The 72089-nt window shown below is 38.0% G+C and overlaps 4 protein-coding genes across 6 annotated transcripts; 2 read left to right on the top strand and 2 right to left on the bottom strand.

Moving 5' to 3' along the window:
- Positions 1 to 35136: 35136 nt before the first annotated feature.
- LOC107774058 (putative DEAD-box ATP-dependent RNA helicase 48) lies at positions 35137 to 41288 on the top strand. Its single transcript, XM_016593520.2, has 10 exons — positions 35137 to 36106; positions 36198 to 36304; positions 36621 to 36676; positions 36767 to 36991; positions 38736 to 38942; positions 39160 to 39243; positions 39410 to 39505; positions 39636 to 39851; positions 40345 to 40527; positions 40854 to 41288. Exons 1-10 carry the CDS (start codon positions 35205 to 35207, stop codon positions 41082 to 41084), a joined length of 2307 nt encoding a protein of 768 aa, XP_016449006.2. The 5' UTR covers positions 35137 to 35204; the 3' UTR covers positions 41085 to 41288.
- Positions 41289 to 47725: 6437 nt separating this feature from the next.
- On the bottom strand, positions 47726 to 52678 carry LOC107774056 (stress-response A/B barrel domain-containing protein UP3). Of its 3 annotated transcripts, none has more exons than XM_016593518.2 (10): positions 52432 to 52675; positions 52172 to 52280; positions 50999 to 51126; positions 50397 to 50536; positions 50203 to 50271; positions 49662 to 49800; positions 49309 to 49371; positions 49191 to 49234; positions 48589 to 48808; positions 47726 to 48102 (listed from the first exon to the last, which is right to left on the bottom strand). In XM_016593518.2, the coding sequence occupies exons 1-9, from the start codon at positions 52607 to 52609 to the stop codon at positions 48722 to 48724; spliced, it is 957 nt and encodes a 318-aa protein (XP_016449004.1). In that variant the 5' UTR covers positions 52610 to 52675; the 3' UTR covers positions 47726 to 48102; positions 48589 to 48721. The 3 variants fall into 3 exon arrangements, with proteins under 3 accessions (XP_016449004.1, XP_016449000.1, XP_075087221.1); XM_016593514.2 differs by having other exon boundaries at positions 47726 to 48088; XM_075231120.1 differs by lacking the exon at positions 47726 to 48102 and having other exon boundaries at positions 48791 to 48808; positions 49635 to 49800; positions 52432 to 52678.
- An 886-nt stretch (positions 52679 to 53564) lies between these two features.
- On the top strand, positions 53565 to 54608 carry LOC107774057 (thaumatin-like protein). The gene has a single exon (XM_016593519.2). The coding sequence runs from the start codon at positions 53696 to 53698 to the stop codon at positions 54365 to 54367; it is 672 nt and encodes a 223-aa protein (XP_016449005.1). The 5' UTR covers positions 53565 to 53695; the 3' UTR covers positions 54368 to 54608.
- A 469-nt stretch (positions 54609 to 55077) lies between these two features.
- Positions 55078 to 58022, bottom strand: LOC107774055 (uncharacterized). Its single transcript, XM_016593513.2, has 2 exons — positions 57888 to 58022; positions 55078 to 57730 (listed from the first exon to the last, which is right to left on the bottom strand). Exon 2 carries the CDS (start codon positions 57639 to 57641, stop codon positions 55446 to 55448), a length of 2196 nt encoding a protein of 731 aa, XP_016448999.1. The 5' UTR covers positions 57642 to 57730; positions 57888 to 58022; the 3' UTR covers positions 55078 to 55445.
- Between the last annotated feature and the right edge of the window lie 14067 nt (positions 58023 to 72089).

Below are 72089 nucleotides of genomic sequence, written 5' to 3'. Positions count from 1 at the left end.
AAAGTAGGAATTTCGGGTAGTGGCAGAGTGACTGTGAGGTTGGAGTGAATGGGAGGACTAAGTGACTGTTACTCTGAGAGGATGCATTGATTTCATTATTTTTTGCATTTCAGCTGTCATATATCACTGTTTTAAAAAATTTCTAAAAGACATTATCTTTTGTTTCAGTCGAAGTTAATATGAAATTACTATGTAATTTTAAATGTTGAACTTGAGAGTATGCCTACCATTTTATGTTGGAAATTACTGTATTTGGACTTAGCCGTGAAGCTCGTCACTACTTTCAGTTCTTTATTTATTATTGTTACTTACTGAGTTGGTTGTACTCATACTACACCCTGCACTTCGTGTGCAGATCCAGGTGTTCCCGGACATAATGGGTGTTGATTCTTTCGCACAGTTGATTTTTCGGAGATTCAGAGGTAGCTGCCGTGTTTCGCAGACTTTGTCTCTCCTTCTATATCTCTTTGTTTACTGTATTTGGTCTCAGACTATTATAGACCGTATTTTTCAGACTTGTATTCATATTAGATGCTCATGTACTCAGTGACACTGGGTTTTGGGAGTGTTTATATTTGTACTTGTGAGATTTCTTCCGCTGAATTTAATTATTGTGTTTTCAAATTTAAAAGATATGTGGTTTATTGAGATTGTCGGCTTGCCTAGTATTGAGATAGGCACCATCACGACGGGTGAGAATTTGGGTTGTGACAATAATCTCTCAAATAGGGTCTAGAGATGGAAGTTTGTACGCAGCCTTACCCTTATCTTGTGCAAGTAAAAAAATTGTTTCTGATAGACCTCCGGTGTCACGACCCAAAATACCAACCTGTCGTGATGGCACCTATATCAATACTAGGCAAGCCGATAATCTCAATAAACCACAATTTCACTTTAAGTTTGAAAATACAATAGTTAAATACAATACAAAATCTCACAAATACTGATACAAACACTCCCCAAAACCTGGTGTCATTGAGTACCTGAGCATCTAATTATGAATACAAGCCTAAGACCAAATACATTAAATAAGGAGATAGGGAAGGAGAGGCAAGGTCTGCAAAACACATCAACTACCTCAGGATCTCCGAAAAATCAGTTGTGCGGAAGAATCAACACTCGCTATGTCCAGGAACACCTGAGTCTGCACACGAAGTGCAGGGTATAGTATGAGCACAACTAACTCAGCAAATAACAATAATAAATAAGGAACTGAAGATAATGATGAGCTACACAGTTACAGTTCATTTCCAGTAATTCCAGCAAATAATAGACATGTTTTTAAATCCGGCAGTTTAAGCCAAATCAATTTTATACTGTTCAAGTTTATGTAATCTGGATATAAAATCATTCAGAGAATTTCACAACAATGGTAGATAGCAACTAAGTGCAACAACAAATGAAAAGCAAGTACTGCCTCTCAGGCCAACAATCACTCCACCCATCACAACAACTCATCCACTCGGCTCTCAGCCCTCAGCACTCACACTCAATGGGTACCCGCGCTCACTAGGGTGTACAGACTCCGAAGGGGCTCCTACAGCCCAAGCGCTATAATCTGCACGGCCAACTCACGTGCTGCACGGCCAACTCACGTGCTATAGTATAATATAAGGATCCGCACGGACAACTCACATGTTGCACGGCCAACTCACGTGATATAGTATAATATAAAGATCCGCACGGACAACTCACGTGCTGCACGACCAACTCACATGCTATGGTATAATATCTCACAATCAGGCCCTCGGCCTCACTCAGTCATAAAGCTCTCCAGTCTTCCGGGCTCTCCACAATCATAAAATCAGCCCAAACAACAATGATATGATACATCAATAATGAACAATAGAGACTGAGATAAAATAATCAAGTAGTTGTGACTGAGTACCAAATAATAATTTAAGCATATAATTCGCATGTACACGGCCTCTGTGGGTCCCAACAATACCAACATATAGCCTAAACATGGTTTCTAGCATGACTTATAGTCAAGTTTCCACAACACATAGAGAGCACACAACTATCAACAAGTTATTCAGCTTTACAGTTTCCACGGGATAAACCAAGTCACAATCCCCTTGGTGCACGCCCACACGTCCGTCACCTCCAAAATAATCACATGACACAAAATTCTGGGGTTTCATACCTCAGGATCAGATTTAAAACTGTTACTTACCTCAAAACGTAAAATTCTTTACTCTGCTATGCCTTTGCCTCGCAAATCGGCCTCTGAATGCCTCGATTTTAGGCACAATTAATTCGTTTCAGTCAATAAAATTTATTGGAATTAATTCCATAAGAAAATACTAATTTTCCAAAAAAATCTAAAATTTAGCTCAAAAATCGCCCGTGGGGCCCACGTCTCGGAACCTGACAAAAGTTAAAAAAATCTGAAAGCTCATTCAACCACGAGTCTACCCATACCAACTTTTCCAAAATCCCAACTCGACCCTCAAATCTACAAATCTTATTTCCAAATTTCTAATTTCAAATCTTCGATTTACACCTCAAAATCATGTAATCTAGTCGGATTATTCAATGATAATTCAATATTATGGAGTAGAAATGAACACAAGGGACTTAACTCAAGTTTTCCTTGAAAATATATCAAAAATCACCTCTCCTCAAGCTCCAATTTGTCAAAAATGGCGAATGGGACGAAGTCCCTACTTTATAATTCATCCCAGACAGCCCCCGATCCTGGGCCTTCGATCGTGTTCCTCAATCCTGGGCTTCGATTCTGACCCTCGATCCTGGCCCTCGGTCATGGCCCTCGACCCTGGCCTTCGATCTTGCCTTCAATCGTGGCTCCGATCCTGGGCCCTCGATCCTTACCCTCGATCATGGACCTCGACCCTGGCCTTCGATCTTGCCTTCGATCGTGGCTTCGATCCTGGGCTCGATCATGTCCCTATTCTAGGCACGACTCAGGGCTCGATACTAAGAGATTCTGGGCTCGATTCTGGGCGAAGGAATTTGCAGCACAAGGAAATTGCAGCAGCTAGTTTAGTCCACCTTTTGATCTGTTAACCATCCGAAACTCACCCGAGGCACTCGGGACCTCAACCAAATATACCAACAAGTCCTAAAATATCATACGAACTTAGTCGAACCCTCAAATCACCTCAAACAATGCTAGAACCATGAATTGCAGCCCAATTCAAGCCTAATGAACTTTGAAATTTCAAGTTTCTACAAACGACTCCGGAACCTATCAATTCACGTCCGATTGACCTCAAATTTTGCACACAAGTCATAAATGACATAACGGAGGTATTCCAATTTTCAGAATCGGATTCCGACCCCGATATTAAAAAGTCAACCCCCGGTCAAACTTTCCAAAAATTAAACTTTCGACATTTCAAGCCTAATTCCACCACGGACCTCCAAATAATATTCCGAACACGCTCCTAAGTCCAAAATCACCATACGGAGCTATTGGAATCATCAGAATTAAATGTCGAGGTCGTTTACACATAAGTCAATATCCGGTCAACTATTTCAACTTAAGCTTCCAACATGAAAATGCATTCTTCCAAGCTAACTCCGATATACCTTAAAATCTAAACCGACAATTCACACAAGTCATAATACCTCATAGGAAGTTATTCAAAACTTCAAATAGTTGAAAGGAGCGTAAATGCTCAAAACGACCGGTCTGGTCGTTACAATCTCCCCCACTCAAACATACGTTCGTCCTCGAACGTGCCAAGAGTTGTTCTTAACCTTCAAATCTTTATTCCTCCTTACCACGCACATACCCGGGGGTGATCTCACGTCACCCTATTTTATATAGGCCTGATCACACAACATAACTGAAAATCATTAATTTAACCTTAGCCCAAAAACCTTGGAGCCAAATTTCTAACATCCACAATTCTTTTTAAGACACGAATCTCACATCTACACACTGTATAAGCCTGAACAAGTTGTATCTAGCCATAACCATAATCCCAGATATAATCGCATAACATACTACACAACTCGCATACTCGTAACACCATTTCTTATCACCATAACTACTCAAAACCAACCAAGTACTAGTATAAAACCTCATATAAAGCCAAACCTCGTTCCAAAAACCTTCGTACACTGCTGATAATAAAAGAAACATGTAGAAATCTCATGACTCCTTATCAGAGCAACAAGTCATGGAGCTCTCTCTCGCCCCAACCAGAACTATATCACTTTATAAGTTGACTTTCAATATTATCCTCCCGAATATACCGTAATCAAACCTGATAACACCCATTCTAGGTACAATGATCTTATATTATTAAACACAACTATCCCACATACATGCCACATCAATATAACTCAAACCACAACTGCGCAATCCGTGTACCCAACTATGGGAGATGTCTCAAGGAAGAGATCCATATTGCAAGTTCAACAAGCACCACCACAACCACAATATTACAACCAACTCCTCAAATTTTGTGAAGAGGATAACTGTATGTGCATGTGCATATTTGTAGAAGAAGGAAATTAATAGATCAGATAAATCATTATAGAAATAGAATTCCCACACACAGCACGGACAACTCACGTGCCAATAATATGAATCGCTCGGCATGGTCATAGGCCTCCAGTCCCAGCATATCATACATGAGCAATTAAACAAGTACACATGTATAGGATAATGACTTAATATTCTCATGCTCCTGGACTGGTATATATAGCACGCCATAGTGTAAGAATGTGCAAAGTCTGTTATCACAAATAATTAACGCAACTAGTGCATCGGCCGAGTTTTAAATAAAATAGTCACCTCAAATAAGTCGCAACCCCGAAACAACATACTTCTGAGAACTCCCAGTCTCCAAATTCATCAAACACACGAATCACCGTAACTGATCCCAACTCCAACACTAAAATGACTAACACATCTTCCATTCAAGATAATACCATGAGGAATACTTTCATAATTCTTTCGTGTCACATAGCAATAATTTGAATATCAGCAGTCTATCAACCAGGTGAGTACTGCAATACCGATGAACATCCGTAAGTCAAAACACAATGCGCCTTCTGAAATGCGCACCCTTCTCATGAATTACCGAGAAGTTATAACATTCATCAAAATATCTAAAACTGACCATGCTATCCAACATTCGTTACCTTCTCTTCAAGACTGAACTGTCACCTTGTACATGTAAATTCTAATCCCGCACAACGCACCACATCTATTATGTGAAAGGCACAATAACCCCATTATAAACTCTGAGTCACCAGCAAATTACATACCTGGTTAGTTAGAAACCTCTCTCTTCCTTCTTTCTAGAAGAAAACTCACAATACACAACACATTCCATACACCGGTAGAAAATATCCGGTTCAAACCATGGTGGAAACTATCATGAACACTTTGAAATCCATTTACACATAACCAAGCTATCAGAACTGAATTCTTCTAATTCCATCAAGCCACACAGGTTGCCAAATCCGAGAGTATTGCCACAAAACACTCGTAAAGCCCCACCTCATCATAAGAACCAAAAGAACCGAGCATACCATTACCATTACCCTCAAGTTGACATTTCTCCTTGTCAGAACACTTTTATCCTTACCCAAAGCTCACTACAAGACATGCTAACATAAAACCACATCGCCCTAAGGCCCATAAGCCACTGTATTCTTCTTAAGCACCTCCATAAATACCCCAACTGTAACACTCACTCTGAAAATACTTTATGTTAATTTAAAATTGTTCCTCTTTCTTTTCTTATACTGAAATGTAGAATCCATAGTCAAACAGGATTACCGCACGTCCCGATACCAACCAATGTAAGTAACTGATTCTAGTGATATACAAATTCGAAAAAATTTCAATTCCCACATATATATTTTGAATCCATTAGAACCCTCTCGAGAGTTATCCACTCTGCCCAAATCTAATTTACTCCGCCCCAAACGGGTCGAAAGACATGTGGTCCTTTAGAACAATCAACACTCAAATAAGTAACACTGCCTTATCACGACCAATCAAATTCATACTTCGTGTGTACTACATCCTTCAAAATAACAACTTAATCATTCCATAATTTTCATAAAGTGCAATGTAACCCGTATCCAGGAATTTACTTACCCGAGTCACCCTTAATCTCCACCTATGTACGTCATAACTAAACCACAAGTATGCCTCAGACCAAAACTAAAATTTAACACATAACCATGAAATCAAATTGTCAATAGCATGCTCCCCCACTTAGCCTTAAAGTTGAAATTATATAAAATTAGAACCCGCAAGGATTTCCCTTTCTCAATTACCAAGATCTCACACCGTTAACCCGTCAGACTTTTTGAAGTCTTTTGTTAAGCTTTTCATGAATATTTTGAATCACCAGCCACAGTCACACACTCGACCTCTTACCGGGTAGCAAGTAATAGTCCTCGCAGAAGCTTTATCAACATCACGCTACCGCTAACTGCTCATAGGAGATAACCCAACTGTGGAATTCCTTACCGACATCTTCCAACGACGCTGCACTGGGTGCAACAACTATGTAATCAGTAAATTCTCCTGAGCTCATGCTCGCCCACCATTTGTATAAGTCTGTACTTTGCCTATTGACATCAACTAAAAGTTCAACAATACCTTCCGAACTCAAGTCACATTGCGCCTGAAACGATAACCAGATCTTCATATCCCTCTTTATTCAAACAAACTAATTCTGCCATATTCAATCTTTCTCCGTACAGTAACCATCACTCCAAATAATGTTTGTAGGATAAATCATATTCTATCACGATTCCAAACCGTTCTACACTTTCTCAAGGCACGTGACTACCCTACCATAAAATCCATATGCTAATCTGCCACTCTTACTTCGGTTAAATCATCTCCTCTAAGCAACTTCTCAACCTCTACTTCTCCTACTTGACCTGCTAGTACTTTAACCACCGCGAAACACTTACCGTCATGTCTTCCCTCGTACTTTGCTGCCCAACTGTTGCATCAAATCAAAATGCATCTATGTCGCACTTGAACCAATAAAATATTACCGACTCTAAGCCTCTTCGAAGATCATCTTTCTCGAACCATCAACATTAGAAATGCCCATTCGCAACCACAATTACTACACAATCACTTACTCTTCTTGAGTCAAATTCATTGACAAGACATGAGAATTTAATTTGTCCCACAATTTAACAACGTGAAAGATCCTTCAATACACTCCCTAGAGACTATACGTCAAATCAAGACAGAAATCAAGTACTCAATAGCAAACTCTTGAGTCATAAGCAAACTTTATTCGTCACATTCAACCCATCTGAACACATCCCACAGTCACATCATACTTACCATATAGCCATTTAATCGCTCATCGAGCCATAAATCCTACTCGTGGGGATATTACCGGATATAGGGGTCCATATGTACAAGTTCTCACAACCGAAACTATCGAGCCTAAGTTGCGGTCTAACCCCGGCCTCAAGTCCTCCAGACTGGCCCATCAACAAATCACAGACTCGAACCTCGTTCATAGAATCATAAGCCGGTGATGCACAACTGATACCGAGCGCTTATATGCGCATACGAAATGTGTGGAAGGAATTCAAAGAGTTATGTTTCAAGCTGAATCAATTCCACACGATAGAATACAAGAAAGTGAAATTTTCCTAAGGGTTTGGCAGCCTCTCGAAGATAAGTACAGACGTCTCTGTCCCGATCTGCAAGACTCTACTAAACCTGCTCATGACTCGTGAGACCTATGTTACCTAGAGCTCTGATACCAACTTGTCACGACCCAAAATCCCAACATGTCATGATGCCGCCTATCTCAATACTAGGCAAGTCGATAATCTCCATAAACCATAATTTCTCTTTAAGTTTGAAAATACAATAATTAAATACAATACAAAATCCCACAAATACCGATACGAACACTCCCCAAAAACTAGTGTCACTAAGTACATGAGCATCTAATTATGAATACAAGCCTAAGACCAAATACATTAAATAATGAGATAGGGAAGGAGAGGCAAGGTCTTCAAAACACATCAGCTACCTCAGGATCTCCGGAAAATTAGCTATGCGGAAGAATCAACACTCGCTATGTCCAGGAACACCTGGGTCTGCACACGAAGTACAGGGTATAGTATGAGTACAACTAACTCAGAAAGTAACAATAATAAATAAGGAACTGAAGATAATGACGAGCTACACAGCTACAGTTCATTTCCAGTAATTCCAGCAAATAATAGACATGTTTTCAAATCCGGCAGTTTAAGTCAAATCAATTTTATACTGTTCAAGTTCATGTAATCCGGATATAAAATCTTTCAGAGAATTTCACAACAATGACAGATAGCAACTAAGTGCAACAACAAATGAAAAGTAAGTACAGCCTCTCAAGCCAACAATCACTCCACTCGTCACAACAACTCATCCACTCGGCTCTCATCCCTCAGCACTCACACTCAATGGGTATCCGCGCTCACTGGGGGTGTACAGACTCCGGAGGGGCTCCTACAGCCCAAGCACTATAATCTGTACGGAAAACTCACGTACTGCACAGACAATTCACGTGCCATAATATAAATATCTGGATTCGTACGGCCAACTCACGTGTTGCATGGCCATCTCACGTGCTATAGTATAATATAAGGATCTGCACGGATAACTCAGTGCTGCACGGCCAACTCACATGCTATAGTATAATATAAAGATCCACACGGACAACTCACGTGATGCGCGACCAACTCACGTGCTATGATATAATATCTCACAATCAGGCCCTCAGCCTCACTCTGTCATAGAGCTCTCCAGTCTCCCGGGCTCTCCACAATCATAAAATCAGCCCAAAAATAATGATATGATACATCAATAATGAACAATAGAGACTGAAATAAAATAATCAAGTAGTTGAGACTGAGTACAAAACAACAATTTAAGCAGATAATTCACATGTACACGACCTTTGTGCGTTCCAACAATACCAACATATAGCCTAAGCATGGTTTCTAGCATGACTTATAGTCAAGTTTCGACAACACATAGAGAGCACATAACTATCAACAAGTTATTCAGCTTTACAGTTTCTCCGGGACGGACCAAGTTACAATCCCATCGGTGCACGCCCACACGCCCGTCACCTAGCATGTGCGTTACCTCCAAAATAATCACATGATATAAAATTCTGGGGTTTCATACCCTCAGGACTAGATTTAAAACTGTTACTTACCTCAAAACGTGAAATTATTTACTCTGCTATGCCTTTGCCTCGTAAATCAACCTCTGAATGCCTCGACTCTAGTCACAGTTAATTTGTTTAAGTCAATAAAATTTTTTGGAATTAATTCCATAAGGAAATACTAATTTTCCATAAAAATTCAAAGTTTAGCTTAAATATTGCCTGTGGGGCCCACGTCTCGGAACCTGAAAAAAATTACAAAATCCGAAAGCCCATTCAACCACGAGTCTACCCATACCAATTTTTCCAAAATCCGACCTCAACTCAACCCTCAAATCTACAAATCTTATTTCCAAATTTCTAAGTTCAAATCTTCGATTTACAGCTCAAAATCATGTACCCTAGTCGGATTATTCGACGATAATTCAATATTATGGAGTTGAAATGTTCACAAGGGACTTACCTCAAGTTTTACTTGAAAATCTATCAAAAATCACCTCTCCTCAAGCTCCAATTTGTTAAAAATGGCGAATGGGACGAAGTCCCTACTTTATAATTCTGCCAAGACAGCCCCCGATCCTGGGCCTTCAATTGTGTTCCGCGATCCTGGGCCTCGATTCTGACCCTCGATCCTGGCCCTTGACCCTGGCCTTCGATCTTGCCTTCAATCGTGGCTCTGATCCTGGGCCCTCAATCCTTGCCCTCGACCCTGGCCTTCGATCGTGGCTTCAATCCTGGGCTCAATCATGTCCCTATTCTGGGCACGATTCAAGGCTCGATTCTGAGAGATTCTGGGCTTGATTATGGGCTCGATTCTAGGCAAAGGAATTTGCAGCAGAAGGAAATTGCAGCAACTATTTTAGTCCACTTTTTTATTCGTTAACCATCCGAAATCACCCGAGGCCCTCGGGACCTCAACCAAATATACCAACAAGTCTTAAAACATCATACGAACTTAGTCGAACCCTCAAATCACCTCAAACAACCATAAAACCATGAATTACACCCTAATTCAAGCCTAATGAACTTTGAAATTTCAAGTTTCTACAAACGACTCAGGAACCTATCAATTCACGTCTGATTGACCTCAAATTTTGCACACAAGTCATAAATGACATAACGAAGGTATTTCAATTTTCAGAATCGGATTTCGACCCCGATATCAAAAAGTTAACCCCCGGTCAAACTTCCTGTCACGACCCAAAACTAACCCTCTATCGTGATGGCGCCTATCGTGGAACTAGGCAAGCTGACTCATTTCCAAAACAAAATGATATTTTCATTTCAAAGATAATTTCAAGGTTATTTAACATAAAACCTCCATTTAAAGAGTTCAAATCAAAGAAAAACAGAAGTGCGGAAAAGAAAAGCCCGACATCGGGGTGTCACTAGTCATGAGACTCTACTATAATCTGTCTAACAATATCAAGGCTAACTCAGCCTGAAAAAATAGATAAATACTACTAGAGGAAGATAAGAGGGAGAAGAGTAGGGGCTGCGATCGCCAAACAGCTACCTTGCTATCTCCAAGAAAATCTGCAACCAGAACACTCAATAACTGCTACCGTGTCCAGTCACACCTGGATCTGTACACAAGGTGCAGGGAGTAACGTGAGTACGCCAACTCAGTAAGTAACCACAATAAATAAAGACTGAGCAGTAGTGACGAGCAATAAAGCATATAACATTCATATCAGGAAATCTCAGTAAAATACCACATGCTCTTAAAAATCAGGATTTGAATCAAACATCTCGTTTAAACCCAGTTCCAATAAAAATCATTTTAAAGACATTTTTTTCCAATAGTTTTTCAAACAAAGGCTCAATGTAAAGGTGAGCAAAAATGATGAAATCATAAACAACCACTCGGGCAAACCTCACAGTCACTCGGGCATACCTCACAATCACTCTTGCCACTCGGGCATACCTCACAATCACTCTTGCCTCCCAGTCACTCGGCACTCGGCACTCGCACTCAGTAGGTACCTGCGCTCACTAGGGGTGTGTACAGACTCCGGAGGGGCTCCTTCAGCCCAAGCGCTATAATCTGCACGGACAACTCACGTGCGATAATAATAAAGTATGCTGCAGGCGGGCAGCCCCGATCCACACTCATCCTCACCAATCAGGCCCTCGGCCTCACTCAGTCACAAGTATGATACAGGCGGGCAGCCCCGATCCATACTAATCCTCACAAATCAATCCACTCGGGCATTTCAGTAAAACAGGGCATTCGGCCCAAAACATTTATATGCATCAAAATAGAGTCATAAAACTGAGTTATGCAGTTAACAAATATAAACATGACTGAGTATAGATTTTTAATCGAAAACAATGAGAGGATGATAAGAAACAGCCCCTGAGGGTCCAAACAGCATTGGCGCAAGGCCCAAACATGACATTCAACCCAATTTACTGAAATTCTTTCTAAAATATATAAGTATCAAATGGTTTCAACAAAGTATGCAACTTTACAGTTGCTACGGGATGGACCAAGTCACAAATCCCCAACAGTGCACGCCCACACGCCCTTCACCTAGCATGTGCGTCACCTCAAAATAATAGAATGATACGAAATCCGGGGTCTCATACCCTCAGGACTAGATTTACAATCGTTACTTACCTCAAACCGGTCAAATCTCTACCCCGCAATGCTCTTGCCTCTGGACTCTGCCTCCAAATACTCCAAATCTATTCACAATCAGTATAATACCATCAATATATGCTAATGGAATGAATTCCACAAGAAAAGCTTCAAAATTAGACCAAAACCCGAAATTGGCTCAAATATCGCATGTGGGGCCGACGTCTCGGAACCCGACAAAAGTTACACAATCCGAAAGCACATTCAACCACGAGTTTACCCATACCAATTTTACCAAAATCCGACCTCAACTCGACCCTCAAATCTACAAATCTAATTTCCGAATTTCTAAGTTTCAATCTATGATTTACACCTCAAAATCATGTAATCTAGTCAGATTACTCGATGATAATTCAATATTATGGAGTAGAAATGATCACAAGGGACTTACCTCAAGTTTTCCTTGAAAATATATCAAAAATTGCCTCTCGCCAAGCTCCAATTTGTCAAAAATGGCAAATGGGACGAAGTCCCTGTTTTTATAATTCTGCCCAGACATCCTCGGTTCTGCCTCGATCTTGGCCTTCGATCGAGTTCCTCGATCCTGGTCCTCGGTCCTGCCCCTCGATCCTGGTTCTCGATCCTGGACTCGATCATGGCTTCGATCGTGCCCCTTGACCATGAGCTCGATCTGGGCTTCGATCGTGCCCCTCGACCCTGAGCTCGATCATGCCTTCGATCGTGGACCTCAACTCTGGGCTCGATCATGGCTTCGATCGTGGCCCTCGATCTGGGCTTCGATCGTGGCCCTCGACCTTGAGCTCGATCTGGGCTCGATTTATGGGCAAAAGCAATTTCCAACAGAAGGAAATTGCAGCAGCTGTTCTAGTTCATTATTTGATCTGTTAACCATCTGAAACTCACCCGAGGCCCTCGGGACCTCAACCAAATATACCAACAAGTCCTAAAACATCATACGAACTTAGTCGAACCATCAAATCACCTCAAAGAACGCTAAAACCTTGAATTACACCCCAATTCAAGCCTAATGAACTTTGAAATTTCTAATTTCTACTAACAACTCCGGAACCTATCAAATCACGTCCGATTGAGCTCAAATTTTGCACACAAGTCCTAAATGACATAATAGAGGTATTTCAATTTTTAGAATCGTATTCCGACCCCGATATCAAAAAGTCAACCTCCCGGCCAAACTTCGCAAAAATAAAACTTTCGGCATTTCAAGCCTAATTCCTCTACGGACTCCCAAATAATATTTCGGACACGCTCCTAAGTCCAAAATCACCATACGGAGCTATTGGAATCATCAAAATTCAAATCCGAGGTCGTTTACATATAGGTCCATATCCGGTCTACTTTTCTAACTTAAAATTTTCAATTATGAGACTAAGTATCTCATTTCACTCCGAGTTCCTTCCGGACTCGAACCAACTAACCCGATATAACATAATATAGTTGAATAACACAAAAAGAAGTAGGAATGGGAAAAACAGGGTTACAACTCTCGAAACGACCGGCCGGGTCGTTACATCCTCCCCCTCTTAAACATCCGTTCGTCCTCGAACGAGTCTAAAAACATACCTGGAGTCTCGAATAGGCGTGGATATCTGCTCCGCATCTCCCGATCGGTCTCCCAAGTGGCCCCCTCCACAGGCTGACCTCTCCATTGCACCTTCACTGAAGTTATATCCTTTGACCTCAACCTTCGAACCTGCCAATCCAAAATAGCCACCGGCTCCACATCATAAGTCATATCACCCTCTAACTAAACCGTGCTGAAATCCAAAACATGGGACGGATCTCCAATATACTTCCAGAGCATGGAAACATGAAACACTGGATGCACACTCGACAAGCTGGGTGGCAAGGCAAGCTTATAAGCCACATCTCCTATCCTCTTAAGCACCTCAAAAGGTCCAATGAACCGGGGGCTCAACTTGCCCCTCTTCCCAAACCTCATAACACCCTTCATGGGTGATACCTTCAGCAAAACCTTCTCCCTAACCATAAAAGACACATCACGGACCTTCCTATCCGTGTAGCTCTTCTGCCTAGACTGCGTCGTGCGAAGCCGCTCCTGAATCAATTTCACCTTATCTAATGCGTCCTGGACCAAGTCTGTACCTAAGAGCCTAGCCTCACCCGGCTCAAACCATCCAACCGGAGATCTACACCTCCTCCCATACAAAGCCTCATATGGAGCCATCTGAATATTCGACTGATAACTGTTGTTATATGCAAACTCCGTGAGTGGCAGAAACTGGTCCCATGAACCCCCAAAATCAATGACACAAGCACGCAACATGTCCTCCAATATCTGAATAGTGCGCTCGGACTGCCCGTCCGTCTGAGGGTGAAAAGTTATGCTTAACTCAACCTGAGTACCCAACTTTCGCTGCACGGCCCTCCAAAACTGTGATGTGAACTGAGTACCCCTATCTGAAATGATGGAAATTGGGACACCATGCAGGCGAACGATCTCTCGGATGTAAATTTCAGCCAACCGCTCTGAAGAGTAAGTAGTACCAATTGGAATGAAGTGCGCAGACTTGGTCAGCCGATCCATAATAACCCAAATAGCGTCGAACTTCCTTGAAGTCCGTGGGAGACCAACTACAAAGTCCATAGTGATCCGCTCCCACTTCCACTCTGGGATCTCTAACCTCTGAAGCAAGCCACCTGGTCTCTGATGCTCATACTTAACCTGCTGACAGTTTAGACACCGAGCCACAAACCCAACTATATCCTTCTTCATTCGCCTCCACCAATAGTGCTGCCTCAAATCCTGGTACATCTTCGCGGCACCCGGATGGATGGAATACCGCGAGTTGTGGGCCTCTTCAAGAATCAACTCTCGAAGCCCATCTACATTAGGCACACATATTCGGCCCTGCATTCTCAGCACCTCATCATCACCAATAGTCACATCCCTAGCATCACCTCTCTGAACCCTGTCCTGAAGAACGAGCAAGTGAGGGTCATCATACTGACGCTCCCTGATACGGTCATAAAGAGAAGACCTGGAGACCACACAAGCCAATACCCGACTAGGCTCCGAAATATCCAATCTGACAAGCTGGCCTGCCAAGGTCTGAACATCTAATGCCAAAGGTCTCTCTGCTGCTGGAAGATAGGCTAAACTCCCCCAAACTCTCTTCCCGGCGACTCAAAGCATCGGCCACCACATTGGCCTTCCCCGGATGGTACAAGATAGTGATATCATAGTCCTTAAGGAGCTCCAACCATCTCCACTGATGAAAATTAAGATCCTTCTGCTTTAACAGATATTGCAGACTCCGGTGATCAGTATAGATCTCACAATGAACCCCATACAAATAATGACGCCAAATCTTCAAGGCGTGAACAATGTTGCTAACTCAAGATCATGGATAGGATAGTTCTTCTCATGGGTCTTCAACTGGCACGAGGCATAGGCAATCACCCTACCCTCCTGCATCAAAACACAACCAATGCCTATCCTCGAGGTATCACAATACACGGTGTAAGAACCTGAAGCTGATGGCAAAACTAACACTGGAGCTGTGGTCAAAGCAGTCTTGAGCTTCTAAAAGCTCTCCTCACATTCATCCGACCACCTGAATGGAGCACCCTTTTGGGTCAATTTGGTCAAGGGCTATGCAATAGATGAAAATCCCTCCACAAAGCGACGGTAGTAAACCGCCAAACCAAGAAAGCTCCTAATCTTCGTGGTTGAGGACGGTCTGGGCCAACTCTACACTGCCTCTATCTTCTTTGGATCCACCTGAATACCCTCACTGGACACCACGTGCCCCAAGAATGCTACTGAACTGAGCCAAAACTCACATTTAGAGAACTTTGCATAAAGCTTCTCCTCCTTCAATCTCTGCAATACAACCCTCAAATGCTGAGAGTGCTCTTCCTGGCTACGAGAGTACACCAGGATGTCGTCAATGAATACAACGATGAATGAGTCCAAATAGGGCTGGAATACACTGTTCATCAGTTGCATGAACACTGTTGGGGCATTGGTCAGCCCAAAAGACATCACCATAAACTCATAATGGCCATATCGGGTTCTGAAAGTTGTCTTGAGAATATCTGAATCCCGAATCTTCAGCTGGTGATAACCGGACCTCAAATCAATCTTGGAGAACACCCTCGCTCCCTGAAGTTGGTCGAATAAATCATCAATACGAGGCAAAGGATACTTGTTCTTGACTGTGACCTTGTTCAACTGCCTGTAATCAATACACATTCTCATGGAACCATCCTTCTTTTTCACAAATAGAACCGGTGCACCCCAAGGTGACATACTAGGCCGAATAAATCCCTTATCAAGGAGTTCCTGAAGTTGTTCTTTCAATTCCTTCAACTCCGCCGGTGCCATACGATACGGTGGAATAGAAATGGGCTGAGTGCCCGGCACCAAATCAATACCAAAGTCAATATCCCTGTCAAGTGGCATGCCCGGTAGGTCTGCAGGAAACACATCCGAAAAATCACGTACCACCGGAACAGAATAAATGACAGGAGTCTCTGCACTAACATCCCTCACAAAAGCCAAATAAGATAGGCAACCCTTCTCACCATGCGCTGAGCCTTCAAATATAAAATCACCCTACTTGGTACATAATCTATAGAACCGCTCCTCTCAACCCTCGGAATTCCCGGCATAGCCAACATCACCGTCTTAGAGTGATAATCTAGAACAACATGACATGGAGATAACCAATCCATACCTAATATCACATCAAAGTCAACCATACTGAGCAACAATAGATCTACTTGGGTCTCCAGACCCCCAATAATCACCACACATGACCGATATACGCGGTCCACAATAATAGTATCGCCCACAGGAGTAGATACATGTACATATGAAACTAAGGACTCACGAGGCATATCTAGAAAATAGGCGATATACGAGGAAACATATGAATACATGGAACCAGGGTCAAATAATACTGAGGCATCTATGTGGCAAACTGAGACAATACCTGTAATCACAGCATCTGAAGCAATAGCATCTGGTCTGGCAGGGAGAGCATAGAAACGGTCCTGACCACCCCCTGATCTGCCTCCCCCTCTAGGGCGACCCCTAGCTGACTGACCTCCACCCCGAGCTGACTGGGCGGATGGTGAGGTAGCTGGGGCTGTAGTCATAGGCTGACTCCTCTGCTGAGATAGACCTCCATGACGACGAGGACACTGCCTCCACATATGCCCAAGCTCCCCACACTCAAAACAACTCCCTGGTGCTGGCGGCGGAAACTGAAGGGAACCCCTAGCACCGGGATGACTGGTAGAAGAACCTGGCATGGAAGAGCCCTGAACAGGTGGAGCACGGGATGAACTATGAAGTGGAAGGGCACTAAATGATGAGTGTCCCTGATGAGAACTGTGAGAACCATGGCCAGATGATGCACCCCGATGAAATGGCCGAGCTGACTGAGCCTGTCTGAAATGACGACCTCTACCGTGCTGGAACTGACCCCCAAAAATAGCACTGCTGAATCCACCCTGACCACGAGTCCTCTTGGCCTCCCTCTCAACCCTCTCCTGACCGCGAACCATCTCAATCTGCCAAGCAATGTCGACAACCTCATCAAAGGTAGCACCCGAAACTCGCTCCCTGGTCATGAGCAACTGTAGCTGATAAGTGAGGCCATCAATAAACCTCATGATCCTCTCTCTGTCCGTGGGAACCAACCAGATAGCATGACGGGCCAACTTGGAGAACCGCATCTCATACTACATCACAGACATATCACCCTGGCATAGCCGCTCAAACTGTCTACGCAGCTCCTTTCTACGGGATCGAGGCACGAACTTCTCCAAAAAGACCACGGAGAACTGCTGCCAAGTAAGGGGTGTTGCGCCAACAGGCCTACGCCTCTCGTAAGTCTCCCACCATCTGAGTGCAGATCCAGAAAACTGAAAGGTAGTGAACGAGACCCCACAAGTCTCCAAAATACCAGCAGTACGGAGTATCATCTGACACCTGTCCAAAACGTCCTGAGCGTCCTCTCTCTCTGTGCCACTGAAAGGTGGTGGCTAAAGTCTCCCAAACCTCTCCAACCTATGCTGATCATCCTCAGGCATAGCAGGAAACACATATTCCCGAGCAACAGCAGCCGGATGGGCTGGTGGTGCCTCTGGTGTCTGAAGTCCCTGAATAACCTGCTCGGGTGTGCGAGCGACGGGAGTCTGAGTGCCTCCCCTGGCCTGAGAAGTGGTTGCGACCGTCGAAATAGAGACCGCTTGAGCAAGGCCAGTACACGCTGTCAGAATCTGAGTTAGGGCCTCCTGAAGGCCTGGAATCACAATAGGCACATGTGGTGCCTGAGCTTATGCATTAACAACTGGAACTTGGTCTTGATCTGGGACAACCGGTGGATCTGTAGGTACTGCCCCAACTGCTGTACGGGCTGCACCTCTGCCCCTACCACGGCCTCTACTGCGGCCTCGGCCTCTCGCGGCCCTGGCTGGTGGTACTAGTAGCTGGCCCTCCTGACCGGTAGCACGAGTCCTCACCATCTGTGAGAGAATGAAACAACAGATGTTTAGTTACTAGAATCAACAGATTCGCACGACAAGAATTCAAGAATGGGGAGTTTCCTAAAGGTTCTGCAGCCTCCAGAAGATAAGTACAAACGTCTCTGTACCGATCCGCAACACTCTACTAAACCCGCTCATGACTTGTGAGACCTATGTAACCTAGGCTCTGATACCAATCTGTCACGACCCAAAACAAACCCCCTGTCGTGATAGCGCCTATCGTGGAACTAGGCAAGCCGACTCATTTCCAAAACAAAACGATATTATCATTTCAAAGATAATTTCAAGGTTATTTAACATAAAAAAACTCCATTTAAAGAGTTCAAATCAAAGAAAAATAAAAGTGCGGAAAAGAAAAGCCCAACATCGGGGTGTCACTAGTCATGAGCATCTACTATAATCTGTCTAACAATATCAAGGCTAACTCAGCCTGGAAAAATAGATAAATACTACTAGAGGAAGATAAGAGGGAGAAGAGCAAGGGTTGCGATCGCCAAACAACTACCTTGCTATCTCCAAGAAAATCTGCAACCAGAATACTCAATAACCGCTACCGTGTCCAGTCACACCTGGATCTGCACACAAGGTGCAGGGAGTAACGTGAGTACGCCAACTCAGTAAGTAACCACAATAAAAAAAGACTGAGCAGTAGTGACGAGCAATAAAGCATATAACGTTCATATCAGAAAATCTCAGTAAAATACCACATGCTCTTAAAAATCGGGATTTGAATCAAACATCTCGTTTAAACCCAGTTCCAATAAAAATCATTTTAAAGACATTTTTTTCCAATAGTTTATCAAACAAAGGCTCAATGCAAAGGCGAGCAAAAATGATGAAATCATAAACAGCCACTCGGGCAAACCTCACAGTCACTCGGGCATACCTCACAATCACTCTTGCCACTCGGGCATACCTCACAATCACTCTTGCCACTCGGGCATACCTCACAATCACTCTTGCCTCCCAGTCACTCAGCACTCGGCACTCGCACTCAGTAGGTACATGCGCTCACTGGGGGTGTTTACAGACTCCGTAGGGGCTCCTTCAGCCCAAGCGCTATAATCTGCGCGGATAACTCACGTGCGATAATAATAAAGTATGCTGCAGGCGGGCAGCCCCGATCCACACTCATCCTCACCAATCAGGCCCTCGGCCTCACTCAGTCACAAGTATGATGCAGGCAGGTAGCCCCGATCCACACTAATCCTCATAAATCAAGCCACTCGGGCATTTCAGTAAAACAGGGCATTCGGCCCAAAACATTTATATGCATCAAAATAGAGTCATAAAACTGAGTTATGCAGTAAACAAGTATAAACATAACTAAGTATAGATTTTCAATCGAAAACAATGAGAGAATGATAAGAAACAGCCCCTGAGGGTCCAAACAGCATTGGCGCAAGGCCCAAACATGGCATTCATCCCAATTTACTGAAATTCTTTCTAAAACATATAAGTATCAAATGGTTTCAACAAAGTATGCAACTTTACAGTTGCTACAGGACGGACCAAGTCACAAATCCCCAATAGTGCACGCCCACACGCCCTTCACCTAGCATGTGCGTCACCTCAAAATAATAGAATGATACAAAATTCGGGGTTTCATACCCCCAGGACTAGATTTACAATCGCTACTTACCTCAAACCGGAAAAATCTCTACCCCGCAATGCTCTTGCCTCTGAACTCTGCCTCTAAATGCTCCAAATCTATTCACAATCAGTATAATACCATCAATATATGCTAATGGAATGAATTCCACAAGAAAAGCTTCAAAATTAGACCAAAACCCGAAATTGGCTCAAAAATCGCCTGTGGGGCCCACGTCTCGGAACCCAACAAAAGTTACAAAATCCGAAATCCCATTTAACCACGAGTCTACCCATACTAATTTTACCAAAATCTGACCTCAACTCGACCCTCAAATCTACAAATCTAATTTCCGAATTTCTAAGTTTCAATATGTGATTTACACCTCAAAATCATGTAATCTAGTCGGATTAATCGATGATAATTCAATATTATAGAGTAGAAATGACCACAAGGGACTTACCTCAAGTTTTCCTTAAAAATATATCAAAAATCGCCTCTCCCCAAGCTCCAATTTGTCAAAAATGGCAAATGGGACGAAGTCCCTATTTTTATAATTCTGCCCAGACATCCTCGGTTTTGCCTCGATCTTGGCCCTCGATCTTGTCCTTCGATCGAGGTCCTCGATCCTGGTCCTCGGTCCTGCCCCTCGATCCTAGTTCTCGATCCTGGGCTCGATCATGGCTTCGATCGTGCCCCGCGACCATGAGCTCGATCTGGGCTTCGATAGTGCCCCTCGACCCTGAGCTCGATCATGCCTTCGATCGTGGCCCTCGACTCTGGGCTCGATCGTGGCCCTCGACCCTAAGCACGATCTGGGTTTCGATCGTGGCCCTCGACCTTGAGCTCGATCTGGGCTCGATTTCTGGGCAGAAGCAATTTCCAACAGAAGAAAATTGCAGCAGTTGTTCTAGTTCAATTTTTGATCCATTAACCATTCGAAACTCACACGATGCCCTCGGGACCTCAACCAAATATACCAACAAGTCCTAAAACATCATACGAACTTAGTCGAATCCTCAAATCACCTCAAACAATGCTAAAACCATGAATTACACCCCAATTCAAGCCTAATGAACTTTGAAATTTCTAATTTCTACAAACAACTCCGGAACCTATCAAATCACGTCCGATTGAGCTCAAATTTTGCACACAAGTCCTAAATGACATAACAGAGGTATTCCAATTTTTAGAATCGGATTCTGACCCCGATATCAAAAAGTCAACCCCTCGGTCAAACTTCTCAAAAATAAAACTTTCGGCATTTCAAGCCTAATTCCTCTACGGACTCCCAAATAATATTCCGGACATGCTCCTAAGCCCAAAATCATAATACGGAGCTATTGGAATCATCAAAATTTAAATCCAAGGTAGTTTACATATAGGTCCATATCCAGTCCACTTTTCTAACTTAAAATTTTCAATTATGAGACTAAGTGTCGTCTTTGTCGGATCAGATCATTTTAAGTAACTCTTTTAATAGGGACGGTTCCAAACGGACAACCACCGCCTTCTAATCCTATCGTTTTTGAAGGCATTGCATGTCTTTGTAGTTCATGTAAAGAAGGTTTCATCTACAACCAAATTTAACATTTTGCTTTTAGGTTTGCAGCATTACTTGAGAAAGTTGAATGTTATATAATGAAATAAGATCTACCTGGGGATTAAAATTATGATTCTTTAATAAGGGATGATCAAATGCTGGTTGTTTGTAAAAATTCACGCAATCATATATGTCTTCATTATTGGTCTGCAACCAACTCGAAACCAATGCGTAACATCGTCAATTAAAAGTTACTAAGATCGATCATTGGATATGTAAATATTAAATTTTACCTTAATAGTCTTGATTGCTGGCTTGTTTAGAAGCTGTAGTTGCTTCTCTAATTTTAAACTTTCTTGCTCAGATAGGCTGTGTCTTGCGTCAGCTTTGTCATAGCTCAAGAGGAGACAAATCGCAAGCAAAAATTGAATTCTAGCTTTCACATGAAGAAACATTTTCGGCGGCCCTGAAGAGGAAAGTCCTAAATTGAAGTATTATACGGAAAATTAAGGTAAAAATAGGAAAATGAAAAAGATACAGCAAAAGGGATACATTTTTATGCCCCCAAAGTAAAAGATATAATAGCAATAGGAGGCGAGCTAAGATTCAAAGTTTATGGGTTCTCAATTTGCCACGAAACTCATAGCTCGTCTTAGTTATTGGGTTCGCAATTAAATATTTATATATATTTAATAAATTTCATAATACAAATACAATGCTTAAGCAAAAATGATTGGGTTCAACCGATCTCGCACCTCATAGGCTAGCTCCGTGTCTAGTAGCATTTACCCTAAGAATGAAATTTTCATAAACTACTATAGTATAGAGCCTAGTAACTATGATTTCTCTAATTATCATTCATAGTTACTATTCAATTATTACTAACTTGTATCACTTATATTCAAACGCGTAACGAATACAACCTAGGTCAATTGTATTCGTTCGCGCAACGAATACATGTATCAAATGTATTCGTTCACTCAATTGTATTTATTCGTGCAACGAATACAATAGGTATCAACTGTAACCAAAGCGAAATATAATGATATATACAAAGGATACAACTTGTATTGACTGTATACATGGGTGTATACAAAGAATACAACATGTATCGACTGTATTTATTCGCGCAACGAAGACAACTAAGGCGAAATACAGAAATACAGAAAAATAAAATATTCTTGTTGAGAGTCAAACTGAAGACCTTCAGTAACTAAGCAGGCACTTTAACCAACTAAGTTACGAGAGTTTGTTGCTCTCTTAATTCAGTTCAAAATAATTAATCTCTTATTTCATAGATTTAATAGCTACGAATGAGAAATTTGCTGAAAGTATAGCTACGAATGATAAATACCGTATAAATGTTTGATGTCGCGTAATTTTCCCTTATAAAAAGCGCACATATCTCTAATATTTTCCAAATTATATTCCTTTCTACTAGGCTAAACTCCCCAATTTTCACATAGAAGATGAAATAAATCAGTCGTTGCAGGAACAGAGAAGATAAAAAATAAATCCGTAGTTTCTCGTGTGCAATCGTATTCTGTTCCTTCTCTTCTTTTTTCTTTCTTTCCAAAATAACTATTCTCTCAAGAAAGTAGTACTGCCGAGTTCTCCAAGACCTTATCTGAACGAAAAGCCCCTTGATTCACTACTAAAAAAAAAGAGGCTTTTAACGTTTGACCGGCAGTCAAAAATAATTATAAAACACTAAATATACAAAAATACATATTATATATATATATATATATATATATATATATATATATATATATATATATAATATATTTATACCGAATAAGAAAAGTGAAATTGCGACAGTGTAAAATTCCCCCCCCCCCCCCAAAAGAACCCCATTTCTCCTACAGAATAATGTTTTCAAAACACAAGTGAAAAGATATATAACCCAAATATGTTCGGCATTGGCCAAAATTTTAAAAGAACAAAAAACAAGAAGCTTGTGAAGAATTACCTGATCTGTGTGTTATTTGCAGCAAATATCAGTTTATACATGTATATATGAAGACTCATGATAGGATATAAATATATAATAATCCACTACTTATGATAGGATAGGTTCGAATTAAATGGTTAAATCAGATTTTGAATCGTATAATCTTGTGATGGCAATCTAGTAATATTGACTATGAGAATCCTGTTTGACTTTAAGTCAACCTTTGTTTTTAGAGTAAAATTCACTTTTATCCCCCTTAATCTTTAATGGTTGGAAAATGATACCCTTTCCCTTTTGAATGGAAAAGAGAACCTTCTTGTGCAATAGCTTTTAGGTGAAACAATTATTTTTGAATAATTTTTTTTAATAAATAATTTTTAGAATAACTAAATTCTCTCATTATAGTCAAAAGCTCTACATGTGACAATAATTAGGATCTATATAATCTTCGGCGTGCCCCTTTAGCCTCTTCCCGCATAGTTTAAGATATAATATAATGTAAAAACACCCCATATTGAATTTTCAAATTTGACCTTGTCAACTATAATTTCTGTTTAGTTTAATAAAGATATTTTCAAAATAATAAAGTTCAATAATTGTTTTAGCATAATAATAATAACAAAGAAAATACATAAATAAATTAATATTTATAGCTACAATTCTTTCATCTAATATATATGTCAGAGAATTGACTAATTAAGTATATTCGCTTCTAATTAAAATACTAAAGCATCCATGGTGGATGTGCATTCAACATATTTTTTGAATTTTGTATACAAGATTTTTTCTTTATTGCAGAAATTTTAACCATTACTTCAATATAACCTCAATATAATAAATAATTATCTTAAATTTTGCAAGCAAGAAAGATGAAACTCAAGTATTCGTTTGGATGAAAAATATTACGCTTCGCCTTTGAAAGGATAGAGAGAGAAAAAATTCACCAAAAACTAATTACACAAAGGGGTTTCCTTTCTCATTCAAAATGTGAGGACGACATTGTTTCTCATCCCTTAAAGGTTAAGGTGGTAAAGTAAATTTTACTCTTATTTTTATGCTAACAATGACATCATTTTCTAACCTTTTTCTCAGTACATTTCTTTCCTTTGCTACTTTGTTTTCTGTTAACTAGTTTCTATATTCGTGCTATGCACGAATATCTTATGTTAAATATTATCAAATACGTTTCAAAAGAAACATTCTAAAATGACACAATTATGCTAATAAAGTTGTAAAATCATCACTTAAAAAATACAACAATACTTAATATTATTTTTTTGATTGGATGATTTACTTTAGTTAAGTCTTAGTGATTCAGATACTTAGAAGTCATATATTTTTAAATTAAGATGCATTAATAATGAACACAAAAATAGAAAGTCATTAGACATTAATCTAGTCTCTAGATTCAAATCCTATTCTAATTAATTAAACTTCAATCGTATTTCTCATCCACAAGTATACATGTTCGTACATGAAATAGTTTAGTGTGTCCAAATATCGATTGTCACCGATGTACTACATATACACATTCTTATATTTTTGTCCTAAAATAGTCAACATGGTTTTTCATTATTTGCGTTATATTTGAACTACTTTTTTTTTACTTGTAAACTATTTTATTATATTATTAGCGAGTTATAATTTTTGATTCAAATCCATAGTGGCTAAAGTTTTAAATATTACAATCCAGAAAATTATGTTCTTGAAAAAGTATAAAAATTTATCTTTTAATGAATATAAAAATCAGTTTACATAATGTATTATATTAAGTGTTGTTATTTTTTTCACTTGTAGTTTTGTATTCATTTTGGGCCTAACTAATGTGATTTGATCCAGAAAGTTTCACTTTAAAGGGTAAAGTGCTCCCGACGAGAAAGAATTTTCCAAAGTTCGAATATTAAACTTCGGATTAAGGATGAACATATATATATACTTACTATTATAAACATAACCTTTGGTGGTGGTTGAGTGCTATTTTATCTTAGTGTCAAAAGTATTTTGTTATCTCTGTAGTTTTAATGCTGCGACTATATTGGTTTGAGCCGGGTGTAATGACCCGATCGGTCGTTTTAAGCATTTACGCTCCTTTCAACTATTTGAAGTCTTGAATAACTTCCTACGCGGTATTATGACTTGTGTGAATTGTCGGTTTTGGTTTTGACGTATTTCGGAGTTAGCTTGGAAAAATGAATTTTCATGTTGGAAGCTTAAGTTGAAATAGTTGACCGGATATTGATTTATGTGTAAACGACCTCGGAATTTAATTCTGATGATTCCAATAGCTCTGTATGGTGATTTTGGACTTAGGAGCGTGTCCGAAAAATTATTTGGAGGTCCGTGATGGAATTAGGCTTGAAATGTCGAAAGTTTAATTTTTGGGAAGTGCAACGACCCGGCCGGTCGTTTCGAGAGTTGTAACCCTGTTTTCCCCATTCCTACTTCTTTTTGTGTTATTCAACTATATTATGTTATATCGGGTTAGTTAGTTCGAGTCCGGAGGAACTCGGAGTGCATAAGCAAGGCATGGATGAAAGTCCTGCATTTCATGTAAGTATTATTAATCAATGAAACTCTAGTGTTTACTCCTTCAAATTTTTAATAGTTGTATCATTTTATTTTCTTAGGCAATACCAATTAGTCGGGGATATATTTTACTGATGTTAATTGGTACGTTTGATTTACGTTCTATGCTTTCTAGGAGCCTTTTAGTGTTATCATAACTATATATCAATAGAAAATACAGACAACTTCTAACACTTTTATTTTTATATTTTGTATAATATTGGTTTGAGATGAATTTAAATGGAGAAAAATAATCACGAAGTTAAGATAATGGACCTCAACTTACTTGGGAAAGTGTTGCTATGTATCATTTCCTTGAGAACGTGGTAGTACTTTTGGTGAAGGTGACAATGTTAATGCATTTTTCCTTTGATATTTATAGATGTTTTTATACCCTTTTATTCACAATTATCACAACGTAATTTTACATTCAAGCAGGGTAACAACCTAAATGATTCTGAAGCCGTAGCTTTTAAAGGAGGGTACAGAGTGAGTATGTATGACCTTTCTTATCTTTTATTTTTCTCTAAGTATATGCATGACCAAATATTACTTTAATTACTAAGCACAAGGAAGATCTTAATTAGATCTTTACATCTGCCTATTAATATGGCTTTTAAGAATTTAGGATTTTCCTAAAGAATTTGTTTAGTGATTTACTTGGTCAAAGACATGAATATGGAAAGCATTCTCTTTATAAGATTATTCCGACCATTATTAACAATGATTCAATACTTGTAGCTGTTGTTATCAACGTTATTGTTTTCGTCATCTTCATTTAGTAAAAATTCGATGATAAATGTTAGATATTTGGAAATTATATCTTATAAAGTATGCTGGAGTACAAATACCAGATGATCAAACAAATGATATTACAGGAGCTGGAATGATAATTTCCCTACACAAACCTTTAGCTCAAAAAAATCAACACAGTGCAGGTCGAATGAAGGTTCAAAATGGTCCTGATAGCATACAAGTTGGGTGGATAGTAAGTTCTCTGCAGAATTACTTTCTTTCTTTGTTTAGCAAGTCAATCTCTTTTTAAAGTTGGTTTTCTAACAGTTATATATATATTCTGAACTTAAGGTGGATCCTACGCTATATGGTGACAACAATAATCGACTTTATGTGTTTTTTAAGGTAATCATATATATACTACTATCATTAAAATGAAGTTATGCTTAAAAGAGACTATACCAAGTGCTTTCTACTTTCCTATTATGTATCACAGGCAGGCAAATCAGGTTGTTTTAATACATTATGTCCTGGATTTGTACAAGTAAACACGCAGGTACCGTTGGGAATCCAATATCCGGCATCCAAAATCGGGGGACCTGTTTATGAGGAGTTAATGTACCTTGATCGGGTAAACAACATATTTCATTTTCTAGATGTATTGTACATTAATTTAGCATCATAGAGTTTAAGAAATGAATGTGATTGTCACGACCCAAAACTAACCCCTGTCGTGATGGTGCCTATCGTGGAACTAGGCAAGCCGACTCATTTCCAAAACAAACCGATATTTTCATTTTAAAGAAAATATCAAGGTTATTTAACATAAACCTTCATTTAAAGAGTTCAAATCAGAGAAAAACAGAAGTGCGAAAAAGAAAAGCCCGACATCGGGGTGTCACTAGTTATAAGCATATACTACAATCTGTCTAACAATATCAAGGCTAACTCAGCCCGAAAAATAGCTAAATACAACTAGAGGAAGATAGGAGGGAAAAGAGCAGGGGCTGCGATCGCCAAACAGCTACCTTGCTATCTCCAAGAAAATCTGCAACCAGAACACTCAATAATCGTTACCGTGTCCAGCTACACCTGAATCTGCACACAAGGTGCAGGGAGTAACGTGAGTACGCCAACTCAGTAAGTAACAACAATAAATAAAGACTGAGCAGTAGTGACGAGCAATAAAGCATATAACGTTCATATCAGGAAATCTCAGTAAAATACCACATGCTTTTAAAAAAACTCAAGATTTGAATCAAATTATCTAGTTTAAACCCAGTTCCAGTAAAAATTATTTAAAGACATTTTTCCAACAGTTTTTCAAACAAAGACTCAATGCAAAGGTGAGCAAAAAAATGATGAAATCATAAACAGCCCCTCGGGCAAAATATCACTCATATACAGCCCCTCGGACAAACCTCACAGTCACTCATGCCACTCGGGCATACCTCACAATCACTCTTGCCACTCGGGCATACCTCACAATCACTCATGTCTCCCAGTCACTCAGCACTCGGCACTCGCACTCAGTCGGTACCTGCATTCACTGGGGGTGGGTACAGACTCCGGAGGGGCTCCTTCAGCCCAAGCGCTATAATCTGCACGGACAACTCACGTGTGATAATAATAAAGTATGCTCCTGGCGGGCAGCCCCGATCCACACTAATCTTCACAAATTAGGCTGGCCCTAGGCCATTTCAGTAAAACAGGGCATTCGGCCAAAAATATTTATATGCATTAAAATAGAGTCATAAAACTGAGTTATGCGGCAAATAAATATAAACATGACTGAGTATAGATTTTCAATCAAAAACCGTGAGAGAATGGTAAGAAACAGCCCCTAAGTGTCCAAACATGGCATTCAGCCCAATTTACAGAAAATCTTTTTAAAACATATAAGTATTAATGGTTTCAACAAAGTATGCAACTTTACAGTTGCTACGGGGCGGACCAAGTCACAAATCCTCAACAGTGCACGCCCACACGCCCGTCACCTAGCATGTGCGTCACTAAAAACAGTAAAATGATACAAAAATCCGGGGTTTCATACCCTCACGACTAGATTTACAATCGTTACTTACATCAAACCGGTCAAATCTCTATCCCGCAATGATCTTGCCTCTGGACTCGGCCTCCAAATGCTCAGAATCTATTCACAATCAGCACAATACCATCAATACGCGCCAATGGGATGAATTCCACAAGAAAAACTATAAAATTAGACCAAAATCCGAAATTGGCTCAAAAATCGCCTGTGAGGCCCACGTCTCGGAACCCGACAAAAGTTATAAAATCCAAAAGCCCATTCAACCACGAGTCTACCCATACCATATTTACCAAAATCCGACCTCAACTCGACCCTCAAATCTACAAATCTTATTTCCAAATTTCTAAGTTCCAATCTCCAATTTGCACCTCAAAATCATGTAATCTAGTCGGATTATTCAATGATGATTCAATATTATGGAGTAGAAATGATCACAAGGGACTTACCTCAAGATTTCCTTGAAAATATATCAAAAATCGCCTCTCCGCAAGCTCCAATTTGTCAAAAATGGCAAATAGGATGAAGTCCCTATTTTTATAATTCTGCCGAGACATCCTCGATTCTGCCTCGATCTTGGCCTTCGATTGTGGCCCTTGATCCTAGTCCTCGATCCTGACCCTCGATCCTGGTTCTCGATCCTAGGCCTTCGATCATGGCTTTGATCATGGCCCTCGACTCTGGGCTCGATCATGGCTTCGATCGTGGCCCTCGACCCTAGGCTTCGATCGTGGCCCTCGATTTCTGGGTTCGATTCTGACAGAAAATTTGTCCAACAGAAGGAAATTGCAGCAGCTGTTGTAGTTCAATTTTTGATCCGTTAACCATCCGAAACTCACCCGAGGCCCTCGGGACCTCAACCAAATATACCAACAAGTCCTAAAACATCATACGGACTTAGTCGAATCCTCAAATCACCTCAAACAACACTAAAACCATGAATTACACCCCAATTCAAGCCTAATGAACTTTGAAATTTCTAATTTCTACAAATAACTCCGGAACCTATCAAATTACGTCCGATTGACCTTAAATTTTGCACACAAGTCCTAAATGACATAACAGAGGTATTTCAATTTTCAGAATCGGATTCCGACCCCGATATCAAAAAGTCAACCCCCCGGTCAAACTTCTCAAAAATAAAACTTTCGGCATTTCAAGCCTAATTCCTCTACGAACTTTCAAATAATATTCCGGACATGCTCCTAAGCCCAAAATTACCATACGGAGCTATTGGAATCATCAAAATTCAAATTCGAGGTTGTTTATACATAGGTCCATATCCGGTCCACTTTTCTAACTTAAAATTTTCAATTATGAGACTAAGTGTCTCATTTCACTCTGAGTTCCTTCCGGACTCGAACCAACTAACCCGATATAACATAATATAGCTGAATAACACAAAAAGAAGTAGGAATGGGAAAAATGGGGTTATAACTCTCGAAACGACCGGTCGGGTCGTTACATCCATGTAAATCCTTGCTATTTCCTTGTTTGAGAGGTGAACGTGTGTTCAAGTACCTACATGTTCAAGGTGAGTATTTTAGGCAATTTGATGTGTTGAACTATATGCAGTTTTGACCTTGTAGCATGCGGCTTAGGCGTTGCTTTAACTGCATGTACGCACGTAGTTGATTAGGTGAGGGACCGAACCAATATGAACTGACATCCTTCAGTTGAAACTCTCTGAAATTTGGATTTGACAAAATTTTAAGGAAATGCGACTGCCCTTCAGTTCATGAACTAATCAACTGATGTACATGCAATTGAGGCTAGGGGTGGCATGTGGGCCGGTTAGGACCGGGACCGGCCCAGGATCGCAATTCCAAATGAGCGGTGGGCCTAAACGGTCCTAACCGGATAGGACCGAGACCGTGAGGTAGGTGGGCTGGGTAGTGGGCCGGTCCTATAGAGGAGGCCCGCGAGACCGGGACCGTTTGGGATCGGGACCGGCTGAGAAGTGGGCCGGTTCAAGCGGTCCTAAACGGTCCTATCCGGGCCCAACGGATAATTTAATTTTTTTTGACCGTTTGGCCATTTAAAAATTAGTCGTTTGGTCTGTCAAAATAGCCGTTGGCTATTTGCAAAATAGCCATTTAACCCCCCAAATTTTGTTTTAACCCCAAACTTTTTATAATTACACTTTTTCCCTATTTTCAACTATAAATACCCTCTCATTCTTTCATTTTTTTCACAAAATCATCAATCTCTCTCTAATATTCTTCTATAATTGCTTACTTAATTGTTACTTTTTGTGCAAAATTGTGAAGTTGGTGAATTGAAGTCTTCAAGTCTTCAACGACAATTAATTTTCAACAAGTTGTTCGTCAATTCGGTAAACTCGTTCCAACTCTTAAGTTTTAATATTATATTTTTGTTTGTTTTATTTACTTTGCTTGATTAATTAAGATGGCTTATTCCTTAAAAAAATATTTAGTAAAAATAAGGAAAAATCCAAGAGTGGTGAATCTAGTGGCCAATCTGTTCCTCCTCCACTTTCCCCAGCTCCCCGACCCAAACCTGTTACCCGTCCTATACCTCCTATTCTTGATAGCGATAATAGTTTATTACAATTTACCGAGAGTTAATTTTGCCATAATATTGCACCCGGTGAACAATTAAACCATGAATATATGAATGCTCTTTATGGTAATCCAACCATTGATGAAAATGATGATGAAGAAATAGATTTTGATGAAAACGCAAACGGATGACGATACACCCACTAGTCCTGCTCCTGAAGTTAACCCAACTAATAATAATCCAAATGATGCCCCGTCTGACCCTCCTGTTACTGCCCCTATTTTTTCTAGACAACCTTCTAAATGGGCAGAAACATATCTTGTTTGGCCATTTTTTACTCAACTAAGAGAAAAAAATAGGGCTAAGAGTAAAACTTGTGGCAAAGAGTTAGTTTTTAAATATGTTGAAAGTCGGAGGATGATGCTTCGCCTGGAAGCGGTGATGACCAACACATATTGCTAAGCCCTCAAGATAAAGCTAGATATTTTCATATGAAAGCTTTGGCCGAGGGGACAAGTGCACCTACTCAGGCTGACCTTAGTATCGGGTCAAATCAATTTCAACCGGGAATGAACACTGTTACCGGTGATATTTTATATTATGATCCAAAAAAAGATCGGGAAGAATTGGCAAAAATGGCTACTGTTATGTGCTTACCCTATAGTTTTCCTTCTAACTCTCACTTTGTGCAGTATATTAGAAAAGTTTATAATCCTACTTATAAAGGTTTTTCTCGCACAACCGTAAAGAGCGATATTTATAAATATAAACATGAATATGAACAATATTTGTGCTATTTAGTTACTCATATAAATTGTCGTGTTGCTATTACAACTGATATTGGTAGAAATGGTAATGACTGTGATTACCTTACTGTTACCGGTCATTGGATTGATGATGATTGGATAATGCAAAAGCGCATTATTGCTTATAGAATAATTAATTCACGTCACACATGACAGTTTATTTCTAGCACGATTACGGATATTTGTAGATATTTTTGCATTAGTGATAAAATAATATCAGTTTCAATGGATAATGCTACTAGTAACACAAATATTGTAGTCTTGCTTACCACTACACTAAGTCCTGCATTTAGTAACATTTTTCATGTTAGATGTATTTGCGATATTTACCATTTAATTATGGGTGATGGTATGTGAATTTTAAATGTTGAAATTGAAAAGGTTAAAATGGCTCTTAATTGGTTTTTTTATTCAAACCGTAAAAGTAGACTTAGAAAATATTTTAAAAGATACGATGAATTTGGCCTAAGAGAAAGAAAGGTTCCTAAACCTTGTCCGACTAGATGGAATTACATATATGAAAGTTTAGTTGTTGCATATGAATATAGAAACCCCATAAACTCAACGTTTAATGCTCATGTAAGTGATGATGATGAGCACCTTACAAATGCGGATTAGGCTAATGTTAAAATACTTGTAGATTTTTTAGAAAAATTTTATATTGCTACAAATGAATTTTCTGGGCAATATTATCTTACTATTTCTAACTGTTTAGTTTATATTGCAGAACTTGCAAATTTATTTGATCATTTTTCAGAGGGTGGGGAAATTTATCAACTTGCTATTGATTCTATGAGAAAAAAGTTTAAAAAATATTTTTTCCCTATTTTCCCTATTTACGGTGTTGCTGCATTGTTAAATCCTACTATGAAATTAGGAGGTCCTCAATTTTGGTATGAAACTGTTTATAATGGTTTAGCACTTGAAGATGAGGAATTGTCTAAACTTCCGGACGCAATAGTCTCAATTAAAATAAATGTTCAAACAATTTATAATGCTTATCAAGTTGCATTAGATCATGCTAGACCAAATGTTCTAACTCCTTCTTCTTCTAGTTCTCAATCATCTAAAAGAACTGCGGGAGTAAGAGCACTTAGTGCTTGGGCAGGGTTCAGGGGTTCTCAAGGTTCTAGTACTAGTGATTTTTCACAACTAAATGAGCTTGAAGTTTATTTGTCACAGGGAATTGAGGAAGTGAATCCCGACGGCTCCTTTAATATTTTGGAATGGTGGAAGGACAAAGAAAAATACTTTCCGATTCTTTCATGGATGGCCCGAGACATTTTAACTATTCAAGCTTCAACAATGGCATCAGAGAGCGCTTTCAGTCAAGCAAGATTTCAACTCGGTGATTATAGAGCATCTATGAGGGAGAGCTTGGAAAAATCAGTACTTTTCAAAGATTGGATCCGTTCGGAAAGAAGAAATTTTGGACTTGCTAAATCACAACCAGAGGTAGACGAAACTTACGAAAAAGTGCTAGCTGAACTTGCAGAGGATGATGCTTCGCCTGGAAGCGGTGATGACCAAGCTTCTTTTCCGTCACCACCAACGGAAATTCCTCCGGACCTTGAAGGATTTATGAAATTTGTAAAAGAGATACCATGTAAATTAATATGTAACTTGTATTTTGGCACATCTTGATTAGTTTCTTTTTCTTCTCAATGGTGATATTAGCACCTTGTTGCGCTCATTTCATAGGGGGGAGGAAGACTAAGAAAGATATTGCCATGATTTTTTAATGCTATAATAAAATATAACGCATTGCTTTGAATATCTCTTTAAAATATTTTTGTCCTTTTATATATTTTAAGCTGTATATATAGTATATACTATATATATATATATATATATATATATATATATATATATCTTAAGATGTATATATAGTATATAAATCGAATATAGCTTATATATCTTAAGATGTATATATATATATATATATATATATATATATATATATATATATATATATATATATATATATATGTGTGTGTGTGTGTGTGTGTGTGTGTGTGTGTGTGTGTGTGTGTCTTAGATATTTTTATTACCATTTTTTTTCTCTAACTTGTATAAATTATTTTTAAAAAATAGTAAGTATCCGTTGGGCCCGCTAGGCCCGGGACCGGTCCACTTAACCCGGGACCGTTAGTTCGTGGTCCCGGTCCCGAGCCAGTTCCAACAAGAAGCTCGCGAAACCCGGAATTGCTTAGGACCGGCCCACTTAGGACCGGGTCCGCAAAACCCACTTAGGACCGGACCAGGCCCATATGCCACCCCTAGTTGAGGCAATGCCTAGGCAGCAAACACAAGGTTCAACTTGTGTACAAACATCGGCCCAATCAGGATCTTGTCATTTTATATTGCTTATCATCATCTCATTACTTGTCCACAGGATCATGTCAATGGTAATTGGTGGCTATTGCACGGAATTAACTATACGAAAATTGGATTTTGGCCGGCAAGCATCTTTACAGGTTTAAAAAATCAAGCAAGAAGTGCTGAATGGGGAGTAGTATCATATAGCCCTCCAGGACAACCTGAACCTCAGATGGGTAGTGAACTTTTTCCAGCCCAAAACTACCTACAGGATGCATATTTTAGAAAGTGCACTTTCATTTATAATTCTTCAACTGAATTTTTAGATGCTTCTTTAAGAAACACAATTGCCAATAGCCCAGACTTGTATCAGGTTCAAGATTTGTCACACCAAGGGGATATATTTGGTCATTTGATCCTTTATGGGGCCCTAGTGAATTCCGACTCAAATTTTATAAACTATATGTTAGTTCAGTTTGAGAAACTCCCTAATATCTCATAGAAGAAAAGAGAATTAGTATAAATAATGGAAAATTAGCTGTTTATGCTTGAATGTTCAAAATTGTCCGATTTCTGTTATCATTTATTTTGTATTCCTTAATTTTCTTATGCTCTTTTACAGGAAATAAAACTGTTTACTGTACACCACATCCATAGGGGCTCAAAGAGAAAGTTTGTAATAACAAACAGGGTCTTAATGTAACTATAGTATAAACAAGGGGTCAAAGTGTAAATCCAACTTGAGGCTTAAACCCTAACTAAACCCTCTTTCTCTTCAGTGTATCGCCATTTTCTTCTTCATCCAATCTCTACATCACAGCTTCACTTTTCATCGTTCAATGGGCGGCGGTCCTCGTACTTTTCCAGGTGGTCTCAACAAATGGCAATGGAAACGCCTTCACGAGAAGAAAGCCCGAGATAAAGAAAAACGACTCCTTGATCAAGAGAAACAGCTTTATCAGGCCCGAATCCGATCTCAAATCCGGTCTAAATTAACTACTTCCGACGAACAATCATATAGCTCTCACGAACAACAACAGCCTAACTATGGCCCAGTTTCACCCCAAGACCATATTAAATCTCTAGCCGATCGATTCATGAAAGAAGGTGCTGAGGATTTGTGGAACCAAGACGACGGCCCAATTAATACTCCACAGCACAGTCAACATCGTTCAGGAATTAGTGAGCCTATTGATTTGCGTAAATTGATTCCGCAAAATTGCAGTTTTCAGAAAGCTAGACATTTCTGTACTAATGTTAGGAATGACGTGGCAGAAAATTGGAGAACCGAAATACCAAAATTTTCGAATAGTTGGTCGAGACAGAATAATTTTTTAATGTTTGGATGGAGACTGTTTAATAATAATGAGAATAGAAATGTAAATAATTTGAATAGCTTATTGAACTTTAGATGCTATTCTGTGGATACGAGAAAGGGGAATAGGTCGAGGAGATTAGGTTTCACTAGAAATGAGAATTCATCGGATGAAGATACTGAGGAGGACGAAGACGAGGATGAGGAGGAAGGATTAAGTAGAAGGAGTGCTAAAATGATGAGTAGTGCTGCTCTAGGGAAGTATGATATGAAGACAAAGAAGAGAGTTCCATTGAAGTTTGTGGAAAATGAGGATGATTTATCGTTGCACGTGGAAGCGATAAGGAAGGAGGTTAAAGAGCGGAGTAAGCACAAAAGTGAAAGCGAAGAAGAAGGTGAGAAGGAATCGATACTTAGCTTGAAAAGGTAAGAAATGATTTTACTGTTTGCCACTTGACATTGTAAAAGGTTTGTATGCTTGACATTTCAGTGACAATGTGGGGATATGATCGATTAGGTTTGATGAATGTGATGTATCTCCTTTGACAGTCAAGGCCCTTACTGCAGCAGGTTATGTGCAAATGACTAAGGTGCAAGAGGCAACACTTTCTGCTTGTCTTGAGGGTATGTTTTTACGACTAGTCAAATATTTGATGAAGTGATGATCTGCTGTAAATATTTAGTTTGTTCTTCACGTAAAAGTAGTCTGATAAATGAGCGTCATGCTTCATTCTTTGATATTTTGAGTGTTATGCTTACCATCAAGCCAATAGTCCGATTGGTGTGTAACCATGAATTCATTGTTATCTGTGCTGAGAAAATGATTCCAGTGCATGTAGGATGTATATGCTTTTCAACAAGTTTAACTGATCCGCAAGTTCATGATTGGACTTGTAATATCTCTTTTGGATGAACTTGTTCTGACTTTTTCCAATTACAGGAATGGATGCTTTAGTTAAAGCAAGGACGGGCACTGGAAAAAGTGCTGCTTTTTTGGTAAATTAGTTCTTCTCTTTTATGTTATTCCCTGCAGATTAATTGAATGTTTCACTTGTTCTTTTTATTGCTGCTATTAAAGTCCAACAGCTTCCAGCTATTGAAACAGTTCTGAAGGCCTCAAATAGTAAGAGCACCCAAAGGGTCCCGCCGATAGATGTACTTATTCTCTGTCCTACGCGAGAACTTGCCAGTCAGATAGCTGCTGAAGCTAATGTTTTGTTAAAGTACCATGAAAGCATTGGTGTGCAGACACTAGTTGGAGGAACACGGTTCAAAGAAGATCAGAAACGCCTAGAGTCTAATCCATGCCAGGTATATCTGCGTTTTGTCTATATTAGGACTCTTTTTCAGTTTATGGTAAAAGATGAATTGAACATGGATGATTTTCTCAGAGGCAACTCCCAGGCACTTCGAGGATTACATGCTGAGAAATGCAAACATGTTTCTGTCAAAATGGGTTACAACAAAAGACATGTGAAAGTTCTGCCAAATATTTTAATGACTTGTAGTGTAGCTTGTATGTATCTCTGAGTCATTAGTAGAAGTTGCTAATGAGATTTAGGAATTGAGACTAGACACACGAGCTCAAGCGTCCTTTTAGAACCAGTGTTGTTAAACTTGGCCTGGACCTGCAGTTTGACCAGAGAATACAATAGCCCGGAGCTTGAACTGGCTGTGCCTAGCTGGATTGTCAAGCAGTTGACCCAGGAAAATTTGCAAACCCTGCCTGGTTTCGACCTGTGCAACCCGAATCCATTATAAAATCAGGCAAGCGTTTTGCTTGCTTGAACTCAAACAGAACCAAGGTAGATTTCCTATGAACAAATTTTTTGTTTCTTCCAATGTACATCGTTAAGAAATCTCATCATGAATACGTTAGTTGTCATGATCATATCACTGATGCTGATGCCGAAAGCAATTGAGGAATGTTTTGCGATGTGGAGGGACTGTATGGTTTAAAAGTCTGTAAAGTAAATTTGGGACAGTGCGCCCCTTTGCATAATGTGGTTCCGGTGGAAGGAAAATAGGAGGTGTTGTAGGGAAAAGCTGATGCTGTGAATACTTTAAGATATAACTGCTCAGGTGCCTTTTTTTGGTTCTTTTGTTAGTAAAGCAATGTAAATTGGCTTACAGATTTTTACGAGCTTTTGGGCTTTTAAGACCAGTATTTCATAAAGCAATTGTAGGTCCTCCTTTGTACTTGAAAAGGGTTTTCGTATGAACTTTTTCTTTTATAAGGTTGTATACCATGCATGATTTCCTTGTTTTGCATGTATGGTCTCTATAACTACTTAAAAGTTAAAATCTACTTTTAGTTTATTCATTTAACCTATGTTAGATTGATAAATAAGATAGCGCGCTGGCTTCATCTTTTGGCTGGGCTTAGTAATCCATGTTTACAAGTTTGAGCATCAGTAGGATGTTAATGCTTTTTTCCTGCAGGAATAGCAACTATGTCTCAATCTTAAACTAGTTGGGGTTTGCTATAAGAATCCTTGATATTTGTTTCCATCATTTGAGTTTTCTTCCTGTTTCGTTGCAAATTTGCACTGCTAAATGGTTTGTGTTTAAGGATAATTTAGGGGTTGTCTTACACTAGAGGTTCTCTAATTTTTCTGTTGTCATACAAATCTTTAAACAAACTGAACAGCCTTTTCGGCAAACACCTGACCTAATGTAAATGTATCAACACGACTAGGCCTTAATCTCACTAGTTGATATCACATTTATGGAGCTTTTTGCTGCTATTGTCTTCTATTCGTTTCTAAATACGCATGAATTCCTAGAGTCTTTAACAACAATTACCCTCCATGTGATTTTAGAGCTAGATAACCAAATGGGGCATTCCAAGAATTGAAGTCGGGAGATGTTTCACCCTAAGCGAGAATATTAATACCAGACCAGATATTATTTCATATGCAGCAATATCAGTATTTTAGGGTCAAAACTGCTAAAGCTTTGTGAATGTTTCTTCTCTGTTATTTAGCTGAATCTTATGAATTTTGTGCATGTCTCTGTCTTTCTAATTTCATCGTGGCTAATGCTATTTCTGTAGATTATAGTTGCGACACCTGGTAGATTATTAGATCACATTGAGAACAAGTCTGGCTTCTCTACACGATTAATGGGATTGAAGATGCTTATACTTGATGAAGCTGACCACTTACTGGACCTTGGGTTCCGGAAAGACATAGAGAAACTTGTTGATTGCTTGCCTCGGAAAAGGCAGTCTTTACTCTTTTCAGCTACTGTCCCTAAGGAGGTTAGAACTTTCCTCGTCTCCCTCTTGTTAATATTGTAAAAGGTTGACTGGGCTATCAGCCTGTCCACTAAATAGTCGAAGTGTGTGCAATTTGGTGCTTCACAGCCGTAATAAAAGAAATAGACTTGGTGCTGTGTAATCCAAGAACTTAGGTCAATCTAGTGTGTTAGAACTTGTAAACTTCCTGTTGGTTGACCGAAATGTTATGAAAATGCAGGTCCGTCGAGTATCTCAACTTGTTCTGAAAAAGGAACATGGTTATGTTGATACGGTGGGTCTCGGTCTGGAAACGAATCCAAAGGTATGCCTTGATTTTGGTTTCTGCTAAAGATACAGAATAGGTTCCTGCTTCTTTACAGAAAATTCAGATCATTAGGTCCTGGATTCAATGTAATTTCTTTATCTGCAATTTGGTTATGTTTTTGAGTTCTGTAATATCTATCGCAAATACATGGGCTCATAAGCAGGTTAAGCAATTTTATCTCGTTGCACCGCATGAACAACATTTTCAACTTGTGCACCATCTTTTGACAGGCCATATCTCAGAAGTGCCTGATTACAAGGTAATTAGTTCTTATTGTTGGAATTTATTCAAAATTTCGAAGATTTTCTTAATGCCATCTGGTTTCTTGGTTGTGATGTTTATTTTCTCATAGCTATATTGATGTATTGTGAAATTTGACTGTCATACAGGTTATTGTTTTTTGTACAACAGCGATGATGACATCCCTCATGTTTTCCCTTTTCCGTGAGATGAAAATGAATGTGAGAGAGATCCATTCACGAAAACCTCAACTTTATCGTACTCGAATCTCCGATGAATTCAAGGAAACAAAGCGTGTAATTCTTATTACCTCCGATGTGTCAGCTCGAGGGATGAATTATCCTGATGTGACACTGGTAATTCAGGTATATGGCTATTCAGAGAGCTTATAATGCACATTGATATTTCTTGAAATTTAAACGTTTATGTTTGAAGAAGAGTTAGATTGCCCATTAACAAGCTATACTTCTTGTGACATTCTCTAAAAAGAAAGAAAAAGTAAGAAAGAAATCTCAATCAAATATAATTCTTATACCAGTGTGTCAAAGGGTGTCGTCCCATCAAACTTCTTTCACATTGGAGGTAATACATCAAAGCATAACTCTGAAAGCTTAAGTTGTTTAAGCTCCTTTCCCTTCCAAGTTTTCCAATTTTTCGGATAAGTCACTATTTACCTCATTTCTCCTTTAAAGTGTTTTCTGCCAATTTGCAAAATGATGATCAATTTGGTGGTATGATAATCAAGTGAGTGCATCGTGTGCATCTGCATCATGTGGGAACTCATTTTCCTATCTTTCTGGTGGGCTGTTTCCATCCTCCTTCCCTATTCCTCACATTGGAATATCTACTGTTTATCAGATTGGTATTCCTGTTGATCGGGAGCAGTATATACATCGGCTTGGAAGAACCGGGCGAGAGGGCAAAGAAGGAGAAGGCATCCTGTTGCTTGCACCTTGGGAACAATATTTCTTGGATGACATACGAGACCTCCCCATGGAAAACTGGCCGGTTCCACATCTTGATCCTCGTGCTCAAGTCAAGGTTTGCTGCTTCATAAACTGATTTATCATTTTCTCTATGCACAGATAGGCCATAGAACTAAATACCCCCCATCTCCCTGGAAAAGATGAAAGGAAATTTGCTAGATAAAAAGGATCATAATATCATCTCGGATTAGTGTGCTGGACTTCTGAGTAATTGTTATGAGTTTGTTTAGTACTCCAGATGCTATGGACTTCTCAGGGGGATTATTCCCACGGCTGGCCCACCTGTCTGGCGGCAATCCACTCGCAGGAAAAAAGCATTATTCATTTACTTTTAGAAATCATTTATTAGCAATTAAATTTTGATGTTGTGATAAATTGCAGATAGAAGAAGCAATTGAAAAGATGGATGCTAGTGTCAAAGAAGCAGCTTATCACGCTTGGCTTGGTTATTATAATTCAGTAAGGGAAATAGGCAGAGACAAGACGACGCTTGTCGAGTTAGCTAACCAGTTTAGCGAGTCTATTGGTTTGCAAAAGCCTCCTTCGCTATTCCGTAGAACTGCTCTAAAGATGGGATTGAAAGATATTCCTGGCATTCGGATACGAAAGTAGCACAAGGTTCGTTGGTTTTACGTTAAAATATTTTGTCAGAAGAAAGTAGTAATTTGGCCTCAGACCAATCGGTACAAGTTTTATGGATTCTTTAACATAGATCCGAAAACACCATTAGGAGGAATTGTATTTCCTTTTGACTGTATTTAGACATCTGGTGAATGTGTTAAATCTTCTTAAAAATGAATGTAAATATTGGAGTGCTGAATGAACTGTCTGTAAACCTCCAGCGACCTGTTATTGCGCTCGCGTCTGTTCATCCTTCTCGCATGTTTGACTACTTCGTATAATTTAAATGAATACATGAACCAAATAAATTAAAAGTACATTATACAATTCAATATTTCCTCTTTTTATCTTGTCAAATTTTTCTCCTCTCTTTTTCTACTAAGTTAATCTTCTGAACCTACCTCTGGAGATTTGAACCATTTGATAAGTGCATTTACAAGCAAATTTGTGTGTTCTTAAACTGTTTAGAGTATTATCAATGGTGCTCTATGAGGGTATATTTGTCATTTTTAGATGGGCCAAAGTTAGTTAGTTCTAATCTGCACCGTGGTGTTTCAACGCATATTAATAAGACATATCAGACATCTACACAACTTATTAAACTCAGACCAAACTGCCCGTTTGCTTTGCCCATTGCCCAATTTCTAATTCTTCTTGTACTTCCTATCATCGTAATCTATGGTCACGAAAGCTCAATACCCTTATCATAGCAAATCGTCTCGTATTTGTCCTCGTGTTATTACGAGAGGATCAAACCCTGTACACAATATATTGAGTTTATTTACGTGGGTCCTGAAAAAGAATGAGTTTTGACAATTGGACTGTGCACAGGGGCCCTTGGGTTCAAAGCCGACGTGATGTTGAAAGAAAAGTCTCCTGAATATTATGCAACATACTAGTGAAGTAACAAAAGTTGAAAATGAAATGTTGTTTTCTTATGATTGTATTCTCAAACACGCAATCTCCTGCAAAAAAAAAAAATGTGTGTCTGAAAATTCATTCTATATATCCTTCTCCTTTAGATAAACTCATAAAATTCCCATATGTTTTACACTAAGAAATAAACAAAACAAAAAAATACGCATGTGTTATTATAATGAAATAACTTAAATACAGTACCCCCTGCATCCAAATAGAAAATTAGTGTTGAAAGTACAAAGTTCACTACACCTAATTTCCGTATGAATTGGATCTTTTCCTTTGCGAAATAGAACTTGCATAGCTAGAAAGTATATAAAAATACTATAAATAAAATTGTTGTAAGACTAAAAATATTAAGAATACAGTCAGACCTCTCTATAACAACATCCCTATATAACAACCATTCACCATAAAAGTCTAGTTTTTTTCAGAACCGATTTTTTATGTTATATATTATCTCTCTATAACAACTTTCTACCTATAACAACAACAACCATCTTTATGATAGTACGCTCTTTGTAAAATTACTCATCTATAACAACCATGTACATTTTCTAAGATTATTATTAATAATAATTCTAAATATTTTAATCAAATATTTTATAACTTTAATATAAAACTTATAATAGAAATATATATCTTAAAGATAACAGTACGTTCCATGAAAATATGCACATTATTATTATTATATTTTTTTGAAGATCTTCAAATGATATATTTTTCATTAGAAAAATGCCAAAAGATACTTAAAAGATTTATTTATACTTTTTGAAGATATGCATATCATTCTTTTTTATTGGAAGATCTACACATGATATATTTTATATTGGACAAATGCCAATATTATGTAAACGTAATATATTCATATTTTTTAAGATATGCACATCATAATTTTTTATTTGAAGAGATTAGCACGTGATACTCTTGGATGTTTAAATATTTGAGTGAGTTTCTCTTAGTGCATAGGTAATAAAATTTAAAGAACACACTAAAGTTATTCGTTTAGAAAATTCAAGCTATTCTTTTTAATTTTTTTCATGTCATATGGGGTCTAAACTCCAAGCTATTCCTTTGGAAACAAAGGTAGCATTGTGCCAATACCAAAAAGATAATCATACCATCACTCTTGAAAAATTTAACTGCGTGTCTTAGAGTTTAAATGTTTGTACGTTTAATTATGAATTTTTTAATTAATGTATTAGATTTCTTTAGCATTTAATTCGTAAAATATTCATATCTTTTGAGATTTTGAATTTAAATATTTTTTTACCTTTATATGTAATATTAAAAATGAAAAAAAAGTTAATTTTTGGATATTTTTTGTCTATAACAGCCAAAATATATTCAAAACGCCAAATGCTGTTATACGTGTATAACAGTCATTCACTATAAAAGCCAAAATATTTTGGAACAAACGATACTGTTATAGAGATGTTTCACTGTATATGAAAAATTGCAGTCACATATGGTATTATTTTGTGATGACCCAAAAGGGTCATCTTATGTTTTAGAACTCGAATCTGTGCTCTTAAGCCTTAAAAATCTCATTTTACCCTCCTCGATTTGTGTGCACAGTCCGGGCAGTTTTCCGAAAAGCTTTTATGTTGAAAACTAATGAAAATAAAAATTTTTGCCTTAAAAGTTGATTTTAGTTGACGTCGGTCAACATTTTTGGTAAACGGGTCCGGATCCATGCTTTGACGGCATCGGTAGGTCCGTATCGAATTATGGGACCTGGGCGTATGCCCGAAATCGAATTTGGAGGTCCCTAGCTCGAGTTATGAATTTTTGATGAAAATTAAAAGTCTGAAAATTATTTATTTTTAAGAATTGATTGATATTTGACATTGTCAGTATCGGGTCCGTATTTTGGTTTCGGAGCCCGGTACAGGTTCATTATGATATTTAAGACCTGTCTGTGAAATTTGGCGAGAAACGGAGTTGATTTGACGTGATTCGGACGTCCAGTAGAGAAAATAGAAATTTTAAAGTGTTCTTGAGAATTTCATTTGATTTGGTGCTAAATTCGTAGTTCTAGGTGTTATTTTAGCGATTTGATCGCGCGAGCAAGTTCGTATTATGTTTTTAGACTTGTGTGCGTGTTTGGTTTGGAGCCCCGAGGGCTCGGGTGAGTTTCAGATAGGCCACGAGATGTTTTGGACTTTAAAAATTTGGTATTTTGCTGCAGCAGGTGTTCTGGCATGTCCTTCTTCGCGTTCGCGAAGGTACTCTCGCGAACGCGAAGAGTAAACTGGGCAGCTGAAGTTTTCTTCTTCGCGAACGCGAAGGCTTTGTCGCGAACGCGAAGCGATGGGGGCATTATCCTTCGCGAACGCGACCAACTCCTCATGAACGCGTAGTGTTAGGAACACCTGGGGTAGGGTTGGTCGTTCCTTCATCACGAACGCGAGCAATGCCTCGCGAATGCGACGGCCAGGGGGGAGTAACCATCGCAAACGCGAGCAGGATCTCGAGAATGCGAAGGCTTGGCAGCCAGTACCCTTCGCGAACGTGACAGTGGCCTCGCGAACGCGATGCACACTCTCGCCCAGTGCATAAAACAGAATCAAACACGAGTTTAAACCATTTCTTTAACATTTTTCAAGAACTAAACGGGTAGAGTTGATTTTCAAGAGTCATTTTCTTCCCCAAAGTGTTGGTAAGTGATTCTGAACCATTTTTTTTCAATTACCCATTACATTTCTTGAATTATCAACCTAAAATCTAGAGTTTTCATGGTAGAATTAGGGGTTAGGGTAGAAACTAGGAATTTTAAAAATTTGGGGATTTAGACCTCAATTTGAGGTCGAATTCCAAAACCAATTATATATTCAGGCTCGGGGGGTGAATGGGTAAGTAGATTTTGGTCCGAACCTCGAGTTTTGACCAAGCGGGCTCGGGGTCGATTTTTTGACTTTTTGAAAGAAAATTTGGGAAATTTAATTTATGCAATATAATTGATTTCTTTAGCAGTATTTGATATTATTAGTCATTTTTGAATAGATACGAGTGGTTTGGAGGTGAATCCCAAAGGAAAAGTTGTGATTGAGAATTAAGTGGCCTTCAGAGTGAGGTAAGTGTTGTGTCTAACCCTGACTTGAGTAATTAGGAACCTTAGATTACTTGCTAAGTGAAATCCATGCGAGTGGCGTATATGTGAGGTGACGAGTACTTATGCGCCGCCAATTTACCTAGTTTCCATGTTTCTCTGTTTTTCTTATATTGTCTCTTTCTTATGCCAAATTGCTACGTGTTATACTAGTGTTGTTCAATTTGTCGTTCTTATCATGTTTACGAATTTTTTGGGGATAATTGAGTTTTTATTTCAAAGTTGAGATTGATATTATGGAACCAAATGTTGAAGTAAGGTTTGTACTTGTTATTCTATCTCCCTGTTGTTATTTATGCATTGCATTATGGTAAGGGAGAGTGTTAATGCACGAAGGGTGATGTCGTGCCATATTGTGAGTGTTAATGCACAGAGGGTGATGCCGTGCCATATTGTGAGTGTTAATGCACGAAGGGTGATGTCGTGCCATATTGTGAGTGTTAATGCACGAAGGGTGATGCCGTACCATGATATGAGAGTTAATGCACGAAGGGTGATGCCGTGCCGTTTCTATTAATTTTATGGTGAGATTGAGAGTAAAAGCACGAAGGGTGATGCCGTGCATTTTTTCTTACTGTATTCACTATTCCTGTTGATTCATGGTATATTGACTGCTCCGGTGATCATTCTATTGTAGTTCATTATCTTGTATTCCCCTCAGTATGTTCCCCTCCCGACAATTCCTGTTTAGTTCTTCATTTCTATTATTTGTATATACACTGTTAAATTGTACAGGTTGATTTGTACGTGCCTTGCCTTAGCCTCGTCACTACTTCGTCGAGGTTAGGCTCGACACTTACCAATACATGGGGTCAGTTGTACTGATGCTGCACTCTGCACTTTCTGTGCAGATTTTGATACCGGCTCAGATTGATCGAGATTTTGTTATTGGTCCGCTGTCCGGAGACTCAAGGTAGATCTATCGGTATTCACAGACCTTGAAATCCCCGTCTATCTTTTATGCCCTACTGTTTTCTTTCATTCAGACAGTTGTATTTCTTTCAGACTATTACTTGTAGTAAATTCTAGAATGCTTGTGAATTGTGACTCCAGATCCGGGTGACAATAATTAATACAGTTTTATGATATTCCGCACTTATTATATTTCATCTTAGTTAATTATTGTTAATTACTGAATGAGAATAAGGAATTGGTTTAATGATTCTCTAACGTTGGCTTGCCTAGCAAGTGAAATGTTAGGCGCCATCACGGTCCCGTCAGTGTGAAATTTCGGGTTGTGACATATTGACTCCCCGAATAGTATACTGGCATATAGTTGGGGTTCAATATTTATAGATTACAATTACCTTGTCTCGGGTTCGTTTCAACTAAATTCTAAAAGTTCTACTAGTACTTTGTGTTTACTACTATCGATCATTATATGTAAGACGTTAATTAAAAAATAATAGAAACTACGAGTAGAAGCTTTAAATTATGACTTAAGCATGGTTTAGTTTAAACATCTGGTGCGGGTTACAAGCAAATATGAGTATTCTTAAACTATTGAGCATTAACAAATGAAACGTTTTGAGGGTACACTTGTCATTTACACAGGCCAAGATTATTTAGTAGTACTATTTTCCCAGTCCTTGTCTGCACCATAGGTTTTTCAACGCAAATTAATAAGACAACTCATCAGTCTGTACAAGTGAATAAGCTCATATGACACTGCCCTGTTTTCTTTTGCCAATTTCCTCACTTATTCTGCTTCTAAATTATCATCAAGTCATGAAAACTCAGTACCCTGCTGTGCTATTTCTCCTAATTATTGTGATACTCATTCTGAGCCAACTTTCAAGTTGCAGTAACAGCCAAGAAATTACCACTACAAGCAAAGAGCAAATATTCAAAAGAGACTTAGATTCCAGGTTTTCATGGCATTTTTCTGCACCAGATCCTAAACCAACAAGAAATGAAGTTTTTGACCAAAGCTACGCAGTTTCACATCACGCTGTTCCGGGAGGACCGAACCCTCTACACAATTGATTATCTTCTCCACTCATCTTACTAAAAGGGCAGCCCGGTGCACTAAGCTCCTGCTATGCGCGGGTCCGGGGAAGAGCCGGACCACAAGAGTTTATTGTACGCAATCTTACCATGCATTTCTGCAAGAGGCGTCTCCACTCATCTTACTGTTTCTACAAAATCTCAGGTTTTGCAGTTAGTGGTGTGAATTGTGATCATTTTCTATTCTTTTGGTTTTATATTGAGGCAATCACAACTTTATACTAGGAAACAATATAAACTAGTAATGGATAGTCTTCTGTAACATGTTCCAAGTGATATTGTACATAAATATTTCATGGAACTTAAAAGTTTCTTCTCCTCCTCCTTTCTTTTGCCTACTGTTTTTGATGTTTTCTGTATTCATTTACCAAATGTATAAAATTCTCTTTGTACTTCCAGTTCAGTTATACACTGCAGGAGCTGCTCTTTCTATCAAGCAAACTTGATCTAATTATCAAGTAGTTCAAAAGCTGCATAATGTGATCTTTAAAAGCATAGTAACTCAAACAACTTCAAGATAATAATAAGAAGGCCACAGATAGTGAAAAGGAAGAAACATGCCAAAAGACAAATTTCTAATATTGCTAAAAATCAATCAAATTGGGATCACTCACCGACTTTGATTAAAATATGTCCATTCAAATCAAAAACTGCGGCTGATGCAAAGAAGTCAACTAGCTAGTCTCAAAAGCAGCCAAATAAGGTACATTTTTCTTCCTTATTTTCTATCCTAAGCCTGGTTAAACAAACAAAAAAAGCAATAATAGCCTCACTGGTGGAGAAGCCAGCTGGCTTTTCGATCCATTGGATACATATGATACAAATGCTTACTATAGTACATCATAAGAAGATTCTAATAATAAGTCCTTCAAGCAGTCCAACATTTCATTTTTAGCATTTCGAGGTGAATTCCCAGACGGATGACAATCTCAATATGAGGCAATTGTTAGTTTCGTACCTGTTACAATATGTCTGCTATGAGAAACAAAAGATGCAAATTATTTAGTGGATATCCCAAAATGAGTTCGACGACTCACAGAAGCAAAATTCAGCTGCATATTTTTAATTATAAACATATTTCAGTGAAAAACTTTCTTTTTCTGCTTTCCCAGGTGTGCATACTTCAGTAGAATGTCTGAATATCTCAACTCATTTTGCTTCCCAACAAGATCTTCTAGTAACTGGATCCTAAAGGCCAAAAGATTATGCACGCCTTTGAGTTTATACAAGGTACCCTATCCATAGCATGTTCGTCACACAATTAAAACTGTTTTTCTGTAGGGTATATACTCACTAGATGAGAATAATTCTAGTTCAGTTAGAATAGCAAAGTAACACAAAAGCCATCAAATTCAAATATATTCCCAATCATTAAATAATGTGCTCGATGAGAACACAAACACAATCTAAGATATCATGTTAGGAGAAAAAGGGACCTCCAGTGAATTAAATGCTAACCTGCTGGTTCTCTCTGGAAAAGGGAGCATTGTAATGTAATAAAGGAATCTTCAAAGCCACCAGAGTCAGCCAATATCCAAAATAGGATGTTTAAACGCCTCATATGTAACTCAGGTAATGGGATGAAATTTTGCTACATAAGCTCTGTGCCCACTGGATCAACCGAAAAATGAGCAGAGAGATGTTTTTGGACGATTGGCTGAAATTTAGATCTCCACATCTGCTTTCAATAAGGAAAGCGTTCAGATTTTAGAAAGTAGAATCATCATCGTCAAGTTATGAAATTTTGACCTAAGCTACTTCTAGCTTCCTTTAAAACTTCAAAATAATTAAACCAATTATTTGGATATGTTATGACAATGATAGCTAGAAGATACAGCCATTGTACAGGATGTGTATTTTGAAGCATAATCTATCTCACAACTTAAATGTAATTACAAGAGGCTTTAAATACCTAAAATCGATAAAAGATAATATCAACTTATCTGTTAAAGAGCAATTAAGTTTGACAGTGCTTCCATTAAAATATGTTTTGTACAAATAAAGTAGCAAAGATAGAGATTCCAAGATTGGAAGACCTGCTACAGATCGGGTGTCCTTACATTATTGTATTCTGAACTGTTCATGAACATCTGGAATGCTTCAGCTGATAGATAAATTCACAGTTAGTTGTCGGAAATATTTCAAATTGCAAGTAAAAGGAAAAAGATGAGAGCTCACAAGAGCGAAACCGTATTACTACACCATGAGTATATTCCACACTGGAAATATTAAAAATTGAACCTGAAAAAGAGAGAGATAATTCTGTGAGGTGCTGGTGAACTGGTAGAGAAAACAGTACCACGGAACAAGTAATGAGAATAGGAAATGTGTATCCGATCAGTGATTGAATAACTGAAAGTACATGGATTAAAACAATCCTTTCATGTTATTAAATATCTCTGAACTCCAAGTTTGTTTTTTTTCCAGATTATGTTTTCTTATGACTTCTATCCTAAACAAGAAAATGCAGCATGTCAATTGGGAAACAATCTATAGATAAGTACATCATCAGTAAAACATTCCAGGAATACCAAGAGTAGCCTGAACGATTAAGGATGGGAACTCCATTATCAGCTTTGACAGAGCAAGCAAAGCATCTTCAGCAGGACCATCCAAAGAACTCTTGACAAATGCTATCAGAAGTACAAGCTCCACGCCATAGTTGAACTCCTGCCACCCAAACACAGTCAAATATCTCATGTTGATACCAAAAACCTACCGTCACTCCCTAATGCTCGCTAGCACTAAAATCACTGAAAGACATGCAAAATAAAGATAGATTGGATGAGAAAAAATGGAAATACAATATTAATAGTTCAGAAGACTGTCTCTTGCAGAATCTGGAAACCACCAAATAATACACATTAAAGATTGAACAACTAATGAGAATGAGTGTAAGCCTCACTGTTGGGGATCAACAATTACCCTATTCTAGAAGAAGTCTCAAGATTAGCCTATCCCGCATTAAGTATATAAGAACATAAATAAGTTGGATGGACAAAGGGAATAACAACTCTAAGATAGCAAGTACAAAAATTCTAACGAGATTCAAGTAAGTGGATATGTTTCAACCTCTCCTTTTCGAAATATTGGCAGTATATCATCTTCTACTTCGGACTCAAAATCGGCATTGATAATTTCCTGTCAACATGTAATGCTAAACGTTTCAGAAATTAAAGAAGGGGGCGGGATTCCATCTGCAGCAGAACTAACAAATACAAATCAAAAGGCACAAAGGATTTTGTTCTTTACATGTTAGGGCATACATGGCAGTAAGGCAGTACATGGTCCCTAAGGACTCCCACGTAGAATTGGTTCTCATAGAACTTCAAGAGATCCTCCTTTGTCTGAAAGCGCATGTAGGTAGCATGGCTATATTTATCATCATTCCCACCAGAGATGCGTCCTACAGCAGTTAATAGAATGTTAAACAAACATTTAGAGAATAGACACCTCAAAAGGCATCCTCTGCCCCACTTCATGCAAAACAAACTTGAGAGGAAGACTGAACTGAAGCTTCTCTATTTGGTAGCACAAGCTTAGCAATGTTCAGGATGAGAAGCAACCGGATTTAACCCAAACAATTTAGGTCAAATTATATATATAAATCACTTTCTTCATTTTATGATTCCACATCGGAGAAATTTAAACTTATTCTTTAGAAGAGTTTGTACTCTCTGTTTAGCTGCCTAGGACTTGACCACATTTTAGTAGATCTTATATTATGCTTTGTCAACAAAGACATATCAGACCAGACATAAGTGCAACAAATACAAGAACTGACTAAAATTCCACATAGCATGAGTAAAGCAAAAACTAACGGCCCTTATTATATCAATGCAGAAGTCAAACAAGAAGTAACTATGACCTAGTGAGATGGAAAGAATGCCACGCATTTGATATTGGGTTGTATACAGGTAATCCAGCATATCTTTCTCCTGTTCTTCAGATAAGTCCTCCTTCCCTTTGATCAAACACACGTGTTCAACTACTTTTCTGCAAGCAACAAGCAGGATTTTTTTGTCAAGATAAAATTTGAGAAAACAGAATACAGAAAGAAACTGATACTTTATGCATTTGGTGAGCTAATTTTGAGAGAACATACCATGCAACATGAAAAAGATATAAACTACAATCAGGACTGGGGTATACGGGTGAAGAAAATGCTATATTTCCAATAAGCTACCAGAAAATATGCCCAAGTAAAAATTCTATTGGCAGATTAGTTGGTTAAGTAATAAGCAGTTTTACAAGAATTTCTGGAGCTTCCACCCTAACGAAAATTCTCTTATAATTATCCTCATCTTTCTTTGAAAGTATTACTAAATGTGCAACTCAGAGCCAAAAATGAACAAAATGCAAAGCAAAACGAATTCTAGACTACATATGGAGAGAGGAATATCACAATCTAGAATTGCCAAGCTGAGATAAGCGAAGCAAGACTTTTTTTTATAACCGAGAAACCCTAGGGCCAATGGCACACGGTTCGCAACATGGTATACAATTGCCCCGTCTCTATACCCTTCTCCACTCAGCGGCAAGGTTCTAGCCCATGACGTGCACGTAACTCACATGTCCCACACTGCGCCCTTACCACTAGGCCAAAGCCTTGGGGCAGCGAAGCAAGACTTGTTAAGGTCTACATAATCAAGATAAGTATAAAACAGTAAAAGCTGTAAGACAAAACGAAACGTAGAATCTTTCCAGTTGTTGTCAAATTAAAAGTCGGATAACATTTAATGTCCTTTTCCCCTTTTACATTTTACATAAGTACACCAGAAAGACCATTGCACATAAGGCCACTTATACTTGATTAGAAAAACATTTAAATTACTCCTATAAAAGAAAAGGTGTGAAGACCTAGGAGATTATCACTAAGTCATATGCTGATTAAAAGGAGTCACGCAATAGTACTACATTCCTGTCATATTATCAATGTCTTACTGAATTGGGCTAAGAACATAGGAGTATGATTTTTTTATACAGCCAAGTCATAAATCAGTATCTGTATAAACTTAAAGAACAGATAAATCGCAAGAACCTTTTCTGTTTGGCGTCATAACCAAAGCTTCGTTGTTCAGAAGCTGAGCATATCACAATGCGGTTCTTGGTTCGCAACTCATGATTTGACTTCAAAATACTACCCGAAGCTGCAACCGCGGAGGAAACAAAGGAATTAACAGTTACCATCTTATGTAATAAAAACCAGAAGGATTGCAGTTAACAAACTGAAATTTGGACAATCCATTTGAGTCAAAAAAATGCAGTAATTGATTAGTATAGTATTTGACACGAAATTACCATTCCATTTGGGGTTTTTCTTAGATGGAAAAGGACTGAAATTGAAGGGCTTTTTAGGAGAAGAAGCTAGGGTGGATGAGGTGGTGCTATTAAGGAAGATATTTGTGAGAGGAGAAGCGATGGTTTGAGTATGAATAATCTGCATTTTGATTTTGCCGCTGTATCTGCTGTTTCTCATTGTCTCATTTAACAGAAAGATTTGGTGAACAAAAGTACAGATACTTAGGTATTGAAACGGGTGGACTAGGAAAAACCGTCATTTAAATAAAGGGAATTAGATTCGCGCTTGTTTTTCTCCGGTTACTCTATTTCTTTTAATATTATTTCATAGGGGTAATATTAATATGGGGTAGGTGCTAAAATCTTTGGGCAATTACTATTGTTAGGGCATGTCCAAAGAAATGGAGAAAGAGAATTCTCTTTAATTTTTTTATGATTATCAAGGGGCCGTAGAACGGTTGATGTAGAGGATCAAGGGTTGTAAGTGTTTGTGCTTATTATGGTATCTGCCGCTAAATACTACTCCTCTGTTTCCACATTGATTTATCATCTCTATAAAAGCACCATATCAGTCGTATATGTTATGAATATATTATATTATAGATGTTATACTGTTGATCTTTAAGATTGTTTAATTGAACTTATTGCACTTTTGAAAGTATGAGATTAAAATTTATATTTCTTGAAATTGTTATAATCATACATCTATAAATATAAATAAATGTCGATTGAACCGGTAGCAAACCTACTACATCTTCCTCTTAGTAAAAATAACACGAGCTAGCCATTTTTCGAATGGGTAGTTAAAAAAATAGCCAGCAAGGTCATTGAAAAATAATCACTATTTTACTGAAACATGGAAAGTTCCAGCATAATATACTAATATGGAGCTCATGCGTATGAACTTCCAACATATTATGTTGGAACTCCAGCACATGAAAAATTCAAATATAATATGCTGGATTTTGGAGCTCTCACGCTAAATTTTAAGTATATTATGTTGGAACTTTATGGTATTATGAAATTCCACAATTTCATATCTAAAAAAAAATGTAACTCCACCGTTAAAAATGTACCATTTCTGTTCCCTCCTTGAGGTAATTAAAAATTTGAAGTCAAAAAGTCTAGTCTTCCTCTCTATGAGAAGTTTAGTGAGTTCCATTTTATTGACCAATAAGCTCCTTTGACTATTCGTCCTTAGCTCTAGGCCTCCATTAAAAATCCCTCTCCATCATTGTTTTTTGTCACCCTCCCAAAAGTAAAGATGATCAGCTTCTTCACATTCCTCTCTGTTGTGGCTTATCAGCTTTTCTCAACACAAGCAGTTACAACAATCGACATCCGAAACAATTGCCCTTTTACCGTATGGGCAGCAGCAATTCCTGGTGGCGGCCGACGTCTCGACTACGGTGGAAAATGGAGACTCCAACCTTCAAACGGTTCCAATGGAAAACGTATCTGGGGCCGAACCAATTGCAATTTTGACGCATCTGGCCGTGGTCAATGTCAAACCGGCGATTGCAATGGAGTCCTCGAATGTCAAGCTTTTGGCACAACCCCAAACACTTTGGCTGAATACAGCCTAAACCAATTTAACAATCTTGATTTCTTCGACATATCTCTTGTAGACGGTTTCAATGTCCCAATGGAATTTAGTCCAACATCTGGTAATTGTTCTGTTAGGATCAGCTGCACTGCCGACATCATAGGACAGTGTCCGAATGAACTAAGGATTCCTGGAGGCTGTAATAATCCTTGTACTGTTTTCAAGACTGCGGAATATTGTTGCACATCTGTTGGCAATTGTGGTCCAACCCAGTATTCCAAGTTCTTTAAGGATAGATGTTCAACTTCTTACAGTTATCCTCTAGATGACCCCACTAGTAGGTTCACTTGTCCTACTGGAACCAATTACAGAGTGGTTTTCTGTCCATAAATTAAATGGATGGAGCATTTTTTCCCCTTAATTGATGTATCTTAGGACGTTTGAAATTTCTATGTTGCTTGGTTTATGTCATAATAATCCCTGCTATTTATTAAGCTGGATTTTCAAAATATTATCCATAGCATTCATTGAAAATGAAAAGAATAGGTCTATTATTCTGTAACCAATATTTTCTTTTTCATCGGATATCCTCTAAAAGGATGTTCTGTAACCAATTGAGTGATCGAGTAATATACTTGTGTACATGGCAGAACGATGCGCTTGTTTTAGAGTGTTATAACTTTCACTTGCAATACTATTCCCTAACTTAAACATATCCATCAAAATAATACTTAGAATGTCTAATTGTTATTTCCCGTGGTGCATAATTGCTGCCCGATGCTATTATTGGCATAACAACTCGAACCCAATCCTCTTATACTAGGATTGGCTTCTCACAGTTCTACCGTTGACACCGACGATAAATAGGAACATAACTGTCTCACGACGTTCTAAGTCCAACTCACGTACCACTTGAATCAGCAAATAATCAAACCCTTGGGATCTTCTTCAACCCCAAGATGTGATAAGTCGAAATTGAGGTGCCAAATGACTATGACTATAAGAGCTCTTGGGAGTCATCAGCCTATTATCCTGACGTGTCATTTGATCCGTTGAGCGAGAGCCCTTCCACACGGGTGTAACAAACTTGAAATAACCAATTCGCACACAAGTAAACTCACTTGTAGTATTGCCCTTACTAAACAGAATTACAAGGAATAGCAATTGAAATGACATAAAAGAACTGATAAGAAGAAAGAGGTGAGAAACAAAGACCGATACCGAAGGGGACGAGGAAATCAGTGATACAGAGCAGAGATGAGAGAGAACATATTCAACATCACAATTCGCATGATCCTTGTCACTAACCTCTTGTCCCTTTTTAACCATTTGCTAATTGGCCTGGATCCCAAATAAAACTCTCCAATATTTTACTCAGCCCAGTAATCCCAATTGACTCAACCTTATTCACTTCTTCTAGCCCATAGGCTCTTACGGAATTAGCTTGGTTCACAACAATACTCCCGCCCTAAAAAAGAACCTTGTCCTCAAGGTTCGAGCCAAGAATAGTATTAGCAACGCACTCTCCGCCAAATGTCTCTAGACAAAAGTGTTCTGGGAAATAGAACGAGAATATGTGAACTATCACAACTTTGTCAACGGGACAAGAGATGGTGGCAACTGTAGTATTGACAACCTTTAGTTCCATGTCACCACAAATCCGAAGACAACAAGTTAGAATCTTGGCAGGGAGAGAGTCACACTTGACTTGAGCTTCTTGGCCAATTCTTTCCAAACCAGTAGCAAGAGTAGTGATGGCTTTAAGAAGAATGATAATCATGGGGTTTTGTAACATGGCTCCTTGTCCACATAGGATCATAGCAACTTTCAGCAACATCAAGGACAGATTGGAGGTAAAGAACTTATTTAGTAGTGCCTTCCAATAGAACTTTGGATCACAGTTTTCCCCAAATAAAATATTGTTGCATATACATCCTGATAGAAGGAGAGAAACCTGGTGTAAACTTGACATATAATCACCGCCAAGAGTGGATGCACATATTTCACTCATTTTCCAAAGACTCGAACTCAATAGCGATGATTCAGTTGACTTATTCTTTCTCACTATTGCACGACATAGTTCTATAGGAAATATAAAGTTGACAAAAGCCAAAGTCACTCCCAATTGCCTTTGACTACTGCCTTGGACATGGATGCCATCACCATTAATTAGATAATTGATAATTTCAGAAGCCATGCAGTGAGCATCATTGGTGCATACCAGTTTTATCTCGTCGGCACAATTTATATTCTCAACTGCAGTGAAAAACCTCGTTCCAACAAGTGCAACTACATTAAGATGGGCATCACAACATAACTGTAACATCAACTCATTATACATGTATTCTGTTGGACCGAGTTCAAGCATATCCCCAAGTATAGCAACTCGTGTACTCTTGCAGTTGATGTTTCTTAACAACTCAATGTCATCCTTGGCCAAAATTAATTCTCCAGAAGAATTAGTTACAAGAGGTAAGAAGGCTATCTTTGGTGAACAGAGAAGAAAACTTTGGTTTGCGTCAGCATAAGAATAGCTACCAGGTAAAGCAATGGCCAGGGGTGCTTGAGACCACACACAAATCCAATCAGCAATATAGAAGTGACCTAAACTTGGTAAAGTAGTAACAGACAATGCGAAAGGAGATTGCAAATTGTATGATTTCACAAACCATAGTTGTCCGGGATCCCACACTTTAGTCTTAGAGTTGGAATATGCGATGAAGCACAAACTGCTAATACATTCCAGCAATGGTAAGACCGCCACGTACTCTACAGAATCGGTTAGATCCAAGAACACGAAACTTATTCCAGGATCCCATACACTAAGACCCGACGCAGTTGCGTAAATGGTTACTATAAGGAATTTAGCAGCAGGATTAAATGGAAATTGACCCAAAATACATTGATCATTGAATTCCCCAGTAGAACTTCCATTCTCATCTTCAAGAAGTACTTTACATAATGCACTACACACGTCATAATGGCGGTCTCCTTCTCTCGTTGGCATATCTCGTTCCAAATGTTCATGTGGCACTACAGAAATTTGTGTACCTCCCAAAACTTGGCATACAAATAATTTCACTCCATTGTTCACGCTTTTATGTGTGGCGACATCCCAAAAATCAGCAGGCACCAAGGATACAGATAGTTGATCTACTAAGAAACTGAAAAAATCTACACTCTCGCCACATTCACTGCCTAACTCTGTTTGGGTGATAAATGGAGCGAATCCCTCAATTTGTTTTAAATCTGCAGATTCAACAGTTAAAAGAACATATGAAGCAGCCCCAAAATATTGCCCTGTGTCGAACCAATTGTCCACACAACTACAAAATGGGATAGTCCATATTATTGCTTCAGACGCATAGTAGAGAGAAGCACAAGCCTTCGTATGGCAGTAATAACAAGTATCAAGCATATGACCATAGTCCAAATTGACATTAACAGGTACAACACGTGTTAGACCAATAGGAAACTTATCACATGGGACCAAGCTAGCAAAAGGAACCAAAATCATAGCTGCAAAGTGACTGAGTTGTTCGGCAGTATCTCGTTGAGTACTTTTAGCCAACCATTGGGTATCGCTCTCTGTAGCTTCTTCATCGTTGATTGGAGCACCTGATTGCGCCTCGACGATTACTTTGGGAAAGCAACTATGTAACATTTTGTCGAAAATCTTAGGTGAGTGATTATTGTCCAAATTAGCTGCAAAGAGAGAGGTATGCGTATTTGCATCTGTGTCGTGGCACGCAGCTGTAACAAAACAAATTTCCTCAATTGCTTTGGGAAAGCCTTTAGTAGGCATTTCATCGAACATATGATTGACCTCTGAGTTTCCATCTTCAAAAATTATTTTTGATTTAAACTCACAGAAGTTGGAAATATTACTCTTAGCAGTTAGAGGACTTACATAGGTCTCTGGTAGTGCTAATGTTTCCGAACAATTAGAGTAAAATTGGAAATCAGTTGAACACCCTATTGAAGCAGGGGGAATCCATTTGCGATAATGCAACTTCAGTTTCTCCGTAAAATGCTTCCAGTCGACGAATTATTTGTTCCGATATAGCAACTGGAACCATGCTAAAGCTTCGCCATCCAAGTAAGATGATGCTAATAAGAGTTTAAATTCGTCGGCAATGGAGTAAAATTCAAAATATCTCCCCTCCTCTAAAACCTAAGCCTCCAGATTTCCACCACGGAACCGCCTTAATTCCACTGAAACTGGGTTGTCATGAAGAGTAGGTATTGCCGGACTGCGGATTGCTGGATCCCGGGGTGGAATGGACGTTGTAGCCTTTTCCCCACTAGCTCCATTAAGAACAAACGAATATCGGCGAAATCCTTAGAAAGTGAATCTTCATTTTCTGATTGAATCACGAATTGAGTCATCGACGAAAGCCTGGAGTACTTTTTGGTCCAACATTAGAGACGTATGGACGAAAGCACCAATGTAACAAACTTAAAATAATCAATTCGCACACAAGTAAACTCACTTGTAGTATTGCCCTTACTTAACAGAATTACAAGGAGTAACAATTGCAATGACATAGAAGAACTATAAGAAGAAAGAGGTAAGAAACATAGACCGATACCGAAGGGGATGAGGAAATTAATAATAAGAGATGAGAGAGAACATATTCAACATCACAATTGGCATAATCATTTGGCCAAATTTTCATGACATTTGTCATACATAATATCCATTATAACAAATTTGTGGTTCATGACATTTGCCATGACATAATATCCATTATAACAAATTCGTGGATCATGACATTTTTCATGACATAATATCCATTATTAGGCCAAGGATTTCTTGCTATAAATAGAGGAGTTACTCCTCATTTGCAAACACACCAATTCAAGAGCTTTTCACTCTTGTCTTTCTTTCTCCTCCTTTATTTCATTATAGAGTATTTTGTAAGAGAGTGAGTGTTGGAAAACACTTGTGTGAACCCTTTCTTTGGAGTGATCTTGTGAGGTTATTCTCTTGGGGTATTTGGGATTAATTAGAGTATTTACTCTAATTTTGTACTCTCTTTTGTACTATTGTTGGTATAGTGAAATTGCTCCTCTCCGCTTGTGGATGTAGGTTACCTTGACCGAATCACGTTAAATTTGTGTCTTCTTTATATTCTTTAATTGCCGTTATTATCACCTTCCATTGTCTTTGTTATTGTCATTATAATGTTGTTTGGCTAAATTCCGCACTACCCGGATTTCCGATCCTAACAAATTGGTATCAAAGCCAGATCTAACCGTCCAAAATGATTCTAACAAAGTCTTATGTTGAGAAATTTGACCGAAGTACAAACTTTGGAATGTGGCAATTAAAGATGGAAGCTATCCTAATTCAGGATGGTTTAGATTTGGCACTGCAAGGAAAGGAGAAGATACCGGATAAAATGACGGACGAGGAGTTTGCCGTCATAGACAAAAAGGCAAAAGCATGTATTATTTTAAATCTTTCAAATGGGGTTTTGCGTGAAGTTGCAACAGAAAGCTCAGCCAAAGGAATATGGGAAAAGCTTAAAACCCTATATATGAAAATAACAGTAGAAAACAGACTTTACCTAAAGCAAAAACTCTACACTTTTCGTATGGCTGAAGGTACCTCTATACTTACTCATCTTGATACTTTTGATTCTCTTCTTATGGATTTAAGTAACATAGATGCTGAAATCAAAGATGAGGATCAAGCTGTGTTATTGCTTGTTTTCTTACCCAATCGTTTAAACATATAAGAGATACTATGCTTTATGAAAAGGATAATATCTCTTATAAAGATATCAAATCTATTTTGAAATCAAAAGAACAAATAGATAGAGATATTACTGGGGAAACTAGTGGGAACCAAGGGGAAGGCTTATTCATAAGAGGTAGATCCAATAAGAAAGATTCAAGTAGTGAGAAACCTAAATCAAGGTCAAAATCCAGATACAGAAATGTCATGTGCAAATATTGTCATAAGAAAGGTCACATTATTTCTGAATGCTTTAAATTGAAAAACAAAGAAAAGCATACAGAAAAGAAAAATGAGCACAAAAATATTGATACTGCCGAAGCAAGTGTAGTTGCTGATGAGATTGAGGGAACTATTTTTTTAGCAACTAATAATAGTTTTAAATCTAACAATGAGTGGATTTTATATTCGGGTTGTTCTTATCATATGTGTCCCAGTCGGAATTTATTTACCACATATGAATCTATTGGAGGTGGAGTTGTCTTGATGGGCAATAATGCTGCCTGCAGAGTTATTGGAAAAGGTACAGTCCGAATCAAAATGCACGATGGTGTGGTGAGAACTCACACCGATGTTAGACATGTTCCTGACTTGAAGAAAAATCTCATCTTTTTGGGCACTCTAGAATCTCTTGGGTGCAAGTACACAGGTGAAGATGGAGTTCTGAAAATTTCTCATGGTGCTCTTGTGATCATGAAAGCACGCAGATCTGGTACGTTGTATACTCTTTTGGGATCTACTGTTACAGGTGCTGCTGCAGTTTTAATATCAGATAAATCAGATTCTGACATCACCAAATTGTGGCATATGCGATTGGGGCATATGAGTGAAAAATGTCTTTCCATCCTCGGTAAAAGAGGTCTCTTATGTGGCCAAAGTACCGGAAATATGGAGTTCTGTGAACATTGTGTGTTCGGGAAGCATAAAAGAGTCAGCTTCAAATCTCCAGCGATTCATAGAACAAAAGGTACTTTGGATTACATTCATTCAGATCTTTGGGGTCCTTCACGTACCCCATCAAAATGTGGTGCCAGGTATATGTTAACTTTCATTGATGATTATTCAAGGAAAGTTTGGGTTTATTTCCTGAAAAATAAAAGTGATGTTTTCTTAAATTTCAAACAATGGAAAGTTTTGATTGAGAAGCAAACAAGAAAACAAGTTAAGCGGCTTACAACAGATAATGGCTTGGAATTTTATAATGATGAATTCAACGAATTTTGCAAGAATGAAGGAATTACTCGACATCTTACTGTGAGAATGACACCTCAACAAAATGGTGTGGCAGAAAGGATGAATAGAACTCTTTTGGAAAGGGCTCGTTGCATGATTTCAAATGCTGGGTTGACAAATGCCTTTTGGGCAGAAGCTATCTCTACAACTTGTTATATTGTCAACCGAGCTCCTTCTACACCTTTGAACTTTAAGACTCCAGAGAAAATGTGGTCAGGTACTCCTGCTAATTATTCTGATTTAAAGATATTTGGTTGCCCTGCATACATGCATGTAAATGATGGAAAATTAGAGCCAAGGGCTAAAAAGTGCATTTTCCTTGGGTATGCATCTGGGGTGAAAGGATACCGACTATGGTATCCTGATCCCACGACACCAAAATTTATAATTAGCAGAGATGTAACCTTTGATGAATCCTCTATGTTACATTCTAGAAAAGAGTCTTCAAGTTCTTGTAATACAGATAAAGGAAAGAGTACACAGAACCAGGTGGAGATTGAGATTGGCATTCCTTCTGAGCCAAGCTCATCAACTTTGGAGCAACATACAGTTGAAACTCCTGAAGTTAAGACAGAAGCTGAAATTCCTGAAGTTGAGACTCCTGAAGTTGAACTAGAAGAAGAGGAGTATTCTATAGCCAAACATAGACCAAGAAGAGAAGGTAAACAACCATTAAGTTTTGGAGATTATGTTGCATTTGCTTTTTCAGTTGCACAGAAAACTGAAGAAATTGGAGAACCATCAAAATATTCAGAAGCAGTTTCTGGTGCTGACTCAGCCAAGTGGCTGATTGCAATGAATGAAGAAATTGAGTCTCTCCACAAGAATAGTACTTGGTCTCTTGTGAAGCTGCCATCAGGAAAAAGAATTGTTGGTTGCAAATGGGTCTTCAAGAAAAAGGATGGCATTCCAGGGGTTGAAGATGCGAGGTATAAGGCACGATTAGTTGCAAAGGGCTATTGTTAAACATAGCTCTATTCGTGTCTTGCTTGCCTTCGTTGCCATGTATGATTTGGAATTAGAACAACTTGATGTTAAGACAGCTTTCTTACATGGCGAACTTGAGGAACAAATATACATGCATCAACCCGAAGGATTTGAAATTGAAGGAAAAGAAGATCATGTTTGCTTGTTGAAGAAATCCTTGTACGGATTAAAGCAGTCTCCAAGGCAATGGTATAAAAGGATTGATTCCTTTATGTTGGGTCATGGTTATTCGAGGAGTATGTATGATAGTTGTATTTACTTTCGGAAGTTAAATGATGGTTCATTTGTATACCTGTTATTATATGTTGATGACATGCTCATTGCTGCTAAGGATTTAACAGAAATTCACAATTTGAAAAGTCAGCTAAAAAGTGAATTTGAGATGAAAGATTTGGGAGCAACTAAGAAAATCCTTGGCATGGAGATCAAAAGAGATCGAAAAGCCAACAGGCTATTTATGACCCAGAAGAAGTACTTGGAGAAAGTCTTGGAGAGGTTTGGCATGAAAGATGCTCAACCAATTAGTACCCCTCTTGCTGCTCATTTTAAGTTATCAACTGCTCAGTTCCCGCAGTCAGAGGAAGAAGAGAGGTACATGGCACAGGTTCCTTATTCCAATGCAGTCGGCAGTATTATGTATGCAATTGTTTGTACACGTCCAGACATTTCACAAGCAGTGAGCGTGGTAAGACGGTATATGGCTTGCCCTGGTAAAGCACATTGGCATGCTGTGAAATGGATTCTCAGATACTTGCGAGGTACTTCAAACACATGTTTGGAGTTTGGGAGAAATACTAACACTTTGGTTGGTTTTGTAGACTCAGACTATGCAGGTGATCTTGACAAAAGAAGATCACTGACAGGCTATGTATTTTGCATCGGGGGTTGCGCTATTAGTTGAAAATCTATATTACAACATGTAGTAGCTTTATCTACTACCGAAGCAGAATATATGACAGTGATCGAGGCGATTAAAGAAGCTTTATGGTTGAAGGGTCTATTTGCGGAACTCAGTTTACACCAAGGTGGTATTACCATTTTCTGTGATAGTCAAAGTGCCATTCACTTGACTAAAGATCAAATGTATCATGAGAGGATGAAGAACATTGATATAAAGTATCATTTCATCTGAGAAACCATTGCTGAAAGAAAAGTCTCTGTTCAGAAGATCAACACTAGAGACAATCCTGCTGACATGTTCACAAAACCTCTTCCAGTATCCAAGTTCAAGCTTTGCCTGAACTTGATTGGCATTTATGAAGAATGATTTTGCCCATTGGGGTTTTTGCGGAGAAGATGGAGCAAATTTACTATAAGCCGAAATTAGGCCAAGGTGGAGATTTGTAATATGGCCAAATTTTCATGACATTTGCCATGACATAATATCTATTATAACAAATTTGTGGTTCATGACATTTACCATGACATAATATCCATTATAACAAATTTGTGGATCATGACATTTGCCATGACATAATATCCATTATTAGGCCAAGGATTTCTTGCTATAAATAGAGGAGTTTTTCCTCATTTGCAAACACACCAATTCAAGAGCTTTTCACTCTTGTCTTTCTTTCTCCTCCTTTATTTCATTATAGAGTATTTTGTAAGAGAGTGAGTGTTGGAAAATATTTGTGTGAACCCTTTCTTTGGAGTGATCTTGTGAGGTTATTCTCTTGGGGTATTTGGGATTAATTAGAGTATTTACTCTAATTTTTACTCTCTTTTGTACTCTTGTTGGTATAGTGAAATTACTCCTCTCCGCTTGTGGACGTAGGTCACCTTGACCGAACCACGTTAAATTTGTGTCTTCTTTATATTCTTTAATTGCCGTTATTATCACTTTCCATTGTCTTTGTTATTGTCATTATACCGTTGTTTGGCTAAATTCCGCACTACCCGGATTCCCGATCCTAACATAGCCTCTTGTCTCTTTTTAATCATTTGCTAAAAGGTCTAAATCCCAAATAAAACTCTCCAATATTTTACTCAGCCCAATAATCCCAATTGACTCAGCCTTATTCACTTCTTCTAGCCCATAAGCTCTTACAGAGACAGCTTGGTTCACAACAATGACTCCCAGGTACTATGGCCAACGTTCGTCTCTGTTCGATCAATATATATGCGTTGTATCATTTGAGAAGTCAAGTTTTTTTCTTTAAAGAAAATTTATTGTTTGATTATAAAAATATTATTAGTTACCAAACTTTGTATAGTTTCTAATTATGTTTTTCATTTAAAAAATTATTTAAGGAAATCAATATACAAATTCACTCGAGAGACATATATTCTGACTCTCCTATTCTTAACCCTCATTTGTGATGGGAGGAACAATGAGCATTAGTAATTAAACGTGCTAAATTAAACCTTCAGTAATTAATATCTCTCCACATGAAAAATATAAAAAGCAAATCTTTATATTTGAACAATAAATTTGTACACAAGTGATAAGCAAAGTGGTATCAATGTTCATTCACTATATAGCTATGTCCAGCTAGTTTCAGGACCTCAATTCCCAAGAACCTTTTCGTTTGGAATCATTACCAAAGCTTCGTTGTTCAGAAGCTGAGCATATCACAATGCGATTCTTGGTTCGCAACTCATGATTTGACTTCAAAATACTACCCAAAGCTGCAACCGCGGAGGAAACAAAGGAATTAACAGTTACCATCTTATGTAATAAAAACCAGAAGGATTGCATTTAACAAACTGAAATTTGGACAATCCATTTGAGCAAAAAGACATTAAAAAATGCAGTAATTGATTAGTATTAGAATTTAACACGAAATTACCATTCCATTTGGGGTTCTTATTAAATGGAAGCCTAACGCTCATTGTCTCATTTAAAAGAAAGATTTTGTAGTCAAATCATGAGTTGCGAACCAAGAATCGCATTGTGATATGCTCAGCTTCTGAACAACGAAACTAGATTCGCGCTAAATACTTGGTTTTTTTCTCCGTTTACTCTTTCTTTGAAGGCAATAGAGAACTAGTAATATTAGGGATAGGTGCTAAAATCTTTTGGGTAATTAATATTGTTAGGGCATGTCCAAAGAAACAGAGAAAGAGAATTATCTTAAATTTTTAATGATTATCAAGGGGCCGTAGAACGGTTGATGTAGAGGATCAAGGGTTGAAAGTGTTTGCGCTTATTATGGTACTAGTTTCTGGACACGTGCGTTGCACGTGTATCTTAATCGATCATTATAAATTTTTTATCCCATGTCAATGAGTTCAAAATTCAATGTCAAGCTCGAAATGATGAATTATATATGAGTGTATTCGGCTAACATTTTATTTAATTGATCTATGTTATAGTTTATAGGACAATAAGATGGTTAGAAATTCTTTATTTTTTAACCTAATCGCTAATTGGACTTCGGAAAAAACTTTCTTTATCAATATACTATTTGTTCTATACACACATTCCAAATCCTTCCCGATAACTCTCAAGGAAAATCTCGTATTTGGATCCCAAATTGACGGGTTAGTGTGGGCTTATCCATGCGAACCGAATTGTCTCACGACGTTGTGAACACGACTCATGTACCGCTTTAATGGGCGAACAACCCAACCCTTGGAACATACTACAGTCCCAGGTGGTAAAGAGCCGACATTGAGGTGCCAAATCTTCACGTCGATATGAGCTCTCTCTAGAACCAAAAGTTAAAATTTTGGTAGATACAGAACCCGAAAAACTTTGTTCGAGGAATGGGCCAAACCGGGACATTTGAGGTAAATTAGAAATTGTTCGAATTGTGTATCATCAATTACTAACATTGATAAGCGACCCAAAACAGGAACGACATTCCGCAGAATATATGACTCATGCTTCTTTAGGTTCTTTAAATTCCGTGGGTGGTGTATCTACCTAGACAAGTGTCTTTAGTTATGTTTCTCCTAGAAGTTGGTTAGCTAAAATTCTCTCAATTCCGGGACGATTGTACCAAAAAATTGAATTTAACCTTCTAAAAATGATTTTGGGTTTTGAATTGATCCGAAAACGACTTTTTTGATAATTGAATATATAATGATTAGTTGTTGAATGTGCACATTCACTTAGGTAGGTATAATTTAAATAAAATTAACTTTGACTTTATCATTGGTATGATTATAATGGATGTTCTTAGTGTATGTTCTATCACGATGTTTCAATTAATTTGTCATGATCAACTTTCTTGGTGTGGACATTTATATCGCTTTTGAAAATATAACATATAATTATCAGCGTGAGAAGATACATTATACAAATACAAGTCATGAAAGTAATTCTTATTGTAAACATTGATATTGCTTTTGAAAATATAATATACAGTTATCTATGTGAGAGAACATGTTATATAAAATACAAGCCAACACTATGAATGGATATGATCGAAAGTATCCGTATTTGTACACTGTATTTGTCATTTGTGTGAAAAACAAAAAAGGAAAAAGGAATCAAATCCTCCCATCAGCTAGTGTGTGATGTTATCCATCAGTTTTCCCTACTTATGTAAGCTTTTCCCTTTAAATTTTTATTAATATTTAGGAGCAATTCAACTATTACGTAAAATATTTATCGAGTTTCAAAAAGGTAATTAACCAATTAACTTTGTAATTGTCAGTTCTCCTCTTTTTTAATCTCTTTATTTTTTATTGTGTTATTAGCAAATCCATAATGATTTAATTCCCCTTTTAAGCAATTTATTTTGCTGATATTGGTTTATCTTTCACCTGCATAGTCATCACATACTCACAAAAATATATATTAATATTTTGATTTTTCATAACAAACAATACTCATCATAAAAGTACATGAAACCAAAGATGTCAACCTTAATAAAAATCAAATTGAAACTATGAAGTCATACTTTATTTATCAAAAGTTTGAAGAAATGTTTTGTTGGCATTCTTGCAAAATTGAGTTTGTTTACTAGTTTGTCATTTTAGTGAAAGAGGACTGCAAATTGATCTTAAAGTAAAGGGTACGCTGCACCTTTTAATTAAACTTTTATTTTCAAAATCTTGCACTTTTGTGATTAACTATGTTAAAATCTGAATTATGTTTTAAATTTTTTATCCAAAAAATTATTGATAGGAAGATTGTTTATCTTCTAAAATATCTTGATGGAAAACTGCTTATGAAATTAACCATTTCATGTTTGCTATTTTTTTTGTGTGTGTGATAGAAAGTACCAATTCTATACTCTACGGAATTAGATATTTGAGAAATAACAAATACCTTCCCCACGAATAGAAATAAACAGTATGTCAATGTTTTCTTAAATAAAGAGAAACAATTAATTGAAGAACAAGCCAGTATATATTTGAAAGAGAAAACTGAAAGGCTATATGCTTGAACGATCACGTTAATGTTAAACAATATTAGTAGTAATATACAAAGATTCTTTGCGTTGAAAACTAATGGGACTTGAGTTCTAACAAGAAGAATAGAAAATATGCTATGAACATCTTCTTCACCACAACAAAATAATGCTCCATTGCACTTCGAAGATAAATTTATTGATGAACCCAGCTAGATTCTAAGAACCTGCTAATAACCTTAACTTTGATAGTTACTTCGACGATATTAAGAAAGAAAGGCTTAAGAACTTCGAATTTGAAAGTATCCCCTGAGAAGACTTGTTAACTTGCAAGAAGATTTAACGTTCAAAGTCATCACCTCAAAAGTTTAGATTAATTGAAGATGATGAGAATGATTTCAGGGAATACACGATGAAAATAGGTAAGTTGAAACAACTAACACGACCAAGATATGATTTGAGAAGCCCTCTAAAATATAGAGAGATTGAAACTCCTAAATTTCATAAAAAAAAGAACTTGTACTCACCACGAATTTTGTCGATGGACTGACTAATTTTTCAAATTCCATATTATTTATTTGACACTATGGAGCACATCAAACAATCAAGTGCAACAAAATCTAAGCTAACAAAACAAGAATCTCAAGATGTCATTGCAATACTAATAGGAATGAATAGTGATCTCCCACGAACGAAGACTACAAAACCATGAAAATTGATCCAAACAACCTTTGGCTTTTCCTCTTCCTTTCTTCCCAAACGTAACCTTGATGTGTGGCTATAATTCTATAGTTCCGTACATTATGTGCCTTGCATTTTACATGCTTTAATAATAAATTACACTTTATTTGCGCATAATGGAGTCTATTTTATGTGTAGGTGAATTGGAGATGAAAGTAGAGCAAAATGGATACTTAAACGTTGAAAGTGTGCTCGAGAACAGTGAAAAGGAGAGACCTGGCGAGGCCAGCCAAAAGCCAGGCTGAACCAGGCGTTAGGCTGGCGACACCAGTCCTGGGGCCAGGTCCAATCCGAGTTTTGAAGACTTAATTCGTTTCCGGGTTTGACTAGGAATTGGCCTACACATTTAGGTTTTTTTCTACACATATAAATAGACCTAAAAATACCACTTGGAGGTACTTTTGCAACCAGAGGCAAGAATAGCTTGTGGAATCACCCGTTGGGAGTTAGAATCATCGATTTCTACATCTTTTTATCTTTACTCTGTATTTTAATTATGCAAAATATTTGGGATATTGTTACTATGAGTATGAGTAGCTAAATTCCTAATCTAGGGTTTTGATGGAACCTATTGAAGGATGATTTTCTTGTTACGTTAATATAAATTTGCCGTAGTATTTTCTCTATTTGTTCAACTATATTATTCATGAAGTTGATTGAAGGGCCCTCAATTAGTTATACCTATTTAGTATGTATTACTCGGGAGAGAGTGCATATTTAGGTAGTTGTTGAACAACATCACTTCTAAATGTATATGAGGGATTAATACGGAGGTTTGAAGGTGGGATTAGGGATAACAAAATCTTGGTGCGATCTGAGTGAGCTGTACTTAATGCCAGCTAGCGTAATTCAGGATAATATGCCTAGTAAATTGTGATAATTACTCGAGAGAGAGTTACAACAGTTAGAGTGCTCCTGGTCGATAGAGAAGACTTAGGCAAATTTGTAGAAAACGTAGCGAAAAAAATTTTGTTAATAGGGAAAATCACAACCTTAGATCATTCCAATTTTTATTTACAACCCGTTCGTAATTAGTTATTAATTATTATATTTTTATTACGTAATATTTAGTTAATAAAAACTCAAACTGTTACTTAAATATTTTTTAAGATTGATTGTGTGAATTTGTGCGAGTCTCGTAGCTGTGTTTGATAGGTTAATTCCCTGTGGGATTCGACTCCGGACTTATTAGCCGAAATATATTTGCAACGACCGCTTAGTTCTTTTTATAAGGCATAGTTGGGCGTGATCAAACCTCTATCCATTCTATCCCCTTTAGGAGTAATATCCAACATTGAAAAATAAAACTATTAATTGCTGCATTAATTACTCATAATATATAGTTGTAGATTTCAAAATCCCTCAGGCTAGCACGTCAAAGAAAAATTAAAAATAAATTATTAAGAAATGAGAGCAAAATAGAACAATATAGTAATAGAGACAAGATGTATATGAGGAGAATGTAGAAGTTATCTTATTCAGGTGTGTTTCTTCTGTGTACGTCATAGGATAAAGAATACCCTATTTATAGGATATAAGATACATGAAAGGTTACAAGAATACACCTAAAAGCTACAAATATTAAGTGATGAATTAACTAAGTACATGAACTCAAATGGTTCATGGAATAGGGATGTCTAGGAGTATTCAATGGACATCCACTTTAACATATTCATAACACTCCCCCTTGGATGTCCATCTAAAAGATAACATGCCTCGTTAAAACCTTACTAGGAAAACCCAGTGGGAAAAAGCCTAGTGAAGGAAAAAGAGTACACATATCTTGTAATACGCATTGAGTGCTGCCTCATTAAAAACCTTACGAGAAAAACCTAATTGGGACAAAACCTTGGTTAAGGGAAAAAGAATACAACACGTATTATACTCCCCCTGATGAAAGCTTTATTTGATATCTCGGAGACGACGCATTCCAATCTTATGTCTCAGCTTCTCAAATATTGATGTTGGCAATGCCTTAGTGAATAAATCTACTAGATTGTCACTTGAACGGATTTGTTGAACATCTATCTCACCATTTTACTGAAGATCGTGTGTGAAAAAGAACTTTGGTGAAATATGCTTTGTTCAGTCTCCTTTGATATATCCTCCTTTAAGTTGAGCTATGCAAGCAGCATTGTCTTCATACAATATCGTTGGAATCTTTGCTTTTAAATAAAGACCACACAATTGTTGAATATGTTGAGTCACTGATCCCAACCATACACATTCTCGACTAGTTTCATGAATAGCTATTATCTCTGCATGATTGGAAGATGTAGCAGCTAAAGTTTATTTTGTTGAACGCCATAAAATAGTTGTACCCCCACAAGTAAATAGATAGCCTATTTGAGATCGTGATTTATGTGGGTTAGACAAATAACCCGCATCTGCATAACCAATCAACTGTGAATCGGATTCATAACAATAAAATAATCTCATATCAATAGTCCCTCGGAGGTATCTAAAAATATGCTTAACACCATTCCAGTGTCTTGTTGTTGGAAAGGAACTAAATCTTACTAATAAACTTACTATAAAAGTTATATCTGGTCGAGTATTATTTGCAAGATATATTAGTGCCCCAATTGCACTAAGATATGGAGTTTCATCACCAAGAAGCTCTCCATCATTTTCATGAGGTCGAAATGGATCTTTATTTATATCAAGTGATCTCACAACCATTGGGGTACTCAATGGATGTGCTTTATCCATATAAAAAATACTTTAGGATATTTTTGGTATAAGTTGATTAATGGAAAAAAAAAATCATCTTTCATATGCTCAATTTGTAGACCAAGACAAAATTTTATCTTTCCAAGATCTTTCATTTCAAACTCTTTCTTCAAACAGTCTACTGCTTTTGTAAGTTTCCCAAGAGTTCCAATGATATTTAGATCATCAATATACACAACGATTATAATAAATTCAGATCCATACCTTCTTATAAATACACAAGGACAAATTGGATCATTCTTATACCCTTCTTTCAGCAAATACTCACTCAGGCGATTATACCACATTCGCCCTGATTGTTTCAATTCATATTTCAGGAACTTTGAGCCCTTCAGGGATTTTCATATAAATTTCTTTGTCTAATGTGCCATACAAATAGGCTGTGACAACATCCATTAGGCGCATATCAAGTTTTTCATGGACTGCCAAATTTATAAGATACCTGAAAGTGATTGCATCCACCACCGGAGAATATGTCTCCATATAATCAATGCCAGGTCTTTGCAAAAATCCTTGTACCACAAGTCGTGCTTTATATCTAACGACTTCATTTTTATCATTTCGTTTTCGCACAAAAACCCATTTGTATCCCGCTGTCTTTATTCCTTCAGGTGTTCGGACTATACGTCCGAATACTTCACGTTTTTCAAGTGACACTAATTCTGCCTGGATAGCGTCTTTTCATTTTTGCCAATCATTTCTATGTCTACATTCATTGACAGATCTTAGTTCAAGATCCTCATCTTGTTGCATTATTTCAACAATAGCATTATAAGCAAAAATGTTATCGACAATAATATTATTTCGGTTCCACCTTTTTTCCGTAGAGATATAACTTATTGAGATCTCTTCATTCTTATTATTTTCAGGTACCTGGACTTCCTCTGAGGTCTTATCATTTGTTATGTCACAAGGCTCATTTTGAGCAATTACCTCCATATTATGATCTCCTAGATCATTTGCTCCTTTTCGCTTTCGAGGATTTTTATCTTTGAAACCAATTGGTCTACCACGTTTCAAGCGTGGCTTAGACTCATTTACATTTATAGATTGTCCAACTGGGATATCAATTTGAATAGGAGCATTAGCAGCTGGAATATGTGACTTAGTCACCCTTGGTAGGTTAGTGAATGCATCAGGTAGTTGATTTGTAATATTTTGCAAATAAATTATCTTTTGAACCTCGTGTTCACATTGATTTGTTCGAGGATCTAAATGAGATAGTGATAATGCATTCCAATCTATCTCCTTTTGCAGCTTCTTATTTTCTCCCCCTAATATTGGGTATACTGATTCATCAAAATGACAATCTGCAAATCTTGCCGTAAATAAATCTCCAGTTATAGGTTCTAAATATTTTATAATAGAA

The sequence above is a fragment of the Nicotiana tabacum genome, chromosome 15, assembly GCF_000715075.1.
Source record: "Nicotiana tabacum cultivar K326 chromosome 15, ASM71507v2, whole genome shotgun sequence".
Lineage (NCBI taxonomy): Eukaryota > Viridiplantae > Streptophyta > Magnoliopsida > Solanales > Solanaceae > Nicotiana > Nicotiana tabacum.
The sequence above is the reverse complement of the archived record's forward strand: the minus strand, read 5'-3'. Positions and strand labels throughout refer to the sequence as shown.

Coding starts and splice junctions, on each gene's coding strand:
- LOC107774058 (XM_016593520.2), top strand. CDS start 35,205: ATGGGCGGCGGTCCTCGTACTTTTCCAGGTGGTCTCAACAAATGGCAA. Junction 39,506..39,635: donor CAGAAGTGCCTGATTACAAG/GTAATTAGTTCT, acceptor ACTGTCATACAG/GTTATTGTTTTTTGTACAAC. Junction 39,852..40,344: donor ATGTGACACTGGTAATTCAG/GTATATGGCTAT, acceptor ACTGTTTATCAG/ATTGGTATTCCTGTTGATCG.
- LOC107774056 (XM_016593518.2), bottom strand. CDS start 52,609: ATGAGAAACAGCAGATACAGCGGCAAAATCAAAATGCAGATTATTCAT. Junction 49,801..50,202: donor CAATATTTCGAAAAGGAGAG/GTTGAAACATAT, acceptor TTTGGGTGGCAG/GAGTTCAACTATGGCGTGGA. Junction 49,235..49,308: donor AGTAATACGGTTTCGCTCTT/GTGAGCTCTCAT, acceptor TTTATCTATCAG/CTGAAGCATTCCAGATGTTC.
- LOC107774057 (XM_016593519.2), top strand. CDS start 53,696: ATGATCAGCTTCTTCACATTCCTCTCTGTTGTGGCTTATCAGCTTTTC.
- LOC107774055 (XM_016593513.2), bottom strand. CDS start 57,641: ATGTTACATAGTTGCTTTCCCAAAGTAATCGTCGAGGCGCAATCAGGT.